Source organism: Terrapene carolina, unplaced genomic scaffold (genome assembly GCF_002925995.2).
Source record: "Terrapene carolina triunguis isolate 2854851 unplaced genomic scaffold, T_m_triunguis-2.0 Scaffold58, whole genome shotgun sequence".
Classification (NCBI taxonomy): Eukaryota; Metazoa; Chordata; order Testudines; family Emydidae; genus Terrapene; species Terrapene triunguis.
This window is the reverse complement of record NW_020664409.1, coordinates 90,491,488-90,563,576: the sequence shown is the minus strand read 5'-3', so window position 1 is coordinate 90,563,576 and position 72,089 is coordinate 90,491,488.

The following is a 72,089-nucleotide window of genomic DNA, read 5'->3' as shown; positions in this document are numbered from 1 at the left end:
GGGACTCTAGGAGGCCTTTCCTCTTTGCCACTGCCATGCAGTTGTGCCAGGGTCAAAGGTTTCTCAACATCCAAGGGGCAGAGGTCAGCGCTGTGTGCGGCAAAGGCCCCAGGACGGCACCGACCTTGTGAGCCGCCTGAGCAGTGCCCCAGGGGTGTGTGTCAGGGCCATGTTCAGCCAGGCCTCCCAAGAGCCACGGCTGTGTAGCTCCGCATGCTGGCTTGTCAACAGAGAAACCCTGGCCAGGGATGAGTCTGTTTAAATTGCAAACACCCTCTAGTCAGTACAACTGGTGATTAGCAACTTTAATGAGACCTTAACCCCAGGTGCCCTCTCTCCCTCAGCGCTCTGCCAGGGCTCAGCCCTGCACACAAGTTCGGGAGCGTGAGCAGAGCCAGTGGGGCACGGCCAGACAGCAGAACTGGGGACGGCAAGAGCTCCATCCTGAGCTAACTGCCCACACAGTCCTTCTAGCAGATCTGTACAGCACCTAGCAGGGGGTCGGGACCCCTCGGGGTCGTGAGGTTATTACATGGGGGGGCGCGAGCTGTCAGCCTCCACCCCAAACCCTGCTTTGCCTCCAGCATTTATAATGGTGTTAAATATATAAAAAAGTGTTTTTAGTTTATAAGGGGGGTACCCTTCCCACCCACCACCATCCAGCACCTGCAGCACCACAATCAGCTCCCGCAGAGCACAGCCCCTGCCAGTGCCGCTCCCCAAAGAAGGGCTACAGGGGCTGGCAGCATGAGCCCGACATGCTGCACCATGGAGCTGGCCCACAGGGGCTCCATTTTAGGAGGGCAGGGGGGTACTCCTTCCAAAACCTGGAACGGCACCCCTGGGGGACAAAACCGGGGGGGGGGGGGGGGCAGAGGGGGCAGGCACCCGCCCCTGACTTCCCTAAATGGTGCCCCTGCATTCAGAGCACAGGAGAGGGTCTCCCTGCTCTCATTTCCTGTGTCCAGCTCTGAGCTGCTTGGAGCAGCAACTGAAGGGAAAGCCCTGCTTAGCCCCTGCAACCCTGGGATGGAGCATACTCCAGTCACTCTATGGGGATGGTACATGGGGATGGGGCTACACATGCAGGAGCTGTGAGGGGATGGAGCATGCTCAGTGCAGATGGAATCTTTGGAGAATTTAGCTGCCAAACTGCAACAAGTTTTTTCCTGAGCATGTGTGAACTGACATTTTTCCAAAGGTTTATAACTTGGCCAGAATAGGGCAAATGTTCATGGAAACAGCAAAAGGCAGACATGGAGGCACCAGAGCTTCTTAAAAAGTATTCCTATAACCAATTCATTACCATTGGCAAAACAAAGTATTTCCCCTAATATTGTCTTCAGAAACAGCTAAACCATTTTTGGTGAATTTTTTTTTTTTTTAATTCCAGCTGAGGCAGACATCTGGCGTGAAAAATCTCAGCCCGAACCACTTAAATTTGACAAAGTTATAAGCAACTGAACACAGGGTCTTATAATGGGAAGTATTGATAACCTTATTATTACAAATTATTATTACTATTTTATTTTATTACTGTTGTGCCTACGACCCCTAGTCATGAAGCCCATTGTGCTAGGCCTATACAAACACAGAACAAAAAGACAGTCCCTGCCCCCACAGAGCTTACAATCTAATATAAGAGATAACAGATGGAGATAGATAGACAACCCGAGGAATACAAGGAAACAATAAGATTATATTAGTCAGCATGATAAGCAGTCTTCTCTACACACATGCGGTTTAACTGTTGTCGAGTTTATTGTAGGCATCACGGAAAAGGGGAGTTCTGAGGAAGTATTTGAAGGAGGATAAGGAGGTAACTTTGCTGATGTTTACATGGAGCTCTTTCCAAGCATATGGGGCAGCACAGGAGAAAGCACAAATGTACTTTTATTGGAAATTTAACAAGTGAATAATGGAAGCTGGTATTATGGGCTGATCAGAGGTGAGTGTCAACAACTCGATAGCGAATGAGAGCTGATCATAGATTGGCGATAGACCACGAAGGGCCTTGAAAGTGAATTCAGTCAGCTTCTGTTTGACGTGATAAAGAAAGGGGAGCCAATAGACGGATTCACCTATATGTCTGATGCGATTTAAAAAAAGGAGGGGCAAGTGGAGAGATGCTATCGGCATTGCTATTTGCAGCTATCTGCCAGCTGTGTGGTGGAAGATGTGTCTCAGCTAGTGTCAAGGCTCCTTCCCCACTCTGAACTTTAGGGTACAGATGTGGGGGCCTGCATGAAAACTTCTAAGCTTAACTACCAGCTTAGATCTGGTCCGCTGCCACCACTCCCAATGTGCTAATTCCCTTCCCTGGGTAACCTTGAGAAACTCTTCACCAATTCCCTGGTGAATACAGATCCAAACCCCTTGGATCTTAAAACAAGGAGAAATTAACCATTCCCCCTCCTTTCTCCCACCAACTCCTGGTGGATCAAGATCCAACCCCCTTGCATCTAAAAACAAGGAAAATCAATCAGGTTCTTAAAAAGAAGGCTTTTAATTAAAGAAAAAGGTAAAAATCATCTCTGTAAAATCAGGATGGAAAATAACTTTACAGGGTAATCAAACTTAAAGAGCCCAGAGGAACCCACTCTAGCCTTAGGTTCAAAGTTACAGCAAACAGAGGTAAACACCCTAGTAAAAGGTACATTTACAAGTTGAGAAAACAAAGATAAAACTAACACGCCTTGCCTGGCTGTACTTACAAGTTTGAAATATGAGAGACCTGTTCAGAAAGATTTGGAGAGCATGGATTGATGTTTGGTCCCTCTTAGTCCCAAGAGCAAACTCCCCCAAAACAAAGAGCACAAACAAAAGCCTTCCCCCCCACCAAGATTTGAAAGTATCTTGTCCCCTTATTGGTCCTTTGGGTCAGGTGTCAGCCAGGTTACCCGAGCTTCTTAACGCTTTACAGGTAAAAGGATTTTGAAGTCTCTGGCCAGGAGGGATTTTATAGTATTGTACACAGGAGGGCTGTTGCCATTCCCTTTATAGTTATGCCAGCTAGGGATGTCCCTACCCCCATTCCCTTCCCCTTTCATGAAAGGAGGGAACATGTACTACACTACTCATTATGGCTCTGGCCAGCAACTGCATGGGTGGGGAATGGCATTCCTTGTGTTGTCTTGAGACCCCTGTGCGCCTGTGAAGGGGCTGGTCTGAGATAACTTTAAACAAGAACTCTTAACTAGATGTTTCCAATTCAGACTCTCACTTTTTGCAGAATGGGGTATGCTTTACCTTTTCCACTAGCTTTTGGAGGTTGAAACGACCCACCTAACATTCAGCATTGTTCTGCAGTTTTCTCCATTCCAGGAGCTGGAGGATATTGGGAGTGGCTTGCCTTCGTGCTGGGCTCTGAAGGGAGTACTGGCTGGTTCTCCTTTCCCTAAAGGATGATGGCAAAGTTATGGAAAAAACCTCAGGGCTTCAGCAGGGATATAGAAGACCTTGTTGGAGTAAACAGATATTTGTCCTATCCAGCCAGGTTCATTAGTTTCGACAATAGATTCTGGTATATCACAGTCTATCTTCTAGACTGCAGTCGCTCTGAGTACATGGCCTCACATCTGTTTGCCAGGTTAAATGCTTGGATATTCCAATATTTTTGCATTACAGTCACTGAAATAATCCAGCTAAGACTGCAACAGGGTTGGTTTTCATATCATGAAAAACCCACTTATGGCCTGGAAATGTGAGTATTTGATTCAGATACAAATTAAACAGAACAGCACCTTGAAGGAGTCAGTCTACATATTTGTTTTACAGATTTATTTAAGCAGATTTCCACCTATTGTATGTGGCCAGTTTTTCTTACAACAACCTTTGATGTCAGGCTCACAGGAGGGACCACTTTTCAGTTAAAGATATCAGCAGCATGCAGTATGACTGCCATCTCCTGGACTAGGCCTACCACTGCTAAAATTTCACTTGTGCAAGTTACTTTTTCTTGTGAATCTGACTTTTAAAAACAATGAGGAGTCCTTGTGGCACCTTCGAGACTAACAAATTTATTTGGGCATAAGCTTTTGTGGGATATAACCCACTTCATCAGATGCATGGAGTGAAAAATTCAGTAAGCAGGTATAACTACACAGCACATGAAAAGATGGGAATTGCCTTACCAAGTGGGGGGTCAGTGCTAATGAGGCCAATTCAATTAGGGTGGAAGTGGCCATTCCCAACAGTTGACAAGAAGGGGTGAATATCAACAGAGGGAAAATTATTTTTTGTAGTGCTAATGAGGCCAAATCAATCAAAGTGGATGTGGCCCATTCCCGGCAGTTGACAAGAAGGTGTGAGTATCAGAGGGAAAATTACTTTTTGTAGTGACCCAGCCACTCTCAGTCTTTATTCAGGCCTAATTTGATGATGCCAAGTTTGCAAATTAATTCCAGTTGTGCAGTTTCTCGTTGGAGTCTGTTTTTGAAGTTTTGTTGTTGAAGAATTGCCACTTTTAAGTCTGTAATTGAGTGTCTAGGGAGGTTGAAGTGTTCTCCGACTGGTTTTTGAATGTTATAATTCTTGACGTCTGATTTGTGTCCATTTATTCTTTTGCGTAGAGACTGTCCAGTTTGGCCAATGTACATGGCAGAGGGGCACTGTTGGCACATGATGGCCTATGCCACATTGGTAGATGTGCAGGTGAACGAGCCCTTGATGGTGTGGCTGATGTGGTTGGGTCCTATGATGATGTCCCTTGAATAGATATGCAGACAGAGTTGGCAACGAGGTTTGTTGTAGGGGTTGGTTCCTGGGTTAATGTTTCTGTTGTGTGCTGTGTTGTTGCTGGTGAGTATTTGCTTCAGGTTGGGGGGCGGTCTGTAGCGAGGAATGGCCTGTCTCCCACGGTCTGTGAGAGTGAAGACTTGTCCTTCAGGATAGGTTGTAGATCCTTGATGATGCACTGGGGAGGTTTTAGTTGGGGGCTGTAGGTGATGGCTAGTGGCGTTCTGTTACTTTCTTTGTTGTGCCTATCCTGTAGTAGGTGACTTCTGGGTACCCTTCTGGCTCTGTCAATCTGTTTCTTCACTTCCCCAGGTGGGTACTGTAGTTTTAAGAATGCCTGATAGAGATCCTGTAGGTGTTTGTCTCTGTCTGAGGGATTGGAGCAAATGTGGTTGTATCTGAGGGCTTGGCTGTAGACAATGGATCGTGTGATGTGGTTCTGATGAAAGATGGAGGCATGTAGGTAAGTATAGTGGTCAGTAGGTTTCCGGTATAGGGTGGTGTTTATGTGACCATCGCTTATTTGTACTGTAGTGTCCAGAAAGTGGATCTCTTGTGTGGACTGGTCCAGGCTGAGGTTGATGATGGGGTGGAAATTGTTGAAATCCAAGTGGAATTTCTCAAGGGCCTCCTTCCCATGGGTCCAGATGATGAAGATGTCATCAATGTAGCGCAAGTAGAGGAGGGGCACTAGGGGACGAGAGCTGAGGAAGCGTTGATATTCACCCCTTCTTGTCAACTGTTGGGAATGGGCCACTTCCACCCTAATTGAATTGGCCTCATTAGCACTGACTCCCCCCTCCCCCACTTGGTAAGGCAACTCCCATCTTTTCATGTGCTGTATATTTATACCTGCCTTTGTATTTTCCACTCCATGCATGATGAAGTGGGTTATATCCCACGAAAGCTTATGCCCAAATAAATTTGTTAGTCTTGAAGGTGCCACAAGGACTCCTCGTTGTTTTAACTGATACAGACTAACACGGCTACCCCTCTGAAACCTGACTTTTAAAAAACTTCTGTTTTCTAGGGGTTTTGTGAATGCTGGACCCTTGCTAGGAAAACAGAGTAAAAGTCTAGTGCCCTGTATTTTTCACGATGTGTAAAGACCCCAGTAAAAGGTTGATCTGATTATCATTTCCTTCAGACTGAGCTCACGGCTTGCCTCACTCTGATTGGGGGATGTGAAAGGTAGATTGATGGATTCAAGTGAACCCCAGAACTCTGTGATCTACGTCTAGGGTGCCTATCGCTATGGATCCAAGTGCCTTGACCTGAAGAAGAGCTCTGTAACAGAAGTTGGTCCAGTAAAAGATATTACCTTACCCACCTTGTCTCTCTAATACAGTGCTTCACATTTGCACAGAGGTATCCATAGTGGACCCTACACATCACCTATCCATGATACAGCATCGTTGCTTGCAATCTCTATTCAGGTTTATCACCTTTTGGTCACAAAAAGGACTTTTACAAAAACCTGAGTCTTGAGGCTCACTCCAAAAGCAGTTGGGAGAGCTCATCTCCTCAGATAGGTCATTCCAGAGTCTGTAGGCATCAGCTGAGAACACCTTGTCTCCAGCTCTCCCAGTTCCATAGAAGGCATTGGCAGCTGCGAGGGGAATTAAAACCAATAGTAAGAGGTTTTATAGCCATATAAATAGGAAGAAAACAAAGAAAGAAGAAGTGGGACCGCTTAAAACTGTAGATGGAGTGGAAATTAAGGATAATCTAGGCATGGCACAATATCTAAACGAATATTTTGCATCGGTCTTTAATGAGGCTAATGAAGGACTTAGGAATAGTGGCAGCGTGACGGATGGGAATAAAGGAGGGAGGGTTGACATTACCGTATCCAAGGTAGAGGCCAAACTCGAACAGGTTAACGGGACTAAATCGGGCGGACCGGATGATCTTCATCCAAGAATATTAAAGGAACTGGCGTGAGAAATTGCAAGCCCGTTAGCGATAATTTTTAATGAATCTGTAAACTCGGGGGTGATACCGTTTGATTGCAGAATAGCTAATGTGGTTCCTATTTTCAAGAAGGGGAAAAAAAGTGACCCAGGTAACTACAGGCCTGTTAGTTTAACATCTGTAATATGCAAGGTCTTGGAAAAAATTTGAAGGAGAAAGTAGTTAAGGACCTTGAGGTCAATGGCAATTGGGACAAATTACAACACGGTTTTACGAAAGGTAGATCGTGCCAAACCAACCTGATCTCCTTCTTTGAGAAAGTAACAGATTTTTTAGATAAAGGAAATGCGTTGGATTTAATATACCTCGATTTCAGTAAAGCATTTGATACGGTACCGCATGAGGAATTATTGGTTAAATTGGAAAAGATGGGGATCAATATGAAAATCCAGAGGTGGATAAAGAACTGGTTAAAGGGGAGACTGCAGCGGGTCATACTGAAAGGTGAACTGTCAGGTTGGAGGGAGGTTACCAGTGGAGTTCCTCAAGGTTCGGTTTTGGGTCCGACTTTATTTAATCTATTTGTTACTGACCTCGGAACCGAATGTAGGAGTGGGCTGATAAAGTTTGCGGATGATACAAAGTTGGGAGGTATTGCCAATTCGGAGAAGGATCGGGATATCCTACAGGGAGATTTGGATGACCTTGTAAACTGGAGTAATAGTAATAGGATGAAATTTAATAGTGAGAAGTGTAAGGTGATGCATTTAGGGATGACTAACAAGAATTTTAGTTATAAGCTGGGGATGCATCAGTTGGAAGTAACGGAAGAGGAGAAGGACCTTGGAGTCCTGGTTGATCGCAAGATGACTATGAGTCGGCAATGTGACATGGCCGTGAAAAAAGCTAATGCTGTCTTGGGATGCATTAGGCGAGGTACTTCTAGTAGGGATAAGGAGGTGCTGCTTCCGTTATACAAGGCACTGGTGAGACCTCATTTGGAGTACTGTGTGCAGTTCTGGTCTCCCATGTTTAAAAAGGATGAATTCAAACTGGAACGGGTACAGAGAAGGGCCACTAGGATGATCCGAGGAATGGAAAACCTGTCGTATGAAAGGAGACTCGAAGAGCTCGGTTTGTTTACCTTAACCAAAAGAAGGCTGAGGGCGGATATGTTTGCTCTCTTTAAATATACCAGAGGGATAAATACCAGGGAGGGAGAGGAATTATTTCAGCTCAGTACTAATGTGGATACGAGAACAAATGGATATAAACTGGCTGTCGGGAAGTTTAGGCTTGAAATTAGACGAAGGTTTCTAACCATCAGAGGGGTGAAGTTCTGGAACAGCCTTCCGAGGGAAACAGTGGGGGCAAAAGACCTCTCTGGCTTTAAGATTAAGCTTGATAAGTTTATGGAGGGGATGGTTTGATGGGATAACGTGATTTTAGTCAATAGATCAATAATGTGCCATCGCTGGTAATTAGTAACAATGGTCAAATTAAAAGTTACTACAGAGAACATTTTCCGGAGGGTCTGGCTGGAGAATCTTGCCCGCATGCTCGGGGTTCAGCTGATCGCCATATTTGGTGTCGGGAAGGAATTTTCCTCCAGGGTAGATTGGCAGAGGCCCTGGAGGTTTTTCGCCTTCCTCCGCAGCATGGGGCAGGGGTCTCTTGCTGGAGGATTCTCTGCGACTTGAAGTCTTTAAATCATGATTTGGGGACTTCAACAGCTGAGTCAAGGGAGAGAATTATTCCAGGAGTGGGTGGGTCAGCTTTTGTGGCCTGCATCATGCGGGAGGTCAGACTAGATGATCATAATGGTCCCTTCTGACCTTAAAGTCTATGAGTCTATCCCAGAGGAGTGGGTCATAAATGAAGATATAGTCTCTAATGTAGCTGGCGCAACCTTGACAACTAGGAGAATCTCTACACTGCCCCACAGTTCAGACGACAGGGATGTGAATAGCAGTGCGCACCAAAGTGTTGCCTGTAACTCCCCTGTGCGCATAGGCACCTACTCTGTGGGGAAAAATTGGTGGGTGCTCTGCACCCAGTGGCAGCCAAGCTCCCCTCTCCGCCTCCCCACTCCAACTCACCTCCGCCTCCTCCCCTGAGCGCTCCGCATCCCCACTTCTCCACCTACCTCCCAGCTCTTGCTGCTGCAAAACAGCTGTTTCGTGGTGTAACAAGCTCCAGGAGGGAGGGGGGAGAAGTGGGAGTGCAGCGCACTCAGGGGAGGAGACGGGGCTGGAGCAGGGATTTGGGGAAGGGGTTGGAATAGGGGCAGGGAGGGGGTGGAGTTGAAGCGGGGACTTCGGGGAAGGGGTTGGAATGGGGGCGTGGCAGGGATGGAGTTGGGGCGGGTCAGGGGTGGAGTCGGGGCGGGACCGGGGGCAGAGGGGGGTCAAGCACCCACCGGTGCCAGCAGAAGTCGGTGCCTATGCCTGTGCGCACACTGCAGGGGCTTACTAAAAAGTTCCCAGTTTGCGTTAGCATAGTCCTCTTCAAACTAGGAACCGTTTAGTTCATGCCCACAGCATACACACGGGGGAGTTACAGCGTGGCTCTCTGGTGCACGCTGCTATTCATGTCCCAGTAGTCCAAACTGCAAGGCACTGTAGACAGAGCCTTACAGCCGAGACTAAGGTCTTGAGTTAGCACCTGTAGAATGTGAGTCATTGGAGTAAGCAGGGCACGAGTGTGATGTAGTCTCAGATGTTTGTCCCGCTAAGGAGAACCCTCGGAGGGATAACATTGTTATCCACTAGACTACAGTGTTACTGCCCTTATGTGACCACGACCAACAACAACTCTTATCTCTTGCTTGAGCTTTTGGATCCTCTCCATCATAGATTCATAGCTTAAGGCCAGAAAGGAACATTAGATCATCTAGTCTGATTCCAGTAGATCAGTCCATAGAACTACACCCATTTCCCCCTTGTAAATAAGCCCAGTAACTTCTTTGTCTTCCAGAAAGGCATCCAGTCTTGTTTTGAAGACATCAAGAGATGGAGAATCCACCTTGGTACTTTGTTCCAGTGGTAAATCACCCTCACTGTTTGAAAAAAGAAACTGTGGCTAATTTCTAATTTGAATTTGTCTGGGTTAGCTTCCAGCCATAGGTTTTTGTTATGCTGTTCTCTGCTAGATTAAAGAGCCAATTAGTACCCTGTATTTTCTCCCCCTGAAGATACTTATACACTGTAATCAGGTCACCTTTCAATCTTCTTTTTGATAAGCTAAACAGATTCAGCTCTTTAAGTCTCTGTCACTACAAGACATTTTCTCCCACTCTTAAATAATTTCTGTGGCTCTTTTTGGCCCCTTCTCCAATTTCTCAACATGCTTTTAAAAGGTGGACGCCAGACTTGTATTCAGTATCCCACCAATGCCTTATACAGAGGTAAAACCACCCTCCAATCCCAACTCACTACTCCCTTGTTCATACATCCAAGAATTGCATTAGCTGATTTTGCCACACTTCACACTGGTGGGAGCTCATGTTCAGTTGCTTGTCCACTATCACCCCTAAATCCTTTTCAGACTCGCTACTTTCCAGGATACAGTCCCCCAGTCTGTCGGTATGGCCTACATTCCTTGTTCCTCGATCTGACCTGGTATTTGGCTATATTAACATGCATTTTTTTGAATGAGCCCAGCTTATCAAGTTCTAAAGATTGCTCTGTATGACTGCCCAGTCCTCATTGTTATTTACCACTCTGCCAATCTTTGTTACATGCAAACTTTATCAATAGTGATTTTATATTTACTTCCATATCATTGAGGAAAATGTTGAATAGGGTCAGCCTACAACTGAACCCAGTGGAACCCCACTGAATACGCCCTCATTCAATGAGGATTCCCCATTGATAACTACTTTTTGAGATATGTGATGGTGTGACGGGGCAGCCCTTCCCCGCACTAGCCCCAGCGGCGTCAGACCAGTAGCTCTGACAGCGTTTGTACTGGGCATGCTCCAGATGCTCACTGAGTATAAAAGGAGAGAACTCAGCTCAGTCGGGGCTGGCGGCCGCAGGGGAAGGACCTAACTGGGAAGCTCCTGCAGAGGACCAGCCGACGCTCTTGAAGCTGCCAGGAACAGAGGCTTCTACAGGCCGGCACGAACCCCTACGGCGGGAGGAACCAGAGGAGGTGACAGATCCGGAGACTCGCGGAGAACCCTGGGATCCGTGGGAGACCCCAACTCCCAAGCCGGTAGGAAGCGACCTGGGGGAGGTGACAGACTGGTACCTTGACCCCGGTAAGCCTCAGCGTGTTTCAGTAGGACCTTCCCCCTTCCCCCCCCCCCCCCGCTGAGCCAGTAGTAAGGTCCTACGGCCCTGCAACCAGGGGCGGTTATATGGACTTTGGCCACTAGGCTGAGCTGCCCTGCAACCAGGGGCGGTTATATGGACTCTGGCCACTAGGCCGTGCTGCCCTGTAACGAGGGGCGTAAACCCTCACAGATGGTAACACATCTCCCACAACATGTGGGAGCAGACACCTTTTTCCGTGGCCCTTGACCGTAACTAAGTGAGAAATGTACGTTTCTGAAAATTTTTACCCCCTCCCCCCCAGCACTTCTCCTTAAGAGATACAGCATTCTTTCTTTCCTCTGGGGGTGTGTCATAGTGAAACCTCTCCTCAAGGGCACCCTCTTGGGCCTAGAGGCATTGCACGAGGCCCTTGTCTCTGGCACTTCTTAGTGGCCACTTTATTGGCCCTGTAATGGCCTTTCCCAGCCTGTTTCTTCTTCCAGTTCTCTGTGTAGCAGGGTGCTGGTGCAAAAGCATCTAATTAGCCTCTGCCCGGTCAGCTCTAATCAAGGGAAGCAGACTGGGGCTGATGGAAAAGGCATGATGCCGGCCTGAGGATTGGCAGCACCTGCTAGTCTGACAAGCCAAGGACTATAAAGGCTGGGAGGGAGCCAGAAGGCAGGGGGCAGCAAGGAAAAAGTCAGTCAGGGAGGGAGCTGGAGGCCTCCTAGCTGAAGGCTGACTGCCTGTAAAGCTTGTATATAGATGGACACTGGTGGTGGGACAACCTTAAGTAAATAAAGACACAGGTGTTGCACAACCCTGAAGCCTCTCTGAGCCTTACTGGGGAGAGCAAGCGGGCCCCAGGAAGAGGGGCGGGTCATGAACCCTGTTATACTCTGTCTGGGTTTTCTGTGGCCTGGCCTTCAAGTCAGTCACATAAAAGTTCAAACTCCTTCCAGGGTAACAAAAGGTCCAAATATATTCAAACTAAAACTCTTCTGCCCCTTTTGGGCCACTCTAATGTCTTCTGCTTTGCATCCCCTCCTGGGTAGGATGGCCACTTGCACAGTCACAGAATACTGGACATTCTGGTATTTCCGGGAATGGCGTGGGCCTACCCCTAACGATGTGACCCCACCGTCTCAACGTGTCTTCACAAGTACATGTGTGCGAGGTCATGCCAAATGGAGGATGCCATTTTAAAGGGCGTGCTGCCCCGCCCCCACCGGCATAACCTTGCGTGCATGATGTGTGCGAGGTTATGCTGTGGGGGAGGAGGGAGGGAGAGCAGTGTGCTCTTCATTAGGCCATCCCATGTCTGATACCAGACAAACCACATCTGGTTTTGTCTCAGTACAGTAACTCCTCACTTAACGTTGTAATTATGTTCCTGAAAAATGCGACTTTAAGCGAAACGATGTTAAGCGAATCCAATTTCCCCATAAGAATTAATGTAAATGAGGGGGTTAGGTTCCAGGGAAATTGTTTTCACCAGACAAAACATATATATATATACACTTTGTGGGTGTATATATATATACACCCACAAAGTATAAATTTAAACAAACAGTTTAATACTGGTACACAGTGATGATGATTGTGAAGCTTGGTTGAGTTGGAGGAGTCAGAGGGTGGGATATTCCCCTTACTGCTAAATGATGAACTAGCAATTGGCTGAGCCCTCAAGGGTTAACTCTCTCACTCTGCAAGGCAGCAGGAATGGAGGGAGATATGCACATTTCCCTTAAGTACACTGCCTTGTTAATAAGATCAGCTTGCTGAGACCACAGCTGCTGCAAGCTCCCTCCGTCCTGAGCCCTATTCTATCGAAGATGGGGTAAGCAGGGTGCAGGAGCAGGGGGGAGGGGGACACCCTGACATTAGCCCCCCTCTTCCTTCCCTTCCCCCCAGCACAGCAAGCAGGAGTCTCAGGGAGCAGCTCCAAGGTAGGGGGGGGAGGGTGAGCAGCTCCAAGGCAGAGGGCAGGAGCAGCACATGGCAGTGGGGGGAGGGACACAGCTGAACTGCAGGCAGCTGCTGCACAGGGAACTTAGGGGAGCGGGGAGCTGATAGGGGGAGCTGATAGAGGGCTGCCGGTCCACCCTGGTTCCAAGTCCCCACCAACTAGCTGCAACGGGCTGCTCTTCCTGCACGCAGTAGACAAAGCAGGCGGCTGCCAAACGACGTTAGAAGGGAGCATTACATAACTTTAAACGAGAATGTTCCCTAATTGATCAGCAACGAAACAACGTTAACTGGGACGACTTTAAGTGAGGAGTTACTATACCAGATAATGGACTAACATTAGAAAACCAAGACTGTCTGGTTTAAAACCAGACAAAGGGCCTGTCTACTCCTGGGCCTTGCAGAGTTCCTGCTCGGCTGATTCTTGTCCAGCAGGATTCCTTCCCCAGAGCTGCGGGCAGTTTACCTCAGGGATCTCCCCGACCCGTGCAAGCCCTGTCTCAGTGCCACCTGCACAGGAGCCTGACCTGCTCCTTGTGTGTCTTATCCAGCCTGACTTCCCCAGACCTTTCCCAGACAGAGACCTGTCTCCTTGTTCCTCTCTCCTGGGTCTCTCCCTTCCTAATTGCACTCTCCACTCTGTTTACATTCTTTTCCTGACCCTTTGCAGCTGGGGTCACCAATTATCATTAAATTACCATATCGCCATCAGCTGGGGCTAGCTGGTAGGTCACAGGCAAGGCTGAGCCCCGCTTGCCTTAAACAGCCAGCCAGCCTCTGACAAGATGTCTGCATGAAACAATCATACAACAGCCATCTTAAAACAACTAAGCTTTATTAAAAACAGAGAAAATGGAATGGAAACAAACAAACAAAAGAAAGAAAAGGCTTGCATTTACACTTCTCAGAAACCAGACAAGGCATTTTCAGCTCAATTGTAGAGGAAAAAAGAAAGCGCAATAGCTTTCACCCCTTGAAAGTAATCCCATCTCTCTGAGCACTCCTTGTTCAGCCTGCCAACATCGCTTGCGGTCTAGAGAGAGGCTTTCTGTGCTGTGTCCAGAGATCTTTCTTGTTGAGCCTAGACTGCCCAAGGTTATTCCCTTTTCCAACCCAGTTGTCTCCAGTTAATTACACACACAACAGGATCTGGACTTCTTGCTTTCTTTAAGGCCTACACACAGTTTTTGTACCTATTTAACTATTTCAGTTAGGTGATATGATTTTTATTTTTTATTGATACAATTTAATCTTTACAGTCACCATAGCATGGATTCTATATGCAGCACTGTATAAAGATGTCTTACACCAGGATAGCTTATTCCCCTGACCTTACTGGAATAACAGTGCACACACTTGGGGGTTTTACCACTTTAACTAGACCAATTTCAAAGGGATATAATTAAAATGTGCAAAAAATTTATGTGGACCAGCACTAAGATATCCTATTGAGGCTACAAAGGCCTTTCATGATGATTAATAGCCATTTTTAACTGCTTAGCTCAGGGATCATATTCTGCACATTCTTGTCTGCTCAGAACCCAGCATATCCAGCCTCTGGTTTCAATCAATTAATCAATTTCCCTCCGAGCAATTTTTACTGTGCTAAAATATATATATGAATTCTGGGCCCCACAACCTCCATCACATCTTGTAATCAACTTTTGGTCAATGCCTGTCAATGCACTAGCCCCCAGATACACACGCCCACCACATCATCTTTGAAAGTGGTGAGTGTTGTTCGCAGAAGGCCTGAAAACAAATGGAGCAGCAAAGGAAAGCCGAGAGTGTTGGTAGCAGAAGATGTCCTCTGAATCTGACCAACTGCGGCACAGACGCTTTTTGCTGTGATGGAAGCTAAAGCTTTGAATACATTAACGTTCGTTTTATTTTTTAAAAGAAATATTTCAATGTTGCACTATTGCTGGGGCAGCTCAAATGGGGCCAGCAATGTGCTAGTGTAACTTCCCCCCCTTTTTTTTTCTGGTGTTCGGCCAAAACCATTATTTCTGTAATTACAGCTGCTGTTTCTACTTGCTCTGAGTTGATATGGAAACATTCCCAGACAAGGTGGCAATATAGAGGCTTAAGTGACTGCAAACAAGTAGTGCTATTTCAGCACACTAGAGTGGGTGCGGGAAGTTGTTAGCCATGCTCAGCAGCTGTTCTGAAGCTGGCATGGAAGGCTGTGCAGAGGGAAGACATTCCTGCATATACATACCCGCATCCGGAGTTAGAAGCTGAAAGCTTCTAACCAAGCATTAGCAAGTTTTATCAGGGGTACAAAACTGGTAGCCAGGATGAGCACCAGTCAGATTCAGCCCACCTGTGCAGGGAGAAGATAGAGCTGCCCAGGGTAACCCGGTTGTAGCTCAATACAGTTTCCTGTAATTTTACAGGTTAGTTGGATGTTGCTGGCCTACAGTATCTGGTATTTACCGTGTATGTTAGTCCCAAGAAGGAAAATAAGTATTTTTTTCGTATAGCAATGAGTTATAGTTAAGGGGATAGGGAAGTTTGCTACTTGCCTAGAAGATTGCTGCCTTACTCTTCTTATGCTAAGAAGCAAGCTTAGAATTAAGTAAGTAAGGCAGATGTTATTTGTGTAAATACATATATTGTTGAGACATGAGGTATGGCCCTGTGCCCTGATTGATAGAGAACCAGTCAGATCCAGCCCAGCCCTGCAGAGGAAAGATAGAGCTGCCGCGGGTTACCCAGAATGAATGTGTGGGTTGTATGGATCTCAATACAGTTTCCAGTAATTTTACAGAAGTCAGTGGGGTTGAGATTGGGAAAACGCCATAAAGGAAGAATTGTAGGCTGGAGGCCAATGTCTTTGTGAGTTGTATTACATCACTGAACCAAAGATGTAAGAGCTGAATTTTATAACGTACTATGAGAATTAATGTAGGAACTGGATTTTATAATGTACTATGAGAATTAATGTTTGATTTGATTTCATCCTGTCAGCCACCCTTTTTGAATAGCAGAACAATCCTTATGACTGATTATGGTCACCCTTTAGTTTTAGGATAAGTTATAATGTCTACTATGGTTTCCTATATGTATTACAAATTAGGCACTCTAGTTAAATATACATGTCTTTGTTTTAAGGTTTAGAAAGTAAGAAACAGGATCTTGTATTGTATCTATGTTAAGGAGATTAGAGGAATGTTGAGGACCTGAAGCCCCAATGTAAATTCTAGGCTTGATTTTACAATGTATTCTGCTGAATATAAAATGCTGTCTGTATACCTTTGAAAGTTTCTGTAAGAGATTGTTTGTGTGAATGAGGAGTGCATGCATCAGAAAAAGATAAGGTGTGAAAGCCATCACAAATGTCCAGACGGTCAAGACAAAGTGAGAGACTTGGAAAGACCAGGAGACAATCAGAAAACATCCATTGTATCCGATGCTAAACATGTTAGCAGCATTGACGACCTCAGAGGTGAGGCAGGCACCCCCGAAGGTGAGACAACAAATAGGAGTTAACGATGGGAAGCCCGACAATAACCATCAAATGATAACACCACTTAAGGACTAATGATTACAGGATGACATTGCAAAATGCATGGACTCAAATGGGAATTTACAACTATAAAGCTGGGGTGTTTTGCCATAGAACTCTGGGTTCAGTCCTGCAAAGCCTCAGAGCATCGTATCATGACCGACAAGAGCCCTGCTCCTCACTTGTGCTCAGTCTAACTGGCCATTAGATTGACTCGAGCTACAACAGACTGGTAACTATAAACATCACTGCAGGACTGTGTGTGTGTGTGTGTGTGTGTGTGTGTGTGTGTGTGTGTGTGTGTGTGTGTGTGTGACTGAAAAGCATATAACAACTGTTGTATTTTCAATAAATGCTGCGTATTTGCCTTCCTCTATAAAGATCCCGTGTGCTTTGTATGAGCATAACAAAGACACCATGTGAGCCTAACAGCTACAGAAATTGTCAGCTTTTTCTTACTTAAAGTTGTGTATGTGCTCAATATTTAGGGTGACCAGATAGCAAGTGTGAAAAATTGGGACGGAGGGAGGGGGGTAATAAGAGCCCATATAAAAAAAAGCCCCAAATATTGGGACTGTCCCTATAAAATCGGGACATCTGGTCACCCTATCAATATTGTGGATGCTGAAACAATTGGTTATACGGTACAATTAAAAGTTTTATCTAATATAATACCCAAAATGATCCTACGTGAAAGCAGAAGATCTCCGATTGTCAGAAGTTCCTAATCCCTGTACTTATTTTGTGAAGTTCATATATCTGTATATAAGGGTGTAGGCCCTGTATTATACTTTTTTCATTTTAAAGGAAAATAACAAATCTCTAGTTAGTGATATTAGTATGGTTTATTTTTGGAGTGTTAGTCAGAAAAAAAAATTGAAACTAGAAAGTGTGTGTGTGTTTGTGTGTGTGAGAGAGTTAACTGTCTTATGGTAAAGACTGGTATTAGGTTCCTATGGAAAATCCAGCTGGAGTTTCTCGCAAGGATATGAATTCATGATTTGTGAAAATGCTTTAAGTCAGAGGAATTCTGTAGTTGGTAAGTAAATTGACTTCCCTTGATGTAAGTCACACTAGTATAGGCTGGGCACAGGCATGTTTAACCACAATGTCCTCTAAGCCTGCTCAGAGCTAGTCTAGGGAGCATGGTTAAAATGCCTGTTCCTAGTGTACACTTCCGCTATCTCCAGGGGATCTGCATGGTCGATAGTGCAAATGTGGGGGATTCTCCGAATAGTGATAATGCAGACACAGCCTAAGATGTGATTCATTCCCTGCATCATAGCACTGGCAAAGTCTCAAGTAGCAGAACTCCTTCAAGTAATGAGCAAGCCAATTAATCTGGACTCTCTCCTTTCAGAGACACACGAGTTCTTTCTTGTGAACAGTTTTCCAGCTGCTTTACAGCTAAGATTTGTCAGAACTGTGACAGTTTGCTCAGTACTATTGCACAGCATCACGACAGGAGAAGGCAAATATGCCATTTTCTTTTGCTAGATTTGACCTGGTAGAGTAGACATGATTTCCTGGGAGACAGATCGTAGGGAGAAATCCTGGCTCCATTTAAGTCAATGACAAAATTCCCATTGATTCTGTGGAGCCAGGCTTTTATCCTTGCTCCTCAGTATTGGTGCAATCAAGTGGGTAGCAGTAGCCTTTTTCCTCACTATTGAGGACTCTTAATGATTCTCCAGTGTGAACAAGGAGCCGGCTGCTTTAAAACAAGTAATTGATTAGGTTCTTCCTCAAGAAACCATTTCTTTATGTCATCAGTTTTTACCCAGCCTATAACCTCCCCTTCTGGAGAAGTTTATCAAGATGATTGTGAATGGCCATCTCCAGGGGCATCTGGATTTCTCCAACTGCTATAATCCTTATCATTTAGGTTTCAAGTCTGCATATAGCACAGATCACAATGATACATTTGATGGTTGATATTTGGCAATGGAAAAAAGTTATAGTGTCCATTATTAGTGGTGTTGTAGTCGCATGTAAGGGCCCTATTCAGGGATTGGCACCCCATCATGCAAGGCACTATCCAAACATTTGCTAAAGGAAATTCCTGGTCCAAGCAGTTTAGTCCACGCTGATTCTATTGGATCTTTCAAAAGCCTTTAATAAAGCTGTCCACAAGGCACTGCTGATTCTTTTGCAAGACCAGGCAAGGGTGGATGGGGTTACTTGACAGCGAGTCCGTTCCTTCCTTTCATGGAGAACAGACAGACTGTTGACAAGCAATTGCTCATCATCCCCAAGGTTCTGATCTCTTGCAGGACCTGCAGGGTTCCATCTTGCCATCAGTCTTGTTTAATATGAAATGAGGCCACTGGTGGAGGCTGTGACATGCTGATTATTGTCTTAGTTTTTCTGAATTTTGCACTGGTTTCCTCTCTGCCTCTGGCTGCAGTTCAGGATGTTCACAACTACCCCAAAAGCATTAAACAACCTGAGGCCTTGTCTACACTTTAAATGGTTTGTCAGTACAGACATACTGGTACATTTGCACTGGGAGGCCCCGCTAGTGAAGACACAGCTTATAGCAGCAAGAGTTCTTGTGCTGGTATAGTTCATACTAGTTCCCCAAATGAAATAAGTACTTTTTTGCCAGTATAACTGTGTCTACAGTAGGGCTTTTGCCAGCATAGCTATGTCAGTTAGGGGCTTGATTTTTTTTTTCACACTCCTAACCAAGATCATTTTGCCAGCAAACCTTTTAGCGGTAGACCAAGCTTGACTGTTGTCCTGTTCTGTTCAGAAAGCACCCAAGTTGGATCATTTGTTTGACAGCTTTTGAATTATATAAGTCAAATAGCACTGTGACCACCAGAGGGAGCTCTTGTAGAAACATAATAGAAAATGACTTTAGGCTGCCTATCATTGCACTGGCTATTAGGGAACTTCTCCCATTTCCTCCATGGTGTCCATTGCAGTTGGCAGGATTGCTGTTGCTTGCTTTCATCAGAGTTGAAGCCCAGAGAGCAGAGGCTAGAGTCTGCTAGTTCTCTGTCAGGGGTTCCTGTCAGTGGAACTTGCTCCCACTTGATGTCCATCAATGCCTGAATTTATCTGTCTTTAAGACAGAATATTGCCTAGCACAGGATGATTGATGGTGGGTGGGGATAAACTGAGCTGGGGTTTTGTAGTGTTTTTTGGTTTATTCGTTGCCTGAAAACTTAGAACATTTATTTGTGGGTTTTTTTCATTTTTTTTATTTGTTTTTTTCCAATTTTATATTTGTACATAAGAATGTCTATGACGCACATTACACATGAATGGCTAAACATACTTTTCACACACCAATCATTTTATTTAATCTTTTATATTTTTAGTGTATCTGTTACTGTAGCATACATGGAAATAGTAACAGAATTCCCCAATGCCTAAGAGTTTATTTGTCTCCTGATATCTTTTATAGACAGTAGATTTTAAACAAAACAAAAACTTCTTCTCAATGGGTTGTGCACACCCCATCGATGACAGCCAGAGAGATCACCCTCTTAAGAAGTTTCTGCCTATCAACCAATATTGCTTTTGTCTTTTCTAGAATAAGCTCCACATACCTTCCTATCTCAGACAACCCCGTTGTGACTCATATTTTCAAAGAGCACCCACGATACTGAGTTCTTCTGAAAATGTGATCCCAGCTGTGCTAACCTCACAAATCTGACCCTGGGCCATCCAGTTCAAACGAAGGAGAGGGAGCTTGTGTTTAATTATTTTTTTTTATTTTAACTGATCCACACCTTAAACTTTGGATGTTAAAGAAGGCAGATGTTCAGGGGATTTTCTTTCTGAACTATTCACCCTTTCTAGCATGCAATTCAGATATAAAATAACTCCCTTAAAAACGGGTAGATAAAAATAACTTCTGGTAAGCTGCATTTCCATGAAGCTGTGGGTTAGAGGAAATATTGATGTTTAAACAACAGTAGACTAAAAAATCATTAATGGATGCAGCAGTTTGTGGGTGGGGGAAGGAGGAATGCTTCAAAAATAGGATTCCTTGTAATGTACACAGTGAGGAAGAAAGCATCAATAATATTATTGCCTATCCAAAATAGTCATCCTTGATCTGATTCCTTCTGTTTGAATAAATATGACCTTCGGCAAGTTATTTATTAGTCTTTTATGTGGTATGTCATAGGTTGTAATCAGTATGTATGGAGGGTACAGACTCAGATAAGCATGGAGACTATTGATTAAAAACACAGCAGCAACTGAGCTACAAGCCCAGGATAGCTACTAACAGTGAATTTCCACTGTGTCCCAGGAGTCACAGTGACAGGAGAACCTACACAATGCTCTGGAGCTGCAGAAACTTCATAGCAATATATCTACCTACAGAGCTGAATATAACTGTATAACCTGCAGATTATTAAAAAATGCTTGGAATAATGACTAGGGATGTCAACCAATTAAAAAAATAATCACGATTAATCGTGAGATTTTAAAAAATAGTCGCAATTAATTGCCATTTTAATCGCACTCTTAAACAATAATGGAATGCCAATGTAAATTCCGCATGGAAACACATCCTCTGGTATGGTGGCCGAAGCATGAAGGGGCATACGAATCTTTAGCATATCTGGCATGTAAATACCTTGCAATGCAGTCTACAACGGTGCCATGAGAATGCCTGTTCTCACTTTCAGGTGACGTAAATAAGAAGAGGGCAGCATTATCTCCTGTAAATGTAAACAAACTTGTTTGTCTTAGCAATTGGCTGAACAAGAAGTAGGACTGAGCGGATTTGTAGGCTCTAAAATTTTACATTGTTTTATTTTTGAGTGCAGTTATGTAAAAAAAATCTACATTTGTAAGTTGCACTTTCAGTAAAGAGATTGTACGGCAGTACTTGTATGAGGTGAATTGAAAAATACTATTTCTTTTTTTTTCTCTTTTCTACAATGCAAATATTTGTAATCAAAAATAATAATATAAAGTGAGCACTGTATGCTTTGTATTCTGTGTTGCAATTGAAATCAATATATTTGAAAATATAGAAAAACACCCACAAATATTTATAACAAATTTAAATTGGCATTCTATTATTGTTTAACAGTGTGATTAAAACCACAATTAATTGTGACTATTTTTTAATCTAGTTAATTTGTTTTGCGTTAATTTTTTGAGTTAACTGTGATTAATTGACAGCTCTAATAATGACCCATCCTGCTAAAATGATTAAATGCTCCTTTAATGTTGTGCAGTTTGAAATATTAGCCCTCTTAAAATATGTATCTGAATTAGTACCATTAAATGGCTCACTGTCCAGAGTCTTCCCATCTTATTTCAGGATCATATGAAAATTGTTTGTTTTTACCTAGTGTTAAACACTATGGCAAAGGTTTGGGAATTGTGTGTTAGAGGATTTGGTATTCATGATAGATGTTGAATTGAGCCCCTCTATTTATTCACAGTTACAATCTAACATCAGTGTGCCTCAAACCTGAACAGGAGGGTCCTCCTTCAGAAGGAAGAAGTAGAGCTGGTTGGGAATTTTCAAACAGAAAATGCAATTTCTGGGGAAATCTTGGGGTTTGCCAGAAAAATTCAATTTTCTGGTGAGAAAATTGAAATGAGACATTTAGTTTGGGGTTAGTTCTGTGACAGGATCCCCGGGGTGCAGCCTGGGACTGTTGGACCGCTGTGCCACCTTAACTCTCTCCAGCCTGGGCTGTCTTTCACAATGCCTTGCTAGTGACCAGCAGCAAGCCCCTCCAGGTGCTGTGATCACTCAGCACAACAGCATGTGCAGCCCCACACCTAGCTATATTGCATGAATGCTCCCAGAGCCACTCATGACTCACACAGAGAAAGGCACCAGAGTCAAATCCCCCCCAGCTCCCAGCACTGCACCCCAGGAATATACCATCTTATTAATTGGTTCACTACTTCAACAATCAGAGGGGTAGCCGATCTGACGAAGTGGGTATTCACCCACGAAAGCTCATGCTCCAATACGTCTGTTAGACTATAAGGTGCCACAGGACTCTTTGCTGCTTTTACTTCAACAATGGAAAGTGGACATACACCAGCCTTTGGAAAACCTGAGCAGATTTGCCCCACACTTCAGACAAACTCACTGGTAAAGATAAACAATTAAACAAATGTATTGACTATAAAGGTAGATTTAAGTGATAGGCAAAAAGTCAGACTTAGTTACCAAAAGAAATAAAATATAAGCGCGCAGTCTACACTCTCAACCCTATTAACCTGGGCAACAACTAGATTAAGCAGTTTTTCTCACCCCACTGGATATTGCAGTCCTTAATATACAGGTTTGTTGCCTGAATTTACTCCTTCACTGTGCAACATTTATGTTCTGGATAAAGTGTCAGCAATGGCTAACTCTTTTCCTGGTCTGTATCCAACTTCAATTGATATTTCTGGAGTATTCGTAACCATCTTTGAATCCTTGGTGGAGCACTGTTCAAAGGTTTTCTGAAAATAGCCTCAAAAGGCTTGTGGTCTGTTTCCACAGCTACGTTTTTTCTAGGGCTGTCGATTAATCGCAGTTAACTCATGCTATTAACTCAAAAAAATTAATTGTGATTAAAAAAATTAATCGCAGTTTTAATCACACATTAAACAATAGAATACCAATTAAAATGTATTAAATATTTTGGATGTTTTTCTACATTTTCATATAGATTGTAAAACTTCAGAGCCTACAAGTCCACTCAGTCCTACTTCTTGTTCAGCCAATCTCTAAGACAAACAAGTTTGTTTACATTTACAGGAGATAATGTTGTCCTCTTCTTATTTACAATGTCACCAGAAAGTGAGAACAGGTATTTGTAGGCTGCATTGCAAGGTATTTACGTGCCAGCTATGCAAAATATTCATATGCCCCTTCATGCTTCGGCCACCATTCCAAAGGACATGCTTCCATGCTGATGATGCTCGTTAAAATATAATGTGCTAAATAAATTTGTGACTGAACTCCTTGGGGGAGAATTGTATGTCCCCTGCTCTGTTTTACCCACATTCTGCCATATATTTCATGTTATAGCAGTCTCGGATGATGACCCAGCACATGTTGCTCATTTTAAGAACACTTTCACTGCAGATTTGACAAAACGCAAAGAAGGTACCAATGTGAGATTTCTAAAGATAGATACAGCACTCGACCCAAGGTTTAAGAATCTGAAGTGCCTTCCAAAATCTGAGAGGGACAAGGTGTGGAGCATGCTTTCTGAAGTCTTAAAAGAGTAACACTCCGATGCAGAAACTACAGAACCCGAACCACCAAAAAAAAAAATCAACCTTCTGCTGGTGGCATCTGACTCAGATGATGAAAATGAACATGTGTTGGTCCGCACTGCTTTGGATTGTTATCGAGCAGAACCCGTCATCAGCATGAACACATGGCCCCTGGAATGGTGGTTGAAGCATGAAGGCACATATGAATCTTTAGTGCATCTGGCACATAAATATCTTGCGATGTCAGATACAACAGTGCCATGCGAATGCCTGTTCTCACTTGCAGGTGACATTGTAAACAAGAAGCGGGCAGCATTATCTCCTGCAAATGTAAAGAAACTTGTTTGTCTGAGCGATTGGCTGAACAAGAAGTAGGACTGGGTGGATTTGCAGGCTCTAAAATTTTCTATTGTTTTATTTATGAATTCAGGTTTTTATTTTTACATAATCCTATATTTGTAAATTCAACTTTCATGATAAAGAGATTGCATTAAAGTACTTGTATTAGGTGAATTGAAAAATATTATGTCTTTTGTTTTTTTACAGTGCAAATACTTGTAATAAAAAATAAATATAAAGTGAGAACTGTACACTTTCTATTCTGTGTTGTGATTGAAATCAATATATTTGAAAATGTAGAAAACATCCAAAATATTTAAATAAATGGCATTCTATATTGTATAAAAGTGTGATTAATCGAGCAATTAATTTTTTTAATCACTTGACAGCCCTAGTTTTTTCCTATAGATAAACTGATGAAACTGAGTACAAGCAAATACTGTTGCCAGCATTTCTTTCTCTATTTGGGCATAGTTCTGTTGTGCAGTTGTCAGAGCTTTAGAGGCATAAACAACAGGAACCCTGTTTTGCAGCTATACAGCCTCTAATCCGGTAGAACTTGCATCCACTGACGCAATAACTGGTTCTTTGACATTAACGTACTTCAGCACAGGTATCCTTGTAAACAATTGTTTCAAGTGTTCATATGCCACCTCATGCATTGGCATCCAGGTGAACTTGAATCTTTTCCCAACAGTTGTCTTAAAGGAGTTGCTTCTGTTGATGTGTGCAGGATAAATTTCCCCAAATAAGTAACCATTCCAAGAAATCTTTGCAATTCAGCCTTGCAGGACATTCAGTGTGGCCAGGGCCGGCTTTAGGCCGATTCAGCCAATTCGGCTGAATCGGGCCCCGCGCTAAGAGGGCCCCGCGCCGCAGCTCTCCACCCCGCCCCCAGCTCACTTCCCCCTCCTCCCCTCCCCTGAACGCTCCGCCCCCTGCTCCTCGCCCTCCCCCGTTCCCGCGAATCAGAGGTTTGCGGGAAGTCTGAAAAGAAGCAGGGGCAGGCAGGCAGGCAGGCAGCACCAGGTAAACTGGGGTGGCGGGGGGTGCGAGAAGGGCTCCGGGGAGGCGCGGCGCGGCTCAGTCCAGCCCCGGCCGAGCAGCTCACTCCGGCCCCAGTTCTGGCCGAGCGCGCCGGCCCGGCCCCGGCTGAGCACCCCCAGCCCCAGCGGCTCTGGCCCGGCTCGGCTCCGGCCTGGCCCCCGCAGCTCGGCTCGGCTCCGGCCCAGCCTGGCCCCCGCGGCTCGGCTCGGCTCCGGCCCAGCCCCTGCGGCTCGGCTCGGCTCCGGCCCGGCCCGGCCCCCTCAGCTCAGCTTGGCTCCGGCCCGGCCCCCGCAGCTCGGCTCGGCTCCAGGCCGGACCCAAGCCCCGCGCTCAGGAATTGGGCCCTGCTCTTGCTAAAGCCGGCCCTGAGTGTAGCCATATCAGTTATTGCCACAATGTTTCAGTTATAAGGTTTTAGAACTTCTTTTTTTTTGGTTAAATAATGCCCCAAATATTTTCTTTCTCCCAGAGCCAAATTGCATTTACTCTGTTCAGTCACAGGTTCGTTTCACAACACGTCTAGCACTCTCTTGAGCCCTTCATTGTGTTCTCATTTGGTATTTCCCCACACCAGTATGTCATCTATAATAACATTCAACACCTTCCAGACCATCAAATGTCTGTTGGGTCGCTCTTTGGTACACTTCAGGAGCTGAACAGATGCCAAAAGGAAGTCTGGTGAACCTGATGATGTGTTGATTGTCCAGAGTCTAGAAGTTTTGTATTTGCCAGAATCTGCTACTAGCATCCAAGGCAATGAAAATTGTAGCTGTTGCTAACTTGCTGGTGATGTCTTCTACTGTAGGCAACTGAAGATGTTCCCTTCATATCGCTTTATTCATATCGCTCAGATCCAAGCATATTCTTATTTCTTCTCAACCTAGTTTGTCTACAGTTACTGTAGAATTGATTCATTTTCTAGGATCTTCCACCCTTTTTTTTTTTTTACTTGCAACCAAGACTAAGATTTAGTCAGGGGTATTTTTAGTAGAAGTCATGGACAGGCCATGGGCAATAAACAAAACTTCATGACCCAGGACCTGTCCATGACTTGTACTATAAATACTCCTGACTAAATCCTAGCTACTCTGGGGGGCCCCCCTGGGTGCTGCTGCTCTGGGCAGTCCCGGGGTGCTGCTGCTGCTCTATGGGGGGCCTAGGGCACCGTTGCTGCTCGGGGGTAGGGGGACAGGGTGCCATTGCTGCTCTAGGAGGGGGGACTGGGGCACCATTGCTGCTCGGGGAGGGGCAACCTGGGGTGCCGCTGCTGCTCTGGGAGGGGGCAGCCCAGGGCGCCGCTGTTGCTCTGGGGGGCTCCGGGACCACTGCTCCGGTTCCACCCCAGGGACCGCTGCCTTACTTGCAACTATTCCTTATGGTGCAGTTCACTTTCTATTTTGTCTCTTAATGCTACTGGGACTTTACAAGGTGCATGAATTACAGGTGGTAGTTGCGAGTTCATCTTTATGAGGTGCTTATCTCGCATCCACCCTAAACCTTCAAATACACTCTTGTATTCTTTAAATATATCCCAGTCACCTTCTGGTTCTTCCTTTACCATATTGACTCTTCGCACTAAGTTTAAACATGTCACAGCCTGTAAGTCCAGTGTGACTTGTGAGTCAAATTCCAGCACCTCAAATTCCAGCAATGCTTTCTTACCCCAATACTCAAAGTCCAAGTTCCATTTACCATGTACTTGCAGTTTTTCCCCTGAGTAGCAGCTGGATACTTGCACTGCAAAGTTGTCTGTCCATTAAAATGTTGTATAATTTCAAGACATCGCATTGGCCTATGCCCCAGGATCGATTTTCAAACTCATCTGCTTCTGTGAGGGTAAACATCTGTTTTGCCCTGGCATTTCCTTTCTCAGAGTTGCACATTTTGGCAAAACAATTAGCTTTCTTCCATGTGGCAAGTGCAGTGTTGTGCCCAATTTTTAAAAGGGTAAACAGGATGACCTGGGTAATTATAGGCCTCTCAATCTGACATTGATCCCAAGCAAGATAATGGAGCAGGCGATACAGGTCTCAATTAATAAAGAACTAAAGGAGGGTAATGTAATTAATACAAATCAACATGGGTTTATGGAAAATATATCATCAAATCTGATATCTTTTTTTGATGCGATCACAAATGTAGTCAATAAGGGTAATAGTGTTGACGTAATATACTTAGACTTTTGTAAGGCATTTGACTTGGTACAGCATGACATTTTGATTAAAAAATTAGAATGATACAAAATCAGCACACCATACATTAAATGGATTAAAAACTGGCTAAATGATAGGTCTCAAAATGTAACCGCAAATGGGGATTCATCATTGAGTGGGTCTGTTTTCAGTGGGGTCCTGCAGGCATCGGTTCTTGGCCCTGTGCTATTTTAACATTTCTATTAATGAGCTGGAAGAAAATATAAAATCTTCCCTGATAAAGTTTGTAGGTGACACAAAAATTGGGGGCATGGTAAATAATGAAGAGAACAGCTCACTGATTCAGAGCGATCCAGATAACTTGCGCAGGCAAACTCTGTGTTTTAATACAGCTAAATGTATACATTTGGGAACAAAGAATGTAGGCCATACTTATAAGATGGGGGACTCCATCCTGACTCTGAAAGAGATGTTGGGTTTGTGGTGGATAATAAGCTGCACATGACCTTCCAGTCTGAGGCTGTGGCCAAAAAAGCAAATGCGATCCTGGGATGGATAAACAGGGGAATCTCAAGAAGGAGGGTAGAGGTTATTTTACGTCTGTATTTTGTACTGGTGTGACCTTTTGTGGAATACTGTATCCAGTTCTGGTGCCCACAATTCAAGAAGTACGTTGATACATTGGAGAAGGTTTAGAGAAGAGCCACGAGAATGATTAAAGGATTAGAAAACATGTCCTTATAGTGATATCCGCAAGGAGCTCAATCTATTTATCTTAACAAAGAGAAGGTTAAGGAGTCTCTTGATTACAGTTATAAATACCTACATAGGAAAACAAATGTTTAATAATGGACTCTTCAGTCTAGCAGAGAAAGGTATAACATGATCCAGTGGTTCGAAGTTGAAGCTACACAAATTCAAACTGGAAATAAGGTGTTAATTTTTAATTAACCATAGAACAATTTACTAAGGGCCGTGGTGGATTCTCCATCACTGACCATTTTTAACTCAAAATTGGATGTTTTTCTAAAAGATCTGCTCTAGTAATTATTTTGGGAAGTTCTATGACCTGTGTTATACAAGAGGTCAGACTAGGTGATCACAATGATCCCTTCTATGAATTTTCAGCATTCTTATCCATACCCAGGACAGTATGGCTACAGCCACATTTCTATTCTTAGTTGCCTCTGACTGCTCTTTTTTCACTTCTCTTGATTGCAAGCTTTTATTAGCAGCAAGATACCCTCTAGTCCATGCTTGCATGTCTGGGTGGTTACTAAAGGCGAATTTATCCTGCAATGTGCGCACGTGTTTTTTTGGTGCACCCTGCCCTTTCAGTTGCTTTGCAGTCATTTCATCTGCACAACGTAAGTCCATAGCACATTCATTGGTTAAATTACTCTCCCTCAACAACCAAGCTCGCTTGGCTACACTTGCAAGTTACAGCGCTGTAAAGCCTCCCCCAGCGCTGTATCTCACTCCCCGTCCACACTGGCAGGGCACTTACAGCGCTGTATCTCCCTGGGTACACCGCTGCAGGTACTCCACCTCCCCGAGAGGAATAACAGCTGCAGCGGAGTGGCTAAGACTCAGGGGTGTGAGTGTAAACGCTTGCGGCGCTGTACTAATCACCTTGTCAAGTGGCCAATCCTCTCCATTGTTGTGACCGGCTGCAGGAATGCGGAAGTGCCGGTTTCAAAGCTCGTACCACAGAGAAAAGCAAACAGATTGCAGCTTGCTTTGAGTGAGTGAATGAATTATGAGCAGAGGGCCGGGAGTTCGGAACTTGCAAAATAGAGAGCTGACATGCTCCAAAAAGCATTCTTTCTCCCCCCACACTCCCTGTCACAATCCACCCCCCCCCCCGTTTTGAAAAGCACGTTGCAGCCACATGAATGCTGGGATAGCTGCCCATAATGCACCGCTCCCAACACAGCTGCAAATGTTACAAGTGTGGCCACACCACTGCGCTGGCAGCTATCAGTGTGGACAGACTGCAGCGCTTTTCCCTACTCAGCTGCATGAAGACCGGTTTACCTCACAGCGCTGTACAGCTGCAAGTGTGGCCAAGGTCTGACACAATACCACACATGATGTGGTCTTTAATGAGTGATTCAAACACTTCTCCAAATTTGCATTGTGCTGCCAGTTTTAAATCAGTCATGTATTGGTCTATAGTTTCCACATCTGTCTGACTTCTGGTGAAAAATGTGTGCCTCTCATATGTTTCAGAGTGGTAGCTGTGTTAGTCTGTATCAGCAAAAACAACGAGGAGTCCTTGTGGCACCTTAGAGACTAACAAATTTATTTGGGCATAAGCTTTTGTGGGCTATGCCTCAAACTTATTCTTTAAGACCTTTTTTTTTTCTTTAGCTGTACATCATCAAAATGAAAAGTGGTAAATACTTATCTTGCTTCTTCACCTGCCACAGGAAGAAATAATACTATTTTCATCTCTTCATCTTTTTTGCCTCTGCCACTTAAAGTGCTGTCCAGCTCAAATCCTTGCAACCTTGCTTCAATTTTCTCCAATTTTTTTGTTGAATTTCCTTCAAACACTAACTTTCTTGGAGGCGTTAGTTGGTCCATTTTTTTTAGGTTTGTTCTACTCTTTTCTTACATTTAGGTTTTTTTCTGGCACCAGGTAATAGCTGTTACCAACTTGCTATTATAACTTGAGAAAAAATATTAGAGACTTTAAACAACAGTAAACACTGTACTTAACTTGTTGCTGAGAACTGTACAGATCGGTTGTGCTGGCTTGCCTGCCTCCCAGTGCAAGCAATGATGTGCTTCTGCTGATACGACTAATTCCCCCCGTACAACAGTATGCGTGACTTTAGTTCCTACTCCAAAGTTCCTACTGTTATTACAAATGGCAAGCAATTGAGCCAGTTTAACTAGCAATACAAATCCTTATGTAACCATAGCTATGATTCATCTTGTCATAGCATAAAGAAATTAAGACACTCAGGAGAGAGTTGACAAAGGCAAAAGAGCGAACTGGAAGAATTTTAAAATGTTCCTACATAAATAGAAGAGAAAAAATGTAGAACATGGGACTGAAGAATAGAATCATTGGTTTGAAAGTGACCTTGATGTCAATGAGTAAAAATTAGAAAAATAACACTGTAGGTTCATCCTGGACATAATGGGTCAATATAGTAGGATCTTTCCACTGGTACATGAGTGTGGGAGCTCAGATCCATTGTGACAAATGCAGTCTGCCTTCTAGCTAATTCTTTCCTTGCCAAATCATGTAGCAGCTTCATCTTCCAAATACAAGACAGCCGAGGCTGTCTGTCTCAGGTACTAACGCAATTAATATCACTAACTACTTCTGCATGTCACTACCACCCACTGTGCTTCCAATAAGGGACTATCACCAAAAAAACATTCTCTTTGCCTGTGATGAGCCCTGGATACAACATGAAGGGAGCATGTGCTTACACTCAGAAAGGAAAGTAATTTCCTCTTCAGATGTATTTTATAATAGTCTGAATAGGGATAAGTCATCTCTGGCAGGGATGATTTAGCAGCAATCCAGAGAGTTCCAGCCCAGCTAGTATTATCTCATTTCTTCTTTCAGTTTGGTGGGAGAATTTTAACAAGGGGTTCCTGAGGAGACCCCTCAAAGCACATCACTGTATATAAATCATTACTTCCACCACACCTGATGTCTTGGATTTTCTGGACAGGGTAAATTTCCCTAAAGTGACTGTAAAAACCAGAGGCCATACCTGAGCTCATAACACCTGAGGATGTCCAGATGGCTATTCTAAAAATGTAGTCATGAAAGGTCCCTGGCCCGATGGCTTGTAAGCTGATTTTAATAAAAATTAGGAAGTATTTTATCTCCCACACTGACATTTTTTTGTGTGCTATTGAAATAACAATCTGTTACCCAGTTTCAATTTGTTTATGCCACAAACCATGTGGAATCCATCTCCTATAGTAAACAATACAAAGTGCCTCTGATAGTCAGCTTGTACAGCTTCTACCTGATGTTTTTATCTAACTCATTTCTACTTGGTCTTTTTTATCTGCATCAGTACCGGGTTTACAGTGGCGCCGGTGGCACCATGGCACTGGGCCCACACTCAGAAGGCACCCTGGTGCCCGGACCATTGCCCCCCCCCCCCCCGTTCTGTCTGTGCTCTGCCCCAAGGCCCCACCCACTGCTCGCTCCTTTTCACCCCCTCTTCCCCCCAACCCCTGGGCATGGGGCCAGTGGCTGCAGCTGGGCCAGGCGGGCTCTTGGGGATCATGTCCCAGGGGTCTGCCCTGCTCTCCAGTGCAGCTCTGGCTCCCAACGGTCTCTGATGCCTGCCACCTGCGGGCCCCCGCCCACCTCCCCAGGGCTGAGCCGCCTCGGACCAGTGCGGGGGGGCAACACGGGGGTCTTGGCCGGGCCCCACCAGGCAAGTGGGTCCTGAGGGAGCCTGGCCTGGGCAGACCCCACTCCTGCTTTGACCTGGCTGATCGTGCCGCTCCCACGGGGCTGAAGCAATCCCCGACCAGCACCAGCTGTGCTGCTGGCTCAACCCAGCGGACATAGTCACCTTCCAGCGGGCATGGGCATGGAGGAGTGGATCTATGGGGGGCAGTGGGGGTTGGGGGAGATCTGTGTATGTTGGGATGCTGGGCGGGGGTGGTCTGTGTGGGGTACTCCTGGGGGAATGAAAACAGGTCACCTTGCAGATTTCTTTGTTTCCCACTCTGCAGAAAGTGACAGAGAAGCAAAGGGAAGCCAGGGGGAGGGGGTCTGGGTATTGGGATGGTGCCAAATTATTATTGTGAATTACTGTGATTGATATGAATGACTGTGGTGAACATGAGTTAGGTATGGCTTGGAATGCCTGAATATCCTAGAGGATTCTGGGAGCAGGGTTCTTTTAGCATCGGTTGGTATGGAAATTTACTGAGAGTGATTAAAGGCTCTATCTGTGTGTGTGTTTCAGCACAGAACTTTGGTCATATGAGCCAGGGGCCAGCTCACCAAGTAAAGAAAATGCAAAAACACGCCATCAGTGAGCTTGGCACAGGCTGACCCGGGTCAAAATGGCCCTTCTGAATGACACCACTCTAAGAGCTCAAGTGAATGATTGATGAGAGGGTAAACATCAACTGATCTTTGGTCTGTGTCTGTTTGCAGACCTCTTCTAAAATATTAATTAAAAAAACAGTAATGAAACACCCACAGGGCATATTTCTGGGACATGTTACTCCTTTGAAAACAAGAGGTATAAATGCTAAGCAGAGTTAGTTAGTTAGTTAGTTCCCCAATTAATATTTGAAGAGGTCTGTGATGCTGTGAGATAGAGGATCTCAGGGTAACCAAGACTCTGCTACAAGGGACTTTTGAACCAGAGGGCCTTGGGGTAACCAAGACCCTTCTTTGGGGGACATGTGACAGACCAAGTACTTGAGAGGGGAAAAGAAGAGAAGAAAAGAAGTCTCCATCTAGGACTGGTAGCTATACCTGATTTGTTTGCCAATCAGGATACTGTGTAAGCCCAACATAGTTACGGAGGGTTTATGCTTGGGGAATTGAGACGTATTAAGGAGACATATTATATAACCTTTTACTGCTTGTGTGATTCTTTCTCAAATAAATTGCTGTGCATTGAGCAAATTGAATCCGAATTTTCACTGGTCCTGGTAACAATCTGCCCAGCTGTGGGCCATTAAAGATCTGTTTCAACACTGGGGACACCCATGGGGATAGCGTGGGGGGGCATTGCCCACCAAACAGAGGTGAGGCGTGGGGAGGGAAGACAGGTTCATATGCCATTGCCCCCCCCCCCCACATTTCTGCCAGCACAGATCTGCCTCGCTGAAAGAGGGTGCTGCTCAGCTCCACTGATTTGAGCTGGACACCGCCTTCTGGGTCCTAGAGCTGGTCATGCTCCCCTCCTGTGTGCTGAGAGCCATCCTGTTTTCTGTACAACAGTGAGTGCCCGTGGTGTTGTGGGAAAGAGACAGTGGAGAAGGAAAGGGAGTGGGATAGGGGAGGGGATGGGGCTAGGGTGACTAGATTTTATAGGGACAGTCCCGATTTTTGGGTCTTTTTCTTATATAGGCTCCTATTACCCCCCACCCCCTGTCCTGATTTTTCACACTTGCTGTCTGGTCACCCTAGATGGGGCAGTAGGGAAGGGACATGGGATGGGGAAGAGACGGAGATATGGGAAGAGGGGGCAGGCCGAAGTGGGAGCCCAGCATCCCCTTGGCAGCAGCTGGGGGCCCATCGAACCCCCACCGTGACAAGCCCCACCTCCCCTGCACCTGGCGGTCTCCGAGCCCCCCAGACACCCACCCCACTGAACCTCAACCAGCTTCACCTGGACCCCCACCCCAATGAGCCCCACCTCCCCTGCACCCAGACACCCCAACTGAGATCTCAACACTCAGACACCCCCTGCTGAGCCCCAATCACCATCACCTGGACCCCCCTGCAGAGTCCCATTGCCCCTGCACCTGGAACCTCCAAATGAGCCCCTGTGCATCCAGATCCCCCCCACTGAGCCACCCACACCCAGATTGCCCCACACAGAACCCTCTTACCCTCCCCTGGATCCTCCCACACTAAGTCCCTCTGCACTTGGATCCTACTGCCGGGCTGAGCCTGCCTGCTCACACCTGGTGTGCCTGGCATAGAGGGATGGGGCCCCAGGGTGTTTCTGGGGCAGGCCTGGCCCTTGTGCTGTGTCAGGGTCAGGTGCAGCCTCACTGTCGAGTCCCTGTCCTGGGGCGGCGGGAGAGGCTGCAGGGTGATCTCCCACCTCCAAGCAACCAGTGGCCAGTGCTCCCCACTGCCATGCCAGAGATTCCACATCTATTTTATTGACAAATAAATTGTGCAGAATTTTGAAATATTGTTTGCAGAATTTTTAATTTTTTTTTATGCAGAATTCCCTCAGGAATATGGGGCACTATGCAGTTGTGGTGGTGGGGCTGTGAGGGGGGCGCTGGCAAGTGGGAGGGTGGTCTGGGGGAGCCTCTGGGTAGGGGTGTGGTGTGCCGGGCCCTGTGCAGTTGTGGTGGGAGGCCAGCGGGGGGGTCTCTGGTCAGGTGGGCACTGGGCATAGCAGGTCTGGGGGGTGCTGGGCATTGGGATCAGTAGGAGGCCTCAGTGAGGGGGCGCTGGGCAGAGGGATCTATGGGGGAGGTCTCTGGGCAAGGGGGCACTGAGCAAAAGGGGGTGGTGTGGTGTGGGTCCGCTCCTGAGGGGAAGGGGCATGCTGGCAGCGCAGGGCTGGGTGGGCCAGTGTGCATCTGGTGGCTGTGAGATTGTAAATAGTGCCCTTGTGCTGGGCTGCACGGAGCAGGGCCACCCCCGCCACACCGTGCCCCATTACCCCAGCCGGCCCCTTGCTCCGGGGACCGACCCCCGTCCCTCTATGCCATGCCCCATTGCCCCCATGGGGCCTACAAATATGTTTGGCGCTGAGCCCACAAAAGGTTAGTTCCGCCCTGATCTGCATAAATGGTACTGTTGATACGGGGGAGTAGATATAACTATAATTTGGGAAATCAATGACTGATAATCAAGACTGCCTGAAGCTGTAATTTCTGAAGCCTTAAACAATACAAAGAGTGGCTAATGTTTGTTTAGATTTTTACATGATGTTTGCACAATCACACGGTAGTGTCCAACCACTTCTAATGGATATGAATGTGAGACCTGGAGGACAGTAGGTAACAGGAATTGACATACGTTTTGAAAAATGGTTATCCCCAGAGAGTACCTTCAGAAGTTCATGCCTGCTTAGACCAGGAAGAAACACTGTGAGTAAAAAGTAACGTCTTTCATAATGTATAGTTAACCTGTGGAAACCACTGTCATAATTATTCAGGTCAAGAGTTTAGTTGCATTAAAAATTACATTTATATGGGTGATGTTACATTAAAAAGGATGGAAAAAAGGTTATAGAAGCAATATAAACCCTTCTGCTACAGGGCACAAAGCAATCCCTAATTAATAAGGAATTAGGAAGAAACTTTCCCTAGAGCAGGTTATCATATAATTGTTCACTATTGGGTTTCTTGCAGCTTCTACTGAAATACCTGGTATTGGCTATTAGACTAGATGAACAATTTCTCTAACCCAGTTTGGCAATTCCTGTGATCTGGAGTACCTGTGGGAGATATTACCATAAAGAAATACCCATCTGGTGTAAAAGGCAGGTAATCTGTACATGACAAAAGACAGGTCTTAAACACAAATAGCTAAGAATTTAACACACATTCTCAAGAAGCACATTTTCTCTGAGAGGCTGTCACATGTCTCTTACGAGGATCTGTGAAGAGACAAACTAATACTATGCTGAAAATCCTGGTAATGTTTCAATATTATGTAATTATTTTTATGTCTAATTTAGTGATGCTGTCTGTACTATTTGCATGAACATCTGTATTTAGCTATGGAATTTATCTAAATCCCATTGAACTCTGTGGGAAAATACTCATTGACTATAGTGAAATTTGGATGAAATATAAGGTCACCAGCAGAGAAACGTTTATGGTTACATATAGTAAAACAAAAATATTCACAGAAAATGAGAAAACATTTTTTTTAGAAATTTCCCATTAAAAATTCTGATTGCTTTTTCGAGAAAGACACAGGGGAAAACAATGATCAGACAGCAACATTTTTTTTTCTGTTAAAAAAAAGGGATGGGTAAAAAGTCAGTCTTAGAAAATCAAAATTTTATCAAAAACTGAATTTTTTTTATCAAAACCAGAACTGAAAATGAAAACAATTTTTCCTCAAAAAAATCCAATGAAAATGTTTCAAATAGCTCTAATTGTGGCTTTCCTTCCCAATCAGAGGCACGGAGGGAAAGGGAGGACCACTGTGAGAACAGGGAAAGTGAATGCCGAGTTACAGAGATCTCACTTAGAATCATAGAACCATAGGGTAGACAGGACTGCAAGGGTCATCTAATCTAATCCCCTGCCAAGATGCAGGATTTGTTGGGTCTAAACCATCCAAGACAGATGGCTATCCAGCCTCCTTTTGAAAACCTCCAGCTTCCATCACCTTTCTAGGCAATCTGTTCCATTGTCCTACTGTTCTGACAGTTAGGAAATTTTTCCTGAGATTCAATCTAAATCTCCTATGCTGCAGCTTGAACCCATTGCCCCTCGTCCTGCCCTCTGTGGCAAGAGAGAACAACATTTCTCCATCTTTTTTATGGCAGCCTTTCAAGTATGTGAAGACTGCTATCATGTCCCCCTTAATCTACTCTTTTCTAAACAAAACATACCCAGTTCCTGGCTTCAGCCTTTGCTTGTATGGCTTGCATTCCATCCCTTTGACCATCTTTGTAGCTCACCTCTAGATCCTTTCCAGTTTCTCTACATACATCCTTTCTATACATTGGTGACCAAAACTGGACACAGTACTCTAGCTGAGGCCTAATCAGCACTGAGTAGAGCGGTACTATCACCTCCCGTGACTTGCATGCTATGCCTCTGTTAATGCAACCTAAAATTGCATTTGCTTTTTTTGCAATAGCATCGCATTGCTGAAACATGTTGAGGTGTGATCCACCATAATTCCCAGATCCTTCTCAGCAGTGCTGCTGCTAAGCCAGTTATCCCCAATTCTGTACACACACATTTCATTTTTCTTCCTTAAGTGTAGCACCTTACATTTTGTCTTTTTTTAATTTCATTTTGTTGTCTATATCAATTTATCAAGATCCCTCTCAATTTTATCTTTATCCTACAAAATGTTGGCAACCCCATCCTCCCAGCTTTGTGTCATCTGCAAATTTGATCCGTATGCTCTCTATTCCTACATCCAGGTCATTTAATAAAGATGTGAAACAATGCCGGACCTAGAACAGATCCCTGTAGAACCCCACTTGAAACCTCCTTCCAATCTGACGTAATTCCATTAATAGTTACTCTTTGTTTGCATTTGTCTAACCAATTATGTATTCACTTAATGGTAGTTCCTCCAAGCCCACATTTCTCCATACTTATACCTGTATGATTCTATTGATGCCATATAACAGTTATTAATCCTTGCCGATGCTCAGGATTCTAATACTCCTAGTTCTAATTAATCTTGGCCCTCATGTCATATTTCTCATATAAAATCAAAAGATAACAACAGGTTTATAACAGATCGAAGGGATTTTTTTTAACATAAGGCTTATTTGTGAAACTTTCTGCAAGATGAAATTGAAGTGAACAGCTTAGTAAATTTCCAAAAAGGACTAGCAACTTAGTGTACAGGTGAATAAAAATAGTATCAGCTGTTAAAATCGCAAGGATGAAATTACAAAGGCAACAAATCATCATGCTTCAGGGCAACAAACTGATCACCAGCTGGGGTTTGGAAGAAATCCTGCCCCCTTACCTCTACCGCCCAATGTCATAGAATTGCGCAATTAAAATAGGTTCATGACAAAGGAGATTGCACTTTTCTCTGAAGCTCCTGGCATTGGCCTATCACAAAGATAGGATACTGGGGGAGATGGACCATTGGTCTATTGTAATACAGCAGTTCCATTGGTAGTTAGTCAAATAGTAACATTTCATTTAAATTCAAGTGAATTAGGGAAGTTATTTGGGGTAGAAGGAATAAAACAGTAAGAATGTAACTGCCAGTGGAGTGCTGGATCTCTGGGGGACCTGATGACCTTATAAAGAGGAACTGTAAATATTTGGTCTCTAAATGAGACTTTAGTTCTGCAAATGGAAACATGAGTGTGGCTAAACTTCAAATATAAATGTTCTCCTGTGAATCCCAAAAGGCCTAGTCCTGCAGTTCTTCCTCAGGCAAAACTCCCACTGCAGTTCTTAGGCTAAACCGGGGTGGGCAAACTTTTTGGCCTGAGGGCCACATCTGGGTATGGAAATTGTATGGCGGCCTATGAATGCTCACAAAATTGGGGGTTGGAGTGTGGGAGGGGGTGAGGGCTCCAGCTGGGGGTGCAGCCTCTGGGGTGGGGCCAGAAATGAGGAGTTCAGGTGCGGGAGGGGGTTCCAGGCAGGGGCAGGGGGTTGGGGTGCAGGCGGGGGGGTGAGGGCTCTGGCTGGAGGTGTGGGCTCTGGGGTGGGGCTGGGAATGAGGGGCTTGGGGTGCAGAAGGGTGCTCTGGGCTGGCCCAAGGGGTTCGGAGGGCGGGAGGGGGATCAGGGCTGGGGCAGGGGCATGGGACACGGGAGGAGGTCAGGGATTCAGATTCCAGGCGGTGCTTACCTCAAGTAGCTCCTGGAAGCAGTAGCATGTCCCCACTCCGGCTCCTACGCAGAGGCTTGGCCAGGCGGCTCTGTGTGTTGCCCTGTCTGCAAGTGCCGCCCCCACAGCTCCCGGAAGCAGCAGCATGTCCCCACTCTGGCTGCTATGCAGAGGCATGGTGCCCTCCAGGTGGCTCTGCGAGCTGCCCTGTCCACAGGCGCCGCCCCTGCAGCTCCCATTGGCCGGGAACCACAGCCAATGGAAGCTGCAGAGGCGGCGCTTGTGGTGGGGGCAGCATGCGGAGCCCCCTGGCTGCACCTATGCGTAGGAGCCAGAGGGGGGACATGCCGCTGCTTCCAGGAGCCGCGTGGAGCGATGGCACACACAGAGCGGGGCAAGTCCCGGACCCCATTCCCCGGCTGGAGCACCAGAGCGAGGCAAGCCCCAGACCCCGCTCCCTGTTTTAATGGGGTCACCAGGACTGATTTAGACTTGCTCCAGCCCTGGGTGGCATGGCTCAGGTTACAGGCCCCCTGCCTGGGGCTGAAGCCCTTGGGCTTCAGCTTTGAACCCCCTGCCCAGAGTGGTGGGGTCAGGTTTGGGGTTTGGCCCCTCTACCCAGGGTGGCAGGAATTGGGCTCAGGCTTCGGTGCCCCCTCCTGGGGTCGTGTAGTAATTTTTGTTGTCAGAAGGGGGTCACGGTGCAATGAAGTTTGAGAACCCCTGTCCTAGACTATTTGGGGCTCTACCCTGCCTCATGGCCAGAGCCTTAAGACTGTGTTTTCTGTTCTGCCCTGCCTGCAGGCCTGGGCTCCTTAAGACTGTTAAACTGCGCTATCCTGTTTAAGGGCTGTGGCTTTAACCCCCGATAGGGAGTGGCACCCCATAGATATAGTGAGGCGGAGTGGCCTCTCCTTGAGCTGGTGGGGGAGGGACCCTCACTAACCCACTACAACTCTGTTATAAAGAGGAGTCCTCTCCCTCTCATCCCCCCACACAGAGAAGCTATGTTCCTATCTCCCTTTCCCCATCTACCACAGCACAACATTCAGATTGTGGGCAGGAAAGATTTCTTATATTCCTTCCCCACTCTCTGCACAGGTGCAGTGACAGTCTAGCTCAGGACTGCAGGGGTGGCTTGATTAAGGACTAAGCCAGGGATCGGCAACCTTTGGCACATGGCCTGTCAGGGAAATCCGCTCGCGGGCCGGGACAGTTTGTTTACCTGCAGCATCTGCAGGTTTGGCTGATCGCAGCTTCCACTGGCCATGGTTCGCCATTCCAGGCCAGTGGGGGCTGCGGGAAGCGGTGGCCAGCACATCCCTTGGCCCACGCCTCTTCCCGCAGCCCCCATTGGCCTGGAATGGCGAACCACGGCCAGTGAAAGCTGCAATCAGCCGAACCTGCGGACGCTGCAGGTAAACAAACCGTCCCGGCCCACCAGCGGATTTTCCTGACAGGCCGTGTGCCAAAGGTTGCTGACCCCTGGACTAAGCATTGAAGGATTTGACCCAAAGATCTGATTATTTAAAGTAACTTCCGAAAAAGGGTTAATAAACAAATTGAAAGTCATGCATGAAAGACATATGACTATATGCCTGGAATAATACAGTGGAAAAATGAAAGAACACTTTATTTTCAGGTGGTATTCCTCCTTTCTATTTAAATTCTCTGACCTTCAGGGAATCAAGTTAGTTCTAGCTTTTAGTTTATAGATTTTGTGTTTGGTATTCAAGGTTAACTTCTTGCTTGATTAGACATGAGCAAATGCTAGCAGCTGCAAGTACCACTGTGGAAATGAAATATTGTACTGTGTTTGGTCAGAAATGTCAAGAACCTGGTAGTTAACTAAAAAGATATCAATTTGTCTTCTATTAGCAGCTCTAAAGTAAATTAAATAGTCTTTCCTTTTTATGTCGCAAAACATAAAGATGTCATAATCTGGAATATGTACAATAATTTGAAGATAACTACCCTCATTTTATGCAGGTAGTGGTGTTCTCCCTTTAATTCATTACCAATATTATCACATCACCAACAGATGGAAGTTCAAGAAGTTAGGAAACATATTTGTATGCTAAAGGAATTTTTAGTTATGCGCATTGTTTTGGTAATGAAGTATAAGTGTGTTAAAAATCACAAAAATAGGGCACTATACTTTTTCAATGTACTATTGGTATTATGTAGCATAACACACACTCTTTCTGTCTTTTTGTAAAGAGTTTTCTGGGTATGTTTTTTATGTAGTAGCATCCTGTGAAGATATATAGGGCAAGATCCTAAGCTGGTATAAATTGGTGTAGCTTCATGGACTTCAACAGAGCTATATTGATTTTCACCAGCTGAGGAGCTGGCCCATAGTCACCAGAGAGCTACATAGAATATAGCCACATAATGCCCAGTAGGTTTTATTTGATTTAACCATCTACTTTATTTTAGATGTTTCAGTTACAAAAATTAAGCCAGGTGAATTACGTATACTGTGCCTTACTGGTGGGGCATAAAAATTGAAATTGTCACAAAACAGACAAAAATTGCTTCTAATTTTTGGGTTCTATGTATAGATCCTGGTTTTCAGAGGTGCTGAGCTCCCATTGATTACCCCTGTTGTGCTGGCCTCTGAAAATCAGGCCCTAAGTGTCTCAAATTGGGCTCTCTAAATAAATAAAAAAATAAAGTAAATGGGGGCACCAAAAATTAGAGGCCACTTTTGAATATATTGGCCTAAAATGTTTTATCATTCTGTGGGGTACTCTGGTATCACTGGGTGAGCGCAGCATAAGAACTTAGATACAGAGGCAGATAACCAAGGAAGCCCAGATCGGATGCCAACAACTTCCCCTCTCTCCTCGTGCTTCTGTCCAGGGCCAAGTACAGCTTCATCCTTGCAGATCCAGCACCCAACAACCAAGGTCCTGCATAAACAGCAGTTTTAGGCTCTCCGTATGTGGAGGAGTGTAACTGGTCAACTCATCTGTTCTCTATGTTGGCTAGTAGTGCTGGGCTGCCAATGAAGAGAGACCACACTGTGGCTTGGAAAGGGTGGGGCAGGGACTGCTCAGACTCCATACCCATAGACACTTGGACACAAGGACTCTGAGAGGAGCTACTGGTGTGCAACCACTCCGAGCCCCATCATGAATGTTGGCTTAAAGCCAGAGTCTTTCCCTATGTTTTTTAGTGTACAGATACTATTGAGTTCACTACCTGTGAGCCTTTGGCTTTAAGAGACATGAGCTAAATTTGAAATCAAAGGAGACACCTTTGAAGTAACCTCAGTGGAACAAGTGATTGTTATGCGTCAGCATAGAGTAAACTGGACAAAGAGAATACACACTGGCTGCCTTGTTTAATGCATATTTCAAGGGCAGACTTGAGAGTAGTGCCTGGAAATGTTCAGGCAGATCACTGGAAGCATGTTTTCAGGTACAGCTTCCCCCTTCACCTCTTTTTTTCCTTTCTCCAATGTCATTTCCTTCCCAGAAATTTCTGCAAGGCATTAGCAACAGCAGCTGCCATATGGCCAAGTGACTTTTGTTTGGAGACTTCACAGCTCAAACAGGAAAATGAGTCTAAAGAGTTTTGCTGCAAAAAAGAATAACATTTGTTTTCACATAGTAATCCAGGATTCGTTTCAGCATTCTTCCAAGTGGGATGGTGGTCCTTTAACACTGAGCAAGGGAAATTGGAATGGAGAACGATGAATTCATGGCCAAAATGGGCATTTAAATTTTGAAAAGAGCATCCAGCAGCTCCCAGTTAAGCACTTCAATGTCTGGTTTTTCAAAAGATGTCAGCTCCCAATGAGGCACCTAACACCCTGATCATTCAGTGGCACAATTCAGTGGAATGACTTAAACACATGCATAAGTCTTTGTAGAATCAGAGCCTAAATGAATCACCAGACTTTCAACAACATCTGGTACCCAGCTTCCGAGGGCTTGTTTGAGCAGCCAGTGACTGTGGAAACTCAAGGGCTCTTCAGGCGTGCCCTCATTTCCCACACCATGTTCTCTTCTCAAAGAAAGGATTAATACCTTCGTCTCTTGAGGGTCTCCTTTTTCTGAGTTACCTAGATTCGTGGGTTAGTATTACGCCATATCGAAACCAATGGAGAAAGAGCGAGGTGAATTTAAAATTGAATACAAGTTTGAGTCAGAGAGGACAGGGGAGGGAGCAGGTTTGTGGAAAGGAGATCTATAGGCAAATTATGCCTTCTCCGATATGTGCACGCTAGGGGTGAGGGCAGGACTAGACTTAGTGTATCTGTGCTGGATAACTTCATAACTTGGCTGCACTCTATTTACTCTAGAGGAGGGGGTTTCTGTCCAAGGTCATAGCCTTGCTGCTGTGAACACTAGCATGGCAGTACTGGGGGGAGGACAGCTTGGGATACACCCTTTGAAAGGTGAAGCAAGAGGTTGCCCTTATAGTGGTTCCCCCATTGCCTATAGAGATATCCAGACATCACAGCTCACACAGTGTACCACTTTCCCCTCCCCAGTTTACCACTGCCTCTGAAGAGGCCTCATTTGAATTTTAATATGTTTGGGGCTTTTTGTACCAAAGCATCCCCAGCTCTGGGTATCTGGGATCTGCCATCTCTGCAGGAGCCCCAGGAGCAGGGGATGTTCTGAGGCAGGAGTGTGTGTTGCTGGGGTGGATCTGCATCCCAGTAATATTGAACCCTTTCAATAGCCCATCATAGGTGTGAGGGGAGGGCTGCTCTAATCTTCCCTTGGGGTTATACCAGCCCTGGCCGCCTCTGAATAAAGAAGATGCAACCTATCTCCATCCCTGTGCTGGTGCAGGGATCCAGATCTATCCAAACATTCGCATTTGGGGCTTGAGTCACATGTCATCTGTTGGCGAAATTCCATCTTATTAGTGCTTGGTCTCAACACCACCTTCTTACGGAATCCTTTTTTTTGTTAGCTGTGCACACTCGGGCTGGCCAATATTCTCAGCATATGTTTGTATGGTACTCTAAACATGATATGAAAGTACTACTGAACTTATCAATGTTGACTTGTCTCTAGTGGTGTATTGTGCCCAATCACCGATTGGCCTGCTGTGCTCTGCTCCAAACAGGCTTTGTGCACCGAAGGTTAACTGCAGCTTTTTCAAAACATGGCATGTACCTCTCTAGAGCCATGTGATTATGGGGTGACTAGTATACATTTTATTATTATTAATACAAGGGTAAGGGCTCTCTTCTTCTCTCCAAAGGACTGTAAAGTACATCACAGACAGTAATTTTTATGTCTTGGAAACCAAAGCTGGAGAAAATTGTCAATAAGACTTACATAAATGACTAATAATTTTTCTTGAGAAGAACTTAAACTCTTAAAAGTCAGCCAGCTGGCACTTTTACAGTCTATCTGTAAATATTAAAATCCTTCACTTGAAAAGAATCATGAAATATTATCAATATCCCTGGTGTGTAATTCAATAAAAATGAAGTCAACCAAAAATGCTACCACAAACCTTTTATGGTAATGATATCAACTAAAAGGAGAATGTCATTATGTCACAGGGTATGTCTACAGAGCATAAGATGCACACAGGCTAGCCTACCCAAACTAGCCTGAATCCAGCTAGTGCAGGTAACCATAGCAGTGAAGACAGGGCAGGCACAGTGGAAGTTAGAAAGCTGAGTACGTACCCAAGGTCTATGCTGGGCTTGTACAACCAGTGCTCTGCTGTCTTCACTTCTATGGTTACCTGCACTAGCTGGAATCAAGCTCGCTCAAGTAGGCGAGCTCATGCTGGGTAAACGTACCCTAACTTCTTGTACAATTGGGTTTGTTTCGTGGCAATTCTTCTTTATATACATGAAGAAGTTTTACTGACATTGTTCATCCTTATACATTTTCATACTTGCTATTTATTTTCACCTATTGGTTTGTGGTAGTGGAACCCACAGTGCCCAGTTCACACAGGATATGAGTCCATTATAGCTGTAGATTGGGAGCTTTAGCTCAAGCTGCGGTTGTGCATGCTTTTTAGCTCTGGAATTTCAATCTCGGTGTGTCTGCCAAGATGGTGAACCTCTCATTAGCATGTAGAGGCCCCAATCATGTGTCAGGATCCCATTTGGGATAGACACTATAATACCATGTCTTTGCATATATACCGGTCATATTTCCAGTAATTATGGGCATTCTGCTATGTAAGTATATTCAGACATGATGGGCCCCAGTCCTGCTACTCGATCTGCACAGCAGACCCATTTGAAGACCTATGGATATCAGTGGAGCTCTGCCTGCCTGTGTATATCCAATTGCGGCATTTAGAGATTTATAGTGTAAGGAACCTTGCAAAAATAATGGTAATTCTCTACTTCTGAAATATCAAAAATAGAGCCTGTGATGCAGAAGAAATAACAGTCCCAGGCAAAATTACTGTTTAGATAAAAAATGCGAAAGATTGTTGCAAATGAAAGGAATACATTTCAATTAGTTCAAGCACAGACTTTGCCAAGTCTGAATCCTACTGTACACAATATTAATTGGTTATACAGAAAGACAAAATGGGCATTATGGGGTCAGGTTTTTTTTAATGAAAACTATCAAAACTAATGAATGAGCATGAAAATGTGGGTGCAACTGTTTCTGTAAACCAGTAATGTGAGAGACCATCAAATATTTGGGTTACATAACAGAACCCTCTGGTTATGTTTTATTTTTGGAAACAAAAAAAATGCATGGACTTCTCTGAAATGAGCATTTAGTGACTTAATCACAAATGTGAAATGAAGTTAACAAAACAAACAACACCCATCAGATTGTGGGGTCAGTGGAATGCTCCGGAGTGTTTCTCCCAGTGTAGTACATGATGTCTGCAAACATTCATTACAGAGGGGTGTGAGCTACTGCAGTGGTCAGGTGGACAGTGTTTCCCGAGTCTCACCTACACTCTCCTGTGAGTTGGGAAGGTTTTTAATAAATGGGGAGTGAGGTTTTTAGATAGATAATTGACAGAGCAACCAATGAGTTACTAGTTCTGTGCCAGAATGTTCTATGATGTAGTAAGAGAGGGCAAGAAAGAAGATGGCCATAGCTCAGATACATAGGAGAGGTCCACACTCTACATAAGATCTGTGGCAAATAGGACAGTCTTTGACTTCGCTGAGGCACAGGTAATCTGGAGGTACAAGCTTACCCTGAAAGACATTGTGCACTTCTGTGATTAGCCTAAGAGAGCCCTGGAGAGGGGTGACCAACAGGAGCTTTGCCCTCAGTCCCAGTCAGGGTCACCATTGCCCTGGGTACACTAAGCTACCGAGTCTTTTGAAAAAGTCTACTGCTTAGAGGACACCGCCAAAATAAACCGCTCTGCTGCCTCTAACTGCATTGAGGACTTGCCGTGATAAAGAAAGCATACCAGTAAGTCTCCTTGTGGGACACATGTGGCCCTGATAAGTTACACATGCTCTGCTATGAATGTGATGCATGGATGACTCCAAAATAGTATTTGTCTGTGGTAGCAAGGTTCCCCAGAGCTTGCTCGGGCCCGTATAACCTTAACAAGTCTGTTGCATCAGAACAGAGCCATTGTGCCTGGGTTTGTGTCTAGAGTGAATAGGGAGCCCAAATGCTATGTAAAGCATAGTGGCTCACTCAAAGAACACTCACACTCTTGACACTGGTGCATGGCAGAAGACAAAGTGCCATCTGAAATCCTGGCTCTTCACCCTCGTTGTTTACCCTCTGAAGGCAGAACAGATACAGAGGTGCCTTTAGATGCACCACAATGATCTCTGAGGATATTGGGCCTTTTCAAAATGCATTTCAGGTGCGTGCATCAGACTGGAGTCACAAAAAGCCCCGAGAAAGCTAAACATTGTATACCTAATATGCTGCTTCCCATCAGATGAAGAACTCCCTTGGCTGAGGGAGGAGATTTTAATGATCTTATAATAAATCCTGCAAATAAGGGAGACGAGGATGAGTAGGCTGTGGAAGTACTATAGGAAGCAGGAGTACTGGATAGGGAATGTGGTGGCAAAGTAAAGGAGCTCAGATATTAATAAGTTAGCCTGAACCCCTAGGCTGTAAGACTGATAGCCAGCAACTATGTGGGTGAGCAGTAAAGGAAGAATAAACACACACAGAGAACACACTCAGAGCTACGGGGAGGGGGAGGGGTGATGTTACTGTGCTTATTTATTAGTCATGAGATCAAATCAAACATAGGCTGACTGTATGATAAGATATGTTCCTACATAGAGGGAGAGGAAGGGGTGCTATTTGTCTTCATTAAAGTTGGCTGCTTCCTGTTTCTTTGCCCTTTTGTAACAGTTGCTTCCTTTGAGAATATAAGCAAGGCCATACTGGGTCAGACCAGTGGTCCATGTAGTCCAGTATCCTCTCTTCTGACAGTGGCCAGTGCCAGATGCTTCAGAGGGAATAAACAGAATAGGGCAATTACTGAGTGATCCATCACCTGTCATCCAGTCCCAGCTTCTTGCAGCTTTAGGGACACCCAGAACATGGGGTTGTGTTCCTGACCATCTTGGCTAATAGCCATTAATGGACCTGTCCTCCATGAACTCATCTAATTCTTCTTTGAACCCATTTATACCTTTGGCCTTCACAACATCCCTTGGCAATGAGTACCACCAGGTTGACTGTGTGTTATGTTAGTTTTAAACCTGCTGCCTTTTTATTTCATCAAGTGATCCCTGGTTCTTGTGTTATGTGAAGGGGGTAAACAACACTTCCCTATTCATTTTCTTCACACCCTTCATGATTTTATAGACCTTTATCATATCCCCCTGTAGCGGGGCAGTAACCCCGCTCCGGCCCTGAAGGGCTTAAAACAGGCCTGGGAGAGGGCTGTTGCAGGAGGAAGCAGCTACTAGACTGATTGGGGAAGCAGCTGGGCCATGCCCCAATCAGGCCTCAGCTGGCCCTATATAAGAGCCAGGAGCTCAGTAGTCTCTCTCTAGCTGTAGAGGGAGATGGACCTGGTTGCAGGGACCTGAGCAGAGTACCTGAGGGGAGCAGGGCTGGGGAAAGGCTGGGGAGCTCCAGCCTGGAAAGCCCCAGGCTGTGGCCTAGCATAAGGTCAATGGGTACTGGGGGTTGCAGAGGACAGCCCAGGGGTAGGCAAAGGCAGCAGCTCCAAACCCAACCTTGCTGGTGATGAGTAGGCTGATACTGCAGTCTGCCCCAGGGTGCGGGGGCTAGATGATGACTGGCAGTAGCCTTATACTGAGGTGAGGTGAGGATAGTGGGTGGGGGTTCCCTGGGAAGGGGAGACTCTGAGAGAAAGGGGTTACTGCCAAGGGGCAGCACTCCAGATAATGGGGCATTGGGTCTGGGAGGGACACAGGGGCCAAGCAGCAGTGGATCACTGGCCTGCAGAGGGCGCTCTGGAGGCTGGATGAGCTAATTCTTGGAAGAGACAAGCAGGCGGCGCTGCAGGGGTGAGTCCGCACGCCTACACCCCCTTAGTTGTCTCTCTTTTCTAAGATAAATTCTTTTCAATCTCACCATACGGAACTGTTCCATACCCCTAATAATTTTTGTTGCCCTTTTCTGTACCTTTTCCATTTCTATTATACCCTTTTTTTCAGATGGGGCAACCAGAACTGCATGCAGTATTCAAGGTGCCATGGATTTATATGGAAGCTTTATGATATTTTCTGTCTTTTTAGCTATTCCTTTCCTAATGGTTCCTAACATTCTGTTTATGTTTTTGACTGCTGCTGCAGATTGAATGTTTTCAGAGGACTATCCACAATGACTCCAAGATTTCTTTCTTGAGTGGAAACAGCTAGTGTACAACCCATCATTATGTATGTATAATTGGGATTGTTTTCCAATGTGCATTATTTTACATTTATCTATATTGACTTTCATTTGCTATTTTGTTGCCCAGTCACCCCGTTTTGAGACCCCTTTGTAATTCTTCACAGTCTGCTATATTCATCTCTTGGACCAGATTCTGTGCTCCACTTAGGACTAAATCAAAAATTGTCTCTCCTCTCGTGGGTTCCAGAACTAGCTGCTCCACAAAGCAGTCATTAATGGTGTCTAGAAAGTTCATCTGCATCCCTTCCTGAGGTGACACATACCCAGTCAATGTGAGGATAGTTGAAATCGCCCATTATTATTCTGCTTTTGTAGCCTCTCAGTTCTCCCAGAACATTTCACAATCGCTGTCACCATCTTTGTCAGGTTGTCGGTAGTATATTCCTACTGCTATCTTCTTATTATTCAAGCATGGAATTTCTATCCACAGAGAATCTGTGGTACAGTTTGATTCATTTAAAATTTGCAGCCTTTTTTCACACACAGTGACACCCCCCCACCAGCGCAAACTGTCATTCCTATTCATTTTGTACCTGGTATTACTGTGTCCCATTGATTATCATCATTCCACCAAGTTTCTGTCATGCCTATTGTATCAATATCCTCATTTAATACCGGTTCCTTCAGGGTGCCACCTGGAACTGGGATACCACTGAGCCCCCGACCCACCAGCCTGGGGTCCCTTTACACTGTACTGCTGTGACAAGCTGACAAATCCTCTCCAGGCTCCAGCCTGCACTTTCACTTTCACCAGCACACATACAGGTAGGGACACACCCAGCTGCAGTTACATGCAGATACTGTGACCAGCCCCTACATGGGAAGGCTCCAGCTAGGGAACTTCCCAGCTACTCAGGCACACACCACCTCTGGAGTGTAAACCCCAAATTATACCATCTTGAGCTGCACAGGGAACTGTACAGCGTAAGTGCATGAAATTCGCCCCCTCCCTCAATGTGGAGAGGAATACACCACAGCTTTTTGCCTCAAGTTATGACGCCCACACACTCATTTTAGATAAAACAAAAACAAGTTTATTAACTACAAAAGATAGCTATTAAGTGATTATAAGGGATAGCAAACAGATCAAAGCAAATAAACAGAAATGCAAACTAAACTTACTATACTAAATAGATTGGATATGAACAGCAGATCCTCACCCTAAGTGATGATACAAGCAGGCTGTAGATTCTTAAGGGGAAAGCTGCACTTGCTTACAGATTAGAATCCCCAGGTGTTCCATTCACAGGCTAAAAATCCCTTTAGCCTGAGTCCAGCACTTCCCCTGGTTTAGTCTTTGTTCCTTAGGTCTTTCCAGGAGTCTCTTTTGGGTGGGGAGTCAGTGAAGAACCTCAGTGATGTCACTCCCCTGCCTTCTATAGCTTTTGCATATGGCGGGATCCCTTTGTTTCAAAGCTTGGTTCCCATGCCAGTCAGTGGAAAAATACTGATATCCCAAGATGGAGTCCAGCACCTGGTCACATGTCCCTGTAGTTTCACAGCAGCCATTACTGGGAGGCTGTTTGTAGCCTTCTCAGGAAGGCTCCTCAGGTGGGAGACAAGCTTCTCTTAAGGCCTATTGTTTTCCTAATGGCCCTTTAACTTAAATGGGCCCTTCCCAGCCAGCTAGACCGAGAGCCTTTTGCCTAGTGGGCGTTCCCCAGGTGTAAACACATTTGAAATACAGATACATAGGAATATTGACTATCTTCAGATACAAAATGATATGTGCATACAAATAGGATAATCATATTCAGCAAATCATAACCTTTTCAATGATATCTTACATGACCTATCTTGCAATAATATATCATAATTATGCCATACTCATTTCATAATATCACTACGAAGAATATGGGGTGCAGCATCACACACATCTTAGTATTTAGACTTCTAGCATTTGTAAACAAGTACTGATAAAATTTATCAGTATGTAGTTGTCTGCCTTCGTGTGATATAATTGAATGGGCCTATTTTTTGTTCATCTTGGACCTGTACTTCATCAACTTCTAGCCTCTTCTCTGTGCTAGGATAAAGAGTATCCTCTTCAATAAATCTTCACCCAAGGGACGTCTCTGTTTGAACTGTTTGCTCCTCCACACCTATTGGCTTTCGCACAACCCTTAGTTTAAAAACTCCTCTACAAACTTTAATTTTACATGCCAGTAATCTGGTTCTGTTTTGGTTTAGGTGGAGCCCATCCTTCCTGTATAAGCTCCTCCTATTCCAAAAGATTCCCCAGCTCCTAGTAAACCTAAATCCCTCCTCCAAACACTGTCATCTCTCCACACATGGAGACCCTGCAGTTCTGCCAGTCTAACGGGCCCTGTGTATGGAACTGGAAGCATTTCAGAGATGCTACCATGGAGGTCCTGGACTCTTACCTGGCAGCCAAAATGTAGCCTCAGATCTTTCACCTACCTTTCCCTGTGTCATTGTTACCTACATGTACCATGACCACAGGCTCCTCTCTAGCACTGCACATAATTCTGTCTGTCACAAGAGGTCCGCAACCTTCTCACCTCGCAGGCAATTCATTGTGCTGTTCCCAACTATCTAGATTTATTTTTAATAATCAAATCCCCCAAACTATTATCTGTCTCTTCCTAAAAATCAGGGGTCCTGTCCCATGGAGAGGTATTCGCAGTGCTAGAGGATACCATGATATCATCTGGAAGGAAGGCACCAAGTATGGGATTGTTTCCCTCTCTCCAGTTTGATTTTTCTCCTTCTCCAATATTTTCATCCTCCTCAACAGCAGAAGCTTTCAGAGTGGGGGGTGGGAGGATGGGGTGGGACTACTCTACCGTTTCCCAAAATGTCTCCTCAATGTACCTCTGTCTCCCTTAGCTCCTCCAGTTCAGCCACTCTGCTCTCAAGAACCTGTACTTATTCTCTGAGGACCATGAGTTGCTTGCACTGAATGCACACATATGCCACTTGTCCACCATGCAGGTAAGCGTACACATTGCATTCACTGCAATAAATTGGATAGTCCCCAGTCTGCTGCTGGATTTCTGCCTGCATGATTTTTACTCTTGCAGGAGTGTTTGTTCATTCTGTGAGGGGCTGGCGGGGGGGGGGGGGCGTTTATTGGTCTAAATTTAGAGAATGTTAGGTGTAGCTGACTCTCACACTCCATCTTTAAACTGCCTCGCAAAACTCCCCTGTTGGCTGCTCCTGTTTGCTTTGAGGGCTCCTTACATCAGGCACTATGCCTAGCCAAAATGGCAGTGGTACATGCAGAGCAGCTACGTTGCTTACCCTCTCCTGCTGAGGACACCAAGTTGTTCTGTATGGGGTGCCAGATTCTGGATGGTTGCTGTCAGGGTAAGAGCAGAGAAGGGGTTATTTGCAACTACACTGGGGTGGGTGTGTTTAAAAAAAAAAAAAAAAAAAAAGGGGGGGGGGGGGGGGGGTTCATCTTAGGTCTCTGCCTAATGCATTTGTGGAAATAGTAGACCTGGAGCTGCTGCAGTAGTCCACGTGCCAGTGTTCTGTTAGCACAGCAAGGGGTTGGGAATGGGGGTGAGTGATTGGGGATGAAGAGTTATTGCTGGGTCTGGCATAGCATCTGCTTGTCAATGTCTGGAAAGGATGCTGCAGATTCCGTGTTCATCCTTTGAAATGCTGCCATAGAACAAATGTACGGTGCAACCCTCTCAGGGCCACTTTGTCCCACACTACTCAGCCAACCAAACACAAGCCAATGCCAAGTTAGAGTGGGACGGTGCTAGATTTTCCTGAGCTCATTAAGAATGATCGTCTCTGACTTGTTAGTCTGCTGAGTATTCCTATAATTCTCGATGAGATGAGCCCCTCCCTCAGTACATTCATCAAGAGGAGGCTTGTCTGTTGCTGCCCCTGGGAACTGGCAGATGGAGATTGTGTTGCAGCACACATGTGCATAGTTCTAACAAGAAGAGGAAATTAACTACTTTGCTGCTGGAAGCTCCTTTGCCCAAAATACCAGCAGTTCCACTGAAGCTGTCATATGAGCATCCTGACTCTGGCAGTAGGCTATGCCAGATGTTTCACAGGAAAGCAAAACAAAATGCAATGACACTGGGTTTGGCCAGTTAAAAAATACTGTTCCAGGAAGGAGATTCTTCCTGACCCTCATGGTGCCACAAATCATATGTGACAATTCCACAACCGCGAAGGCATGTACATGTGAGAGGTGATTCATGAATTGTAGAAAAAGAGATTGTCAGATGGTGACATCTAATTCCAACCCCTGCAATGTAAAGACCATCTGGCATGTGTGAGGCTATGGCAATGTGGATATCTCACAGGGAATTCAACATTTGGAAATAATTTAGGAATTTAGGTTCTGATTCAAAAAGCAGCTCCAATTCTTTGATATTGAAAATGCAGAAGAGGAATGGCAGATTTGCACACCAACAACCCCATGCATATGCACACTGTGAGGAAAACCTAACTGTGCCGAATACATTTTGTGAAGAGGAACCAACAGTCTAGCTTCTGCTTCTTGAAAATCTAAATGCCCTGCTGTCTTACTTCTCTCTTCTCCTTTGTGCAAATCGCCATTATTTCCCATTTAAAGCATTCATCTGTTTTGGTTGGAAAGTGTTGAGTGCCTATACTCCTAGTATAAGCCATATTGCCACTGCATGAACTTAGCCTTAAAACAATTAAAACTTTAAGACACTTGTATTATGGCATGCAAGTCCCTATATCAAATAAAAATGCTCTTCATTGCTTCAAACCAATACTAATTTGTTCCAAAGTCCACGTTCTCCATCAGTCCAATCTACACAAACTCACACTAATTAACTGCATAGCTTCTTTTAAATTTACAAAAGCAATCATTCTTTGATAGTTTTATACCTATTCCCAACGATCTCTGAATAGACTTTAATGACATGGTAGCCATGGTTACAGTATATAAAATATGCAACCATGAAATGTGGAAATGTAAGTAATGTAATCTCTGGAAAATAAGGGACTTTTTTGGCATATACACATTAATTAGGACATCACATTAAATATTTCTTATGTCTGCATTCTTGATAAAAATAAAATCCTTAACGGCTAAAATGACTTTCACATTCAATCCACTAGCAAATGGTTCCAATAGGAAAGGCATTTTCTCTGACGAAATATTTTGCCAGGCCAACCAAAGTGCCATTCTGTTCTACAGTATGTTGGAAAGAATCCCCGGGATACAGCTAGTCCAATGGGAATGTATGTCGCAGAGCTGATTGGAAGGAAGCGGCAAGCTCTCTCACAGAGAACTGGGGAGATAATGAGGAAAATTTGTGAACCTTTGTGACATTCTGTTCAGGACACCCAGAACTGTGAATCACTCTGTTACCTCTCTGCCTTAGCAAGAGGGAGCATTACTGAAGGTCAGACTGTGTGCCAACTCCCGGCCACACCAGTTTGCCCACCTCACCAGCAAACTCCTCCAGATTCTGCCAGTCTTTACCTTGCGTTGCAGGTAACAACCAGTGAACCCCATCTCTTGAGTTCCCGAAAATGTCTCTTTGTGGTGTCTGGTCCATCTCACTGGACACTCACAGTCTGCTGCCTGCAAAGAGACAGTGCATACACCAGGTTGTTATGTTAGCGGAGGACTCACTTTATACTTCAATATCACAGCACTGAGAGAGCTTACAGTAAAAACTAAGAATCTGTTTATTAAAGAACAGAGATTTAAGTGACATTAAGCAAGAGAAAAAGAGACCGGTATGGTTACAAACAAAACAAAGTAAAACACACTTTCTAGTGTCTAAAGTTTAACAGATTACAGTCTTGGTCTTAAGCAATTTCTCACCTATAGACAGTTCCCAGAGACTTCAACCCCCAGGGTTGAAGGATCCACCTTTCACAGATTCCAAGAGCTATGGCCTCTTTTGTCCCTTAAGTGATAGATAACTACAATATCTTTTTATTTTCCAAAGTGCATTATCTTTGTCTCAAGAGCCAGGAAGACTTCCTGGGGGTGCAGATTTGGACCCTTGGTGAGCTCATGAAGGTCCTTCCTCCTTGCTTGTTAGCTTGATTGTTTTGTTTGTCTTATACTGAATTGTACTTTCATTGTCCTTTGCCTGTAATCAAGCTGGGCAGAAAAGTGAATTCACATTCCTTTGTCTAAGTTAGGTGGGGTTTATGCACTAGCTCTCAAACATATTTTAAGAACATATCTCTAGCGTATATAACTTTTTGTATACAACCTGTACATACATTGTGCAATGATTTTCAGAACCAGCCTGTCACCAGTTTACATATACCTTACATGACACCTTTTAGATACACATTATGACAACAGAGAGTCCTGTGGCACCTTTAAGACTAACAGATGTATTGGAGCATAAGCTTTCGTGGGTGAATGCCCACTTCGTCGGATGCATGCATGGGCATTCACCCACGAAAGCTTATGCTCCAATACATCTGTTAGTCTTAAAGGTGCCACAGGACTCTGTTGCTTTTTACAGATCCAGACTAACACGGCTACCCCTCTGATTATGACAACAGTGTGTTGTGGGTAGCAAGTGTGTCAGACCTGGTATGAGTTACAGTATAGTTGGCCCTCTGCCAGTAGGCACCGCGGGGCTCTTATGGTCACAACCTTTCAGTAAAGTACAAACCAAGTTTCAATGCACCATGTTTGCACCCCTTTTGTTTTCCCCTTTTACAAACATGCTTGTGAATGAAGCTTTGTTCAACAAGTGTTCAAGGAAAAAGAGTTTTGGGCCTGCAGTCAGATCTCATTTCTTGATGAAATGAAACAAAACTTGTTTTGGGTGATGATAGAAAGCAGTTGATTTCCTGTTTTCCCAGTCAGTTTGTTCAAAGAGTTTTCTATAGCAGATTGTCAGGTTCTGTCTATCTAAGGTGTTTCTATGGACCCCATTGCTATAGAACTTGAGCTCTTCACAATGTTTATTGTATTTATCCCCACAACACCTCTGGGAGGAAGGGAACTACTATTATACCCATTTTACAGATGGGGAACTGATGCTAAGTGACTTTTCCAAGGTCACACTGGAAGACTGGTAGAGCAAGGTTGACTTCAGCTGATTGAGTCAGCTTGAACCCAAGCGCCCTAACCATCTGCCCTCTTTAGGTTGGCCTGAGATGCAGACTTTGGCCAGAATTTCCAAGTGGTGAGGACAAAGCTGGGGATGCCTATAATGAGTTTTCCCGGAGTGCTCCACTCGCCTCCTCCTGGCCGCATCTGGAAATTAGCTCTGCCAGGCTGATTTCCCTTCCTGCAGTTGCACTCCGTCACTCTGTCTTGCTTTCTCAGGACTCAAGTGCTCCTGCTTCATGGCTTGGCCATCCATCCAGGTCACTCTGGCTTTCCTCTTCTGGGGAAATCATTTTGTATCAAAGTCTTTCTGGATCCACTGCCCCAGGCAGTCTTCTCTTTCACTGCCCCTTAATGGTGCCACTTCCCCAGTGACTGGTAGGGGAACCCGGGCCCACCTTCTACACTGGGTTCTAGCCCAGGGACCCTGCAACAAGCGGTTGAGGTCTGCACAGTCCTATCCCTTACTGCTGTATCCCTGGGCTACGTCCTACCTTGCCCTCTCACCTAACAGTGACTCCCTTTGTAGAGCCCCTTCTACTCTCTGCTACTGGATTTTATACAGGCCCCTCCTGTTCCTGTCCAGCTGAGCCTCATCGCTAATTATTCCTTGCTCCCTGATTCCTCCTTCAGATGCAGCCTAGGTAATTGGCCCACTTTAACCCTGTTAGGCCTTGTGTGGAATAGACCCCTCCCCCCCCCATCACAAAGGCTTTGCTAACTTTTCTTGCAGGGATGTGACCAACTGCAGTAATAGCATGATAAGTAGTGACACATATCCACAGTGAATGCAGTTCTCAAGCGACACATAGGCTGCAACTTTTTTTCTCAGGAAACATTTGATACATAACTTTGAATAGAAAACTTATTTGTAAAAATCAGCCTGTTTGTGATCAGTCTGTGCAAAGAAAAGGTGAAATTGACTGACAAGCATTCATTATAAATATTTCATCCTGCAAACCCTAATCAGTTGGGTATTCAAAGATGCTCTAGAGCCTCAAATTTCTACCTTTCACCATCCCAGACAGAGCCTAGCGAGGGCATTACAAAGAGGCTGCTGCTAAGGAGGGAAGATTAACCTTATAGGATAAAAAGGATGAATGTGCTGGAGAAATCCTATTTGAATCAAGCTAGCTTTCTACAAGTCATCACCTCTAAAAGCAAGAATTCCCATTAGATAATTGCAGTAAGAGTACTGGATCTGCAACCTGGTCCTTGTCTCTTAATCCTCATTGCAAAAAGAGAAGTGAAGGACACACCTATTTTTATTCCAAATACAAACCTACAATAAGATTGTAACTCAAGAAAATGTGTGTGTGTGTGTGTATATATTTTATATAATATAAATTTTCTTTGGAATAAAGAAAAGATTCATAGGTCCAGGCCAGAAGGGACCCTTATGTTAATATAGTCTGACCTCCTGTATGACACAGGCCATAGAACTTCCCCATAATAATTCCTAGAGTATGAACATTTTTAGAAAATCCAGTCTTGATTTAAAAATTGCCAGTGATGGTGAATCCACCACGACCATTGGTAAATGTTTCCAGTATTTAATTACCATTGCTGTTAAAAATGTACACTTTATTTCCCCTCTGAATTTTAACTTCCAGACATTGAATTGTGTTATACCTTTCTCTGCTAGATTCAAGAGCCAGCTATTAAATACTTGTTCCCCATATAGCTACTCGTAGAATATAATCAAATCACTGTTTAACCTTCTCTTTGTTAAGCAAAATAGATTCAAGGAGCTCAATCTATTACACTAAGGCATGTTTTCTAATCCTTAGTAATTATCATGGCTCTTCTCCGAACCTTCTCCAATTCTTCAACATCCTTTTTGAACTGGGGACACCAGAACAGGATACAGTGTTCCAGCAGTGGTCACACCAGTGCTAAATACAGAGGTAAAATAACCTCTCTACTCCTATTCAAGATTCCCTTTTTTATGTGTCCATGGATTGCATTAGCTCTTTCAGCCACAACATTGCTCTGGGAGTTCATGTTCAGCTGATCATCCACTAAAGCTTTTTCAGAGTCACTGTATCCCAGGTTAGAGTTCCCCCATCTTATATGGGGGAGGGATAGCTCAGTGGTTTGAGCATTGGCCTGCTAAACCTAGGGTTGTGAGCTCAATCCTTGAACGGGCCAGTTGGGGCAAAAATCTGTCTCGGGATTGATCCTGCTTTGAGCAGCGGGTTGGACTAGATGATCTCCTGAGGTCCCTTCCAATTCTGATATTCTATGATAAGTATGGCCTACATTCTTTGTTCCTAGATTTTTACATTTAGCCATATTAAAATGCATATTGTTTGCTTGCATCCAGCTTACTAAGCGATCCAGATTGCTCTATATCAGTAACCTGTCCTCTGCACCATTTACCACTCCCCCAGTTTTTGTGTCATCTGCAGACTTTATCAGTGTTATGTTTTCTTCCCGGTCATTCATAAAAATGTTAAATAGCACAGGACCAAGAACTGGTTCCTGTGGGACTCCACTAGAAACACACCCATTTGATGATGATTCCCCATTTATAGTTACATTTTGAGACCTACAAAAACAACAAGGAGTCTGGTGGCACCTTAAAGACTAACAGATTTATTTGGGCATAAGCTTTCGTGGGTAAAAACCTCACTTCTTCGGATGCATAGAGTGAAAGTTACAGATGCAGGCATTATATACTGACACATGGAGAGCAGGGAGTTACTTCGCAAGTGGAGAACCAGTGTTGACAGGGCCAATTCAATCAGGGTGGATGTAGTCCACTCCCAATAATGGATGAGGAGGTGTCAATTCCAGGAGAGGAAAAGCTGCTTCTGTAATGAGCCAGCAACTCCCAGTCCCTATTCAAGCCCAGATTAGTGGTGTTAAATTTGCAAATGAATTTTAGTTCTGCTGTTTCTCTTTGAAGTCTGTTTCTGAAGTTTTGTTTGTTCAATGATAGTGACTTTTAAATCTGTAATAGAATGACCAGGGAGACTGAAGTGTTCTCTTACTGGCTTATGTATGTTACCATTCCTGATGTCCGATTTGTGTCCATTTATTCTTTTGCGGAGGGACTGTCCGGTTTGGCCAATGTACATGGCAGAGGGGCATTGCTGGCACATGATGGCATATATAACATTAGTGGATGTGCAGGTGAATGAGCCCTTGATGGTGTGGCTGATGTGGTTGGGTCCTCTGATGGTGTCGCCAGAGTAGATATCGGGACAGAGTAGGCAACGAGGTTTGCTACAGGGATTGGTTCCTGGGTTGGTGTTTCTGTGGTGTGGTGTGTAGTTGCTGGTGAGTATTTGCTTCAGGTTGGGGGGTTGTCTGTAAGCGAGGACTGGCCAACCTCCCAAGGTCTGTGAGAGTGAAGGATCATTTTCCAGGATAGGTTGTAGATCGTGGATAATGCGCTGGAGAGGTTTTAGCTGGGGGCTGTATGTGATGGCCAGTGGTGTTCTGTTATTGTCCTTGTTGGGCCTGTCCTGTAGTAGGTGATTTCTGGGTACCCGTCTTGCTCTGTCAATCTGTTTCCTCACTTCCCCAGGTGGGTATTGTAGTTTTACGAATGCTTGATAAAGATCCTGTAGGTGTTTGTCTCTGTCTGAGGGGTTGGACCAAATTCGGTTGTATCTTAGGGCTTGGCTGTAGACAATGGATCGTGTGATGTCTTGGATGGAAGCTGGAGGCATATAGGTACGTATAGCGGTCAGTAGGTTTCCGGTATAGGGTGGTGTTTGTGACCATCACTTATTTGCACTGTAGTGTCCAGGAAGTGGATCTCTTGTGTGGACTGGTCCAGGCTGAGGTTGATGGTGGGGTGGAAATTGTTGAAGTCCAGGTGGAATTCTTCAAGGGCCTCCTTTCCGTGGGTCCATATGATGAAGATGTCATCAATGTAGCGCAAGTAGAGGAGGGGCACTAGGGGACGAGAGCTGAGGAAGCGTTGTTCTAAGTCAGCCATAAAAATGTTGGCATACTGTGGGGCCATGCGGGTACCCATAGCAGTGCCACTGACTTGAAGGTATAAGTTGTCCCCAAATCTGAAGTGGTTGTGGGTGAGGACAAAGTCACAAAGCTCAGCCACCAGGCGTGCTGTGGCCTCATCAGGGATACTGTTCCTGACAGCTTGTAGTCCATCCTCATGTGGAATATTGGTGTAAAGTGCTTCTACATCCATTGTGGCCAGGATGGTGTTTTCAGGAAGAACACCAATGCATTGTAGTTTCCTCAGGAAGTCGGTGGTGTCTCGAAGATAGCTGGGAGTGCTGGTAGCGTAAGGTCTGAGGAGAGAGTCCAAATAGCCAGATAATCCTGCTGTAAGAGTGCCAATGCCTGAGATGATGAGGCGTCCAGGGTTTCCAGGTTTATGGATCTTGGGTAGCAGATAGAATACCCCTGGTCGGGGTTCTGGGGGTGTGTCCATGTAGATTTGTTCCCGTACTGTAGCTGGGAATTTCTTGAGCAGATGGTGTAGTTTCTTTTGGTATTCCTCAGTGGGATCAGAGGATAGTGGTCTGTAGAATGTGGTCTTGGAGAGTTGCCTGGCAGCCTCCTGTTCATAATCCGACCTATTCATTATGACTACAGCACCTCCTTTGTCAGCCCCTTTGATGATAATGTCAGAGTTGTTTCTCAGGCTGTGGATGGCATTGCATTCTGTACGGCTGAGGTTATGGGACAAGTGATGTTGTTTGTGCACAATTTCAGCCTGTGCATGTCTGCGGAAGCACTCTATGTAGAGGTCCAGTCTGTCATTTCGACCCTCAGGAGGAGTCCACGCAGAGTTCTTCTTCTTGCAGTGTTGGTAGGAGGGTTCCTGTGGATCAGTGCACTGTTCAGTGGTGCGTTGAAAATATTCCTTGAGTCGGAGACGACGAAAGTAGGCTTCCAGATCACCGCAGAACTGTATCGTGTTTGTGGGGATGGTGGGACAGAAAGAGAGTCCCCGAGATAGGACAGACTCTTCTGCTGGGCTAAGTGTGTGGTTGGAAAGATTGACAATGTTAGATGAGTTGAGGGTACCGCTGTTATAGCCCCCTGTGGCAGGTAGGAGTTTAGATAGCTTACTCTCCTTTTCCTCAGTTTCTATCATCTTACTCTCCAAATGCAAACAGATGGACATCATACCAAATCGACTGAAGGTAAAAAATCCATTGCAATCAACATACTACACTGACTATGGTGAGAGACTGTGCCACACACTCTCAAAGAAACTGAGGAACCACCTGATCAGCATCCTGTACAGCAGACAGGAGAAGATCAAGAATGAGCTCTCTGCTCTCCATGTGTCAGTATATAATGCCTGCATCTGTAACTTTCACTCTATGCATCCGAAGAAGTGAGGTTTTTACCCACGAAAGCTTATGCCCAAATAAATCTATTAGATTTTGAGACCTATCCGTCAGCCAGCTTTTAAATCATTTAATGCAGAGGTGGGCAAACTACGGCCTGCGGGCCACATCCGGCCCGCAGGACCATCCTGCCTGGCCTCTGAGCTCCTGGATGGGGAGGATAGCACCCGGCCCCTCCCCTGCTGTCCCCCCCCTACCCCACAGCCTCAGCTCACTGCGCCGCCAGCGCTCTGGCCCACTGCTCCTGCCGGGCAGCGCGGCGGTGTGGCTGGCTCTGGCATGGTAAAGGAGTGGAGGGTTCTGGGGGGGACTCAGGGGACAGGGGGCAGGTGGAGGGGCTGGGTCAGGGATTCTGAGGGGGGCATTCAGGGGATGGGAAATGGGAGGGAGCAGATGGGGGTGGGGCAGGCTGTTTGAGGAGGCACAGCCTTCCCTACCTGGTCCTCCATATGGTTTTGCAACCCCGATGTGGCCCTCGGGCCAAAAAGTTTATCCACCCCTGATTTAATGTGTGCTAAGTTAATTTTATATCATTCTAGTTTTTCAATCACAATGTCTTGCAGTGCCAAGTCAAATACCTTACAGAAATCTAAGTATATTACATCAACACTTCTACTTTTATCAACCAAATTTGTAATCTCATCAAAAAAGCTATGTAGTTTGACATGCTCTAGTTACCATTAACCCATGTTGATGGTTATTAATTATATTATCCTTCCTTTAATTCTTTATTAATCAAGTGGGAGAACGCAGCTGCATACATCGTATGATCTTCTATAGAAAAGCCTGCATCTCAGGCCAAAATTCTGGGACCAATTATCCTGTCAATAGGATCTCCATGTGTGTAACTGACAAGCTAATTGGGACCTGCTGAGTGTATGATGATTTGGTCTTAGTTTCTATCTCAGATTTTCTATCTGCTTCGTGTCAATCTGTTAACTTGCTCAGATTTTCCTGAAATGCAATTGTGTCGCCTGGTGCACAGGCTGCAGGCTGCAAATCTTACCATCCCAAAAGTCTGAGTTACACCCCAAACGACTACCAGGCAGTGGGAGAGAGCATAACATGGCACATGTAGCTTGCACAACTTCTGAGGCATACTGTAGAACAAGTGCATGGCCTTCTTAATTGGAGGCATGGTCAGGTCAGGTCCAAATCTTTACCTCCGCATGACTCCTTCTAAGAGCAATGTAAAAAAGGAGCACTCTCACTGACCAACACAATCCTACGTTGGTTATCAGGATACTTTTGTGGAAGTCAAATATTGTTGTTCGTAAGCTTTTCCTTCTGCTGATGTATGGCTGCATGGGAGGCAGAATGAGAGCCAGAGCAGACAAAGAAGGAAACGAGACTATAACAAAGCAGACAAAAGGGATCGAGAGCAGAAAAATATAAAGAGGCCAAAATGAATTAAAAATAGAAGAAACAGAAACCCAAAACAAAGTAGGAAGTGAACAAGTACAGAATGTAAAAAATGTAGTTGGAATAATATCAGATCATCATCATTATAGACAGGTATCTTCTGTTTGTCACAGGAACAGAGAATCTTCACTTTTGAAATTGACTGAGCTCCCTTTAATTGTACATTAAGCTACTGACAAGGTGACCCAAGTGGAAACAGAATACACAATTATTTTTCATTTTTTTTCTTAATTAATGTAAAATGACATTCCATTTATATTCTGTTTTTTTTCCCCATTAACACATGAAAAAAATCATCTAAATGAATGGACCTTTTTGTCCTTGACTGGCTCGTCCCTTCCATAATAAGGTAACTTGCCCTTTGGTGGTTTAATTGCTGATTAATTAGGAGCCCCAGGTGTGGAAGTGTACAACCCTCATTAGTAGAATCTGGACTGAGGAGTTTAGTGCTGGTTCACCTGAAATGGGCTGTGCTAGCTAGTTCTGCATTGTCTGTAATAGGAATGCTGTATTTTTAGTTAATGGGTAGCACTGGCAATTTCTTGATTCAAATATTAATACCTTATATTCCCATGAGGCTGCACTGCCCTCACGGTCCTGATAGGCTACAGGGATTTGCTCCCAAGTTCCTTGTGCACCTAAAGCTCCCACTGAATCAACTGGACTTCTGATTATGCAAGGCTTCTAAGAATGGGACCTAAAATGGGGGAGTTTTTTTAGAGTGTAAAGGTTTGGGGGTCTCCTACCATATGCATGTATGGTGTCCAGCATAATGGGACCCCAGTCCTTATCTGGGGCTTCTGGGCATTACCACAGCACAAATAATGAATGAATTAATACATAAAAATAAGGCATACACCAGTGGTTCTCAAACTGTGGATTGGGACCCCAAAGTAGGTCACGACCCTGTTTTAATGGGGTCGCCAGGGCTGGCGTTAAACTTGCTGGGACTGGGGCTTGGGCTGAGGCTTCAGCCCCCGCTCCTGGGGTCATGTAGTAATTTTTGTTGTCAGATGGGGGTTGCAACGCTATGAAGTTTGAGAACCCCTGGCATAGACTGACCCTTGCGTATTTTCTCACCAGAAAATATTGTCTTTATTTTCTGCTTACTGGTTGCATTTCTAACTCTCTTATTTTTTTCTGACTAGATGTGTTTGAGACAGTTCTAGTGGAATAATTGCTCTTGTTATGCCACAGGTATAATAGATACTACCAAGATTATAGAACATGGACACCCAAAATCCATATCTAGGCACCTAAGTCAGACCCTGATTCTGCAGTTGCCTTCCTGGGCGTGGGCTCCTGCACCTGCACAGAACTCCATCCACTTAAGTGAGGGCCGGGGTCTGCATGACAACAAGTGGCAGGATCATGGCTCAGTGTTGAGCACCCAGCAGCTACTGCGGACTTTGATGAGAGCTGCTCGGTACTCAGCATGCTTGACAATCAAGCTGCTTTTGGGGAGGCCTAAATATGGACTTGGGGGCCTAAAGTTAGGCTTCCATTTTTGAAAATCTTGGCCACTGCGTGTTAAGGTTAATGACTGCAATGTTTTCCTTCACCTGGCACCTTTGCATTCATAACGCAGTGGATAATTCCTCCAGAGAATTGTGTGATATGGAATGGAATGATAGAGGAATGAGCAGTTTGAGTGCGAGGTGCTCAGGACAGCATTGTGGCACAGTAATGAACAATCCCATCCTATTGGAAAAAACTTGACCAAGCTAAGTTCTTCTAGCACAAGATGCATAATTTAGAAATAATCATTTGTGTGTAGACTGTTTGCATAGCTATGATAGAAGGAAGTAAATGTTGCAAATAAAAAAGAAGGTAACTGAAATTCTACAGGACTAATAGAAAATATTCCGAAGGCATATTAACAACTGATGGAGGACAATCAAAACAATTCATTTACTGAAAAAGGGTTTCCATTTTATTAAATAGGACTAGCAGTGGGTATTGAAATAATATGCAGACAAAGAGGGCTTAATATTGACTTTAATGTGTAATATTCAACAGCGTCTGCTTTTGGTGGAAATTTTGACTTTTCATCTAAAACCCAAACACCTAATACCTGAAATATTTAGATTCAGAAATACCAGCACGGTGGCTCATGGGAGAAACAGTTTGGGGTACCTGTTCTCCCAGGCAGACTGATGCACTATGCCCAGGGTCTCCCATGATGCTGAGCCACCCCAGTGCAAGAGGGAAGACTATGGTGCTTAGGGGATATATAATCCAGCCGAGGAACCTGGCCCATACAGCGGAATAAGAGTATAAAGCACCTGAACTAATGCTGCTATAAGTCAACAGGGTGGCATTTCTGAATCTAAATTTCTTAGCTTTAAACTGAAATTTGGGGGCTGAATTTTTTTAGGCCAAAATTTTTCAGATATCAGTTTTGGTTTTTCTTTTTGATTTTATTTTTGCAAAAAAAACCTCCCAAAACCATAAATTTTCCATGAGGGAGGGGAAAACCTTTTTTTGATTAGCTCTAATTAGAAGAAATATTCATTCTGAGTTAAATGAAAGATCTATTGATACCGTTATAGAAGCTTGGGATCTTGAAATGCCCATATTAGGAGGCATGTTCAGTATTGCCAACTCTTGTGAATTTGTCACGTACAATATGATTTTTTGACCCATGCCAGATGTAGTCTCAACACAGCGAGAGACACTCCAGCCTTCCTGTGATTTTTTTTTTTTTTTTTTTTCCCCGATTGCCCAAAGGAAAATCCCTCTAATTGGCTGCCTTCCCCACTTCCCTACCTCTTTGGGAAAAGCAGCCAAACACAGCTGCTGCAGGAGGAAGGCAGCATTCTCTCTTCTCCCTCCCTCTTCTCTCTTTTAAGAAGTTTTTGGATGGGGCAGGGAGAAGGAGCAGAAACAGCCCAACAACTCAGGGCACCTTTGCTGCCTCTTTCCCTCTTGTGAAAAATGGACCCCCTCCTCACTCATGCGGCAACACCAGGCCTGAGGAGAGAGGTGGCCAGGGATGTAAAGATCCTGTGGAGATACACTCCCTCCAGGCCCGGAAAATGGTGAACCTCCACAGCTACAGGAGGAGCAGAGGTGTGCTGGGGGGAAGGGGCAGATGTGGGGCTGGGAGGGAAATCGTTGTGTCTGGGTAGGTGGTATTGATAGAACTGGGGTGGATGTGAGGGTCACAAAACTAATCGATGTAGCAGTGTGGTGGCCTAAATCACATATCTCACTGTAAATTGGCAACACTAATGATCAAATCCAGATTGATGGGCAGGCAGAGGGAGTTCAAAACCCAAAGAGAGCTCAAAACATGACTTAATATATATATATATATATTTTTTTTTACAATTCTCATGATTTTGGGACCAATCATAATTGGGGGGGGGGGTCTGATTCATGATTCTTGAACTCTTGGGTTTGAATGTACATCATCACACAAATGTAGTTTACGCTGATGAAGAAAATAGTACCTGACATGGTCAGAAAGGGCAATTAAAGATAAGACTGCGTGGCTCAGCCTTTCACCAATAGGTGCCAGATCGTCAAGAGTTCAGCCTCCAACAACCCCCATTGGGAGCTGCTGAATGTCACCGTTTTCTCCTCAAAGGCTATGAACAGTGTAATTAGCACAAGTTACAAGTACCGCACAGCTCTTTCTAAGCCAGCGCATTTATTCTTAAGGTGCAAGTATTACACAGAAAACATATTAAAAGAAACTACACCCATGCTAATAACTTTACCAGAGACAATCCCCCAATCCAGCAAGGGCTCTGGTAGGAGTCAGCCCTTCAAACCCCACCAAGGACTGGTCTTGTGGTGACAAATTCATAACAGCCTTAACTCAGAAATAGCACACCCGTGAATAGGATAGTCTTTCTTTTATACAGGTTGGGCCTTTAATCTTCAGATTCCAGGAAGGGAATCAGCAGACAGTGGTTCCCTCCTCAGGGTGAAGGCTGGGTTTTTTTCTAAGGTAGGAATTTGCATTCTCCTCCTCCTAGGGATTCCCCCGGCAAACCACTTGATATGGTTTGTCCCAAAAGTCCATTCTTGCCTGGCACATTGTTCAGTATAGTCCTTGGAAGTTCATAACACTTCCCAAGGTTCACATCCCATTTCCCCCCTAGGCAGATGTTACATACAGTCCTGGCCAATGATAATACATAAAACAATCATTTAATAGAAAGATCCTTAAACTTAATTCAATAAGGTCTCCCAAGGATGTTGCAGGAAATTGCCATATCTGTCACACGGAGTACTTCTGAAAATCTAACTCTTTCAATATGTTGCCTATATGGGAGCTGATTTCTTTGGAAAACCTAATCCCAAATACCTACCTCCAATCTGGTTTGGACTGGAAAATGACTGAAAGTCATTACCACGTGATGACTGGTACCTGACTTACGTGAAAAAAATGTGGTGGTTTCAGGCCATTTTCTAGTGGATGAATGATAGTGATTTTTGTGATATGGACAAAGTTGGTCCTGAGGTTTGCTCAGGACTACATGGGCAAATGTATACTATATATAAAATCCGATTTCACTAGAGAAAGTTATAGACCTTAAAGAAGAAAATCTTTGTGTATGAATGACTAATGGGGGAGTTTTATAAAATCTTTAGGGAAATTCAGATCCAAAATTCATGGTATTTTATCATAAAAATCCTACATCCTTGAATTTTTTCCCCGAATTGTTTATATTCAAGTCTAAGAGACTGGAGACTTAGTAGGAATTACAGCTCAATTTATTTTCCTGATTTGGATGACAAAATATTAATGAAGTGTTTTTGTAGCCACGTTGGTCCCAGGATATTAGAGAGACAAGGTGAGTGAGGTAGTAGTTTTTGTTGAACCAACTTCTATTGGTGAAAGAGACAAGCTTTCAAGGTTATACAGACCTGAAGAAGAGCTCTGTGTAAGCTCAAAAGCTTGTCTCTCTCACGAACAGAAGTTGGTCCAATAAAAGATATTACCTCACCCACCTTGTCTCTCTAAAATATTAATGAAACATTTTAGTTAATAAATGGAATATACAGTATTGTCTAATTTAGTGCTATATGCAGGTCAAATTTGCCTCAGCAGCTGCTGGCCCAGAGAAGATCTGCAACTTCCATGGCCACATAGCTGTGGAGACAGCTATCTATTGCAAGGGCACGCAGGAGTTTCCACCTCAGAAGTTGCTTTAGCACTCCTTTCCATAGAGGACGATCTTCTTCCTAGGATTCAAAGCCATATGGGAATTACATTGGGGATGCATTGAACAGATGTCTTAAACTCAGTGTGTTCTTCCCGGGCTGACCGATCTCACAAAATCAAGGAAGTGATTTTTTTAAAGACGGGTCCATCAAGTCAAAGGTTCCCCCCAAAAGAGAATGTTTGGAGGAGTGCTTTGGCAGGGGTAGATTCCCACTAAACTTAAGTATGTTCCAAAAGACAGGATGGAAGCCCTTTCTCTTCCTTGGTGATGGGAGATGGAAGAACCATTTCCCAACATGTCACCTCCAACTCCATCTAACTTATACAGATAACACGGTGAGTGGAGATGTCATCAGAACATGTGTGTTTAGGGACGGAAGTTAGTGGGGATGAAACAAGCAGAGGCTGGCGGTAGGGGGGGTAGCAGTTGAGACATTATGTAAATTTTTGATATTTCTTTATGCATGGGAATGTTGGGCTGCGCCATTAAAATTGGCATTCTGTTTTGATTTTTAATCCTCAATCTCTCTACTCCACCCCATGAGGACTTGCAGGAAGAGAGGGTTGTAATCTGAGCTGTAGTAACTCCTGTGCTCCTCTTGATCCCATCAAGGGGAAACAAACCAACAGAGTAGCTCATGTGGCACATGTGTTCTCCCTTTCTGCCTAAGCGACTTACTGGAGTGCAAGTTTACTGTTTAACTTTCTTTCTCTAAACACCAAGCTGACCTATCTCCTACAGTCCTGCAGCCAATATGTGCAGCATTCTGCATCTTGGATGTCCTGGAAGGCTGCTGCTGAGATGGTAGGAGTGAGAGAGCTCCTTAATTGATACAAAACAAGTCTACTTCCGGCTACAAGGGCAAGCAAAGAATAGTCTAAGATGGTGTAACAGTTGGGTGCTTGTTGGCAGTGGTGCATAGTGGTTAGAGGGTGGTAGGGGAGCCTGGAACTTCCCATCTCCATTGGGCCCTGTTATGGTAGCCAAGCTCAGGCACCCAGGAGCACCTTAAAACTATCCTCCCTGGGCCACCTCCTACCCCTACACTCTCTAATTCAAGCTGTTCCAATCTGTAACCAAGGTAACACAGAACAAACATGGGGCCTTTAGTTTGTCTGGGCTCTAGCATGTCGGTTCCTCTCTTCTCAGAGGAGTAACTTCCATGTCCTTCCTCAGGTACTCCCTAGGTCAGGTCCTTCTCCCTGCCTGGTCAGCCCCCTTCTGAGCTGCCTGGCACCTTTAAGCCCCAACACCACCTGAAGCATGCTCTGCAGGGGAGACTGGGTGGGGTTGTCTGGGCCCAGAATTGTTCCTTAATCCTTTCACTCCCAGTGCGGCCTTTATATTCCTATCACAAATGGTTATAGCACATCACATGGGAATCCCAAGACCAACTAGAGCAGGGGTTGGCAATGTTTGGCACGCGGCTCGCCAGGGTAAGCAGCCTAGCAGGCCGGGCCAGTTTATTTACCTGCTGACGCGGCAGGTTCGGCCGATCGCGGCCCCCACTGGCTGTGGTTCGCTGTCCCGGGCCAATGGGGGCAGCGGGAAGCCGCAGCCAGCACATCCCTCACCCGCGCCACTTCCTGCCACCCCCATTGGCCCGGGACGGCGAACCGCGGCCAGTGGGGGCCGCGATCGGCCGAACCTGCCGCGTCAGCAGGTAAATAAACTGGCCCGGCCCGCTAGGGTGCTTACCCTGGTGAGCCGCGTGCCAAACGTTGCCGACTCCTGAACTAGAGCGTGGCAGTTGGTTCTGTCTTACTTTGTTTGTTTTCACATTCACTGAATTTGGTTTTGATCCCAAACTCTGCAATTATCAAAATGATTGATGTGAACCCCACAGTAGTGTTCCAGATGGAAGGAGGTCAGATTTTTATCTGTTACCCTGAAGGATGCACATCAAGGCTGCCTAATGGCCTCAATTATTATTGGACTCCGTAGTAAGTGAGCCATTTGCTGGCATGGTTAGACAAAAAACAGATATTAAAAGGGTAAACAAAATGGGTCACAAAGCTCATGGTATTACACTGTACTTGGATGATATATTGTTATTAAAGGGATAGATGTCCCAGTCCCAGCTACTTTCGAAGTTATTAATACATGTTGGCAATGTATCAGGATAGAAAATCTAATAGACAAAATCCAGTATTTTTGCTCTATCTAAAGTCCATTACTCCTCTATTTCCTACAGTAAACAAAGACTTAAAGGAAGTCCTAACAACCTAGGTTCAGAATGCATATGTATCTTCAGGGCAGAGGGGATTCTCCAATGGTAGACTCCCACTGCCCATATTGAAGAAGATATGTAGATTGTCAGTTTTCCAGGAGCCAATGCATCTCACTCCAGGAGAACTCCACAACACAGATACTATATGGATCTGGACCAGGCATAGTCTCTTCCCCGCGCCGTAAACTCCCATGACCCCAAATTGAAAAATTTACAGAGAAGTCTATGAACTCAACTTTGCAGTATTTGCCTTGTTCTGTAGCCCTCTCCCATTACTTCTGCAGGGATAGGCAAATCTGGCCCATAGTTAAACTAAATAAGGGCTTTAATAGCATAGTGAAATATATTCAGAATCCTATGGTGCAAAATATATTAGATTATTTCAAAGATAGGACAATCTGATTCTCTGGGGAAGAGCAAATGTAATTAAAATTATTTCTACTCCAAAAATTCACTTCTCATTACAAATATTGCCACTGAGTATTCCCAGTGCAATTTTTATTTAAAGTTAGAGAAAGAGTTATCAGCCTTCCTGAAACTGTGTTATCTTGAATAAGATACTGTATGCATTGCCTTGAGTAAAGGGGGATTGAAAATTAGATGTTAGATTGGGTCAGATGACTTTCAATCTTTCTCAAATTCATACACTCTGGGTGGTAAATCTTGATCAGTGCTAAGGCAGAGATGGAAAAATGTGATCACACGTGACTTTGGAGCCTAATTATAGGATTTTCAATCCTGTTATTAGACACTTGTGGAAAATACAAAATAGTCTCTCGGATGCAAAGCATTTTAGATACTAATGTGATGGGCACTATAGGAAATTCTCAGGATTGAAATGGGAATACAGAGTTGTACAGAATCATATAAATTAGAGGAAAGATTTATCGGGTCATCTTGTCCATTCTCTTTATAATGTATTCTCCATTGCTTTGCTTCACACATCTACATCTGATTATTCTTTCATTTAAATTTGATTTAACATTAAAACTAAACTAGATAAATTGGATTCACAGGGGGTATCATATATCCTGATGCCAGGTATACATTTTTCATTGAGTTACAACAAATGGTAAAGTTTGTTCAGAAACAAACATGGGAATGCCTTCTACCATGGCAATGCATTCAGCTCTCTGAAAGTAATATAGTTTTACAAATGCATAATTTTACTCCACACCAAGCATCTGGAGGATTTTTGTTTGGTTTTTGTGAGGTACTAGGAATAATGTTTTGACTTATTTAAAACAGACTGGAAAAAAAGAGGTCGGAACAGACTGCACCGAGGCACAGGAAAAAAGCGGTAAGGCACTAATTATAGAACAGTTGAAGATACAAAACTATAATTGAAATAGTTAAAAATACTTTGCCTGTGTGTACTCTGGAAGTGCTTAAGGTAGTCAGACATTTCGCTTTAAAAATCTGTCACTTATAGCCAGGATTACATCGGACTTAGATTGCTGATGTGTAATTGAAAGGGAGGCTCTTCTCCATGTTATAAATACATTGCATGTCCATGCACACCAAAGCCCTGTAAAGTTTCTGGATGGTGGCTTCCAGAGGGCCTAAAGATGTTTGGCAATAAAAAATGAAACATTGATGTTTGGGTCTAGAGACCCCAATGAAAATTAGAAAAACTAGAGCCTCATTGTACAAGGCACTGTGTAGAGGAATAACAAGAGACAGTCCCTGCCCTGAAGAGTTTGCAATCTAAATACACAGAAAATGGGGAGAGGGAGAAGATAAACAGAGACACACAGAGAGATGAAGTAACTTGCCCAAGGTCACACAGCAGGTCAGTGGCGGAACTGGGAATAGAATTCATGTTTCTGAGCACCCAGTCCATTACCCTAACCAGTAGATGACACTGCCTAGTCACCAACTATTCTAGCTTTGTGTGTCCTGAGTGATATCATGTGTGCACTAAACTGTGAGTAGGCAGTTTCTGTACCCTGCTATGCTAATGGTCCATGCTAATTGCAGTGAGTCAAAACTTATTCCCTTCTGATTATCTCTTTTCCCTCTTGCCTCCTCCGGTAGCAACAGCACAAAGGAAGGGACATTCCATGGAAAGGAAAGCCGGCTACGGTAGCCATAGGAGTGTTTAAGGGCTCTACAGTTTCATTTTCTTCTTCCCTTCTTCCTTGAAGGCAGAGCGCAAATGTGAAGAATGCAGCAAGTGTCAGACTACAGCTACAATTCTTTAAAATATCCTACCCCCAGCAATGAGAACCACTCCCTGGACATAAGAATGGCCATACTGGGTCAGACCAAAGGTCCATCCAGCCCAGTATCCTGTCTACTGACAGTGGCCAATGCCAGGTGCCCCAGAGGGAGTGAACCTAACAGGTAATGATCAAGTGAGCTCTCTTCTGCCATCCATCTCCACCCTCTGACAAACAGAGGCTAGGGACACCATTCCTTACCCATCCTGGCTAATAGCCATTAATGGACTTAACCTCCATGAATTTATCCAGTTCTCTTTTAAACCCTGTTATAGCCCTAGCTTTCACAACCTCCTCAGGCAAGGAGTTCCACAAGTTGACTGTGTGCTGTGTGAAGAAGAATTCCCTTTTATTTGTTTTAAATCTGCTGCCCATTAATTTCATTGGTGGCCCCTAGTTCTTATATTATGGGAACAAGTAAATAACTTTTCCTTATTCACTTTCTCCACATCACTCATGATTTTATATACCTCTATAGTCTC